The following is a 72,089-nucleotide window of genomic DNA, read 5'->3' as shown; positions in this document are numbered from 1 at the left end:
GACTAGTCCGGCTCCATCTGGAGTATTGTGTCCAATACTGGAAACCACACTTTAGGAAGGACATGAAACCTTGGAGAGGGGACAGAAGAGTTTTACTGGAACTTTTCCAGGGATGAGGGGTGACAGTTATGTAGCTGCGATTGTTTTCCTTGGAGCAGGGACATTTACAAGGTGATCAGATAGGGATATTTAACATCATGAAGGGTTTATGTAAATTATATAATGTTTCTAATGTATGAGGGGCCATTAACCAGAGGTCATAGATTTATGGTGATTGGAAAAAAGAAGCAGAGTTGACATGGGGATTATTGTAATGCAATTTTTGTTTCGGATTTGCAAATTATTGTATGATAGGCTGAAGGATACAGATTCAAAAGTAGGTTCAAAAAGTGATTTGATTAGATATTAAGGGGAAAAGTTCAAGGATCTGGGAAAGATCCAGGGTGTGGAACTCACTGGAAACTCATCAAAAGAGCCAGCACAGACTTCATAGACCAAATGACCCCCTTCCATGCAATGCTATTATATGTTTCTATGACTTTTCCTGCCTGTACTTTTACAATTTTCCTATCGTTTCAAAAGGTGTTTGATAAAGTACTATATAACAGCCGTGTGACCCAATTAGAAACACATGGGATTAAAGGGCCAAAGTCAGCCGAGGCACAGTTTGTAGCTCTCTCCACTTTCAGTCACAAGCTTCCAGCATCAAGTGTCATGAAATGACTTTTTCACAAGAATCAAGGCTGACAGTGCAGCGACAGTACTGAGGGAGTATTGCGCTATCAGATGAGCAGTCTTTCGAATGAAACGTTAAACCAAGGCCCCATCTGCCCTCTCAGGTGGATGCTAATGATCCTGTGGGATTATTTATCAGCAGATCAGGGGATTTATTCCCTGTGGCCTGGACAATATTTATCCATCAAGCAACATCATAAAAACAGATCTGGTCATTATCACATTGCTGCTTGTGGGGTCTTGCTGTGCGAAAATTGGCTGCCCTTTTTCCGACAGTACAAGCGTGAGTAGGCATTATAAGTATACGTTGATTGTAAGTCGCTTTGGAACATGCAGTTGTCATGAAAGGCGCTACATAAATGGAAGTCCTTTTTTTTCTTTTTCAATCCCAGCATGCAAGAAATTAGCTAGGTGACAGGTATCAGAGAGTGGGGAATAATGGCTGTTTTTCAGCTGGAGCGAAGTACACAGTGGGGTTCCCCAGGGTGACTGTTGGGATCCCTGGTGTTGCATGCTAATGCAGTGGGCTTGTGTACAGAGGGGGTAATGTTCAAGTTTTCAGATGGAAGGAAACTCAGAAATGTTAATAAACTGTGAGAAGGATAGTAACAGACTTCAGGAGGACAGAGACTGACTGATGAAATGGGCAGGAACATGGCAGATGGAATTTAACACATTGAAATGTGAAGTGAGACATTTGGGTAGGAAGTATGAGAAGAAAAAAATATAAAATAAATGATACCATTATAGAGTGAGTGCATGATTAGAGAGACCTAGGGTGTAAACACACAGATCTTAGTTAGTAGCATGCAGTGTCCTTGGTGTTAGAGAGAGAGACACAGAGTAATAAAACTCAGGAGGAAATGCTGATATTTATACATCATTGGTTAGGTCCCAGATGGAGAATTGTGTCCAATTCTGATCACCACACATTGGTAAGGATGTCAAGGACGTAGTGAAGATACAGAGGTGAATTACGAGAATGGTACCAGGGATCTGGGAATACAGTTACGTGGATAGATTCGAAAAGCTGGGATTGTTCTCATTAGAGCAGTGATAGGTAAGGGGAGATTTGATATAAAATTCAAAATTATGAAGGGTTTTGATAAGGTAATCAATGTGAAACTGTTTCCAGTGTCAGAAACAGGGTTGGCACAGTGGCGCAGTGGTAAGCATTGCAGCCTCATATTATGGGTACTGCCTGTGTGGAGTTTGTGGGTTTCCTCCCTCAGCCAAAAGTCGTGCAGGTTGATAGGTAAATTGGCCATTATAAATTGCCCCTAGTATAGGTAGGTGGTAGGGGAATATAGGGACAGGTGAGGATGTGGTAGGAATATGGGATTAGTGTAGGATTAGTATAAATGGGTGGTTAATGGTCGGCACAGACTCGGTGGGCCGAAGGGCCTGATCGAGTGATGTATTTCTAAATCCAAAAATCTAAAGTTCAGTATTAAGAAGACACAGGCGGAAGGTAATTGACAAAAAACCAGAGGTGAAATGAGGAGAATTTTCTTCCACAGCGAGTTGTTGGGATCTGGAATTCACTGGCTGAAAACATGGTGGAAGCAGATTCAATAATATCATTCAAAAGGCAATTTAGCAAATACTTGAAAAGGAAAAGAAAAACAGGAGTCTGGGGAAAGAGGAGGAAAGAGGAACTAATTAGATGGCTCTTTAAAGAGACAGCACTGACACAAAGGGCCGAATAGCCTTCTTCTGTGCTGCATCAATCTCTTATTTTATGAGCAAGAGAAAGTGAGTGAAGAGAGAGAGAAAGACAGAGTGTGAGAAAGTGTGAAAGAGAGAGCAGCAAATAGAAATAGAGAGTACGTCGTGTTTTTGGGCAGAGGGATTATGATCTGCCCGTGCCCGTTCCTTTTGAGGCAGGTGACAAACACACTTCCTGCTGCCTCCTCATTTCCATGAATTCTACGTGCCACCCCGGGTAACCCGCGCTGCTGTCTGTCTGGATGCTTAACAGGGCCCTAAAGGTGTGTGAGGCTGACACATGTTTCAGCCAGGTTCAGCTTTTAAACGCAGTCTGTCCCTCTTAAAGAGGTGATGCACTGATTCACTGGAGGCTGCTGGTGCTCACTGTAAATTCTGCAATTGGAGACAAGGTAAATAGCACACTGCAACAGAGGGTTCTGCGGTTCACGGATGTGGGGATGGATGTCTTAGTTACGAAGGGTGACAGGAGGAGAGAGGCTCTGTTTCCGTGTGGTGGGGTGGAGACTCTCAAGGAACGTCCTCTGAAGGGAATCGGTGAAGGTGGCCAGGGAGGTCAATGCAAGAATTCTCGCCACGAGACTCTGGCAGCAGAGCCAGAAGAAGTTTAATGAGCTCATACGGGTGGTCAATGTAATTGAATGAATCTCCAAATGGCATCCCCTACCCCCAACATCACCAACCTCTCACACTGCTCAATACACCACACCCCCGTCACTCACCCATCAGCAGTCCCTAACACTCAGGACTCACACCTAACATTCACATACTCCACCTTACCCTCACACACCTTGTACTGATAGCAGCCTCACACCCACCTCTCACTGCCTCCAATTACCTACAGCTATTCAGCTATGGCAGGCACATCATCAAAACACAGTGTAAAACAATCATTAATATTCTGCCTTCTTTCTTACAGGACAAGGTGACCCATAATCACAGGGAGCAGCAAGTGAACCGGCGAGTGCCAGGCATACCTTCAACCCCTGAGCTTGAGGGAGGAGATGGTTCTTCACATCATGGGACCGGCTGTGACAGAACCCCTGGCATCCGACATCACCGAGAGCATTCAGGATGATGCTATGTTCCTGCCTTATGCCCCTTCTTAACTCCCACCTCCCCCCGCATCCTGCTGTCTGGGATGATGTACAAGCTGGAGATGGTGGGATCATGGACCTCCTGCTTTCCAACCCACCCACAATCTCTCATCCCAATACGACCCTTCTGATTTTACACTTCCCAATGGTACCCCAAAACTGCCAGCTTCCCAGTCACAGCAGCTCCAGGGGACAGAGAGAGAGCATCAGCACAGGACTGATGGTGAAGCCCCATCACTTAGTCTGATACTGACAGCCTCCAGCTCAAATACTTCCACTGTGTGTGCCTTAGAGGCTGGTATAGAGTCGGAATCTGCACATGCTGATTCATTGAACACGCACGAACTGCAGCCAGGGCAGGGGGAAAGGATAGTGCATGTGGCAGCTCCCGGACAGCGAGGTCACAAACGTGTTATAATACACAGGACTCAGATCAGAACATTACTGGGCTGCTGCCTATGTCGAGGTGGTACAGTTTGAATCGAAGCACTCAAGACCCAGAGCTGCTCGAGGACGTCCTGAAAGGTCATCTGCAGTCTCCCCGAATGAAAGTCAGTAGTCTTCCACCAGCCATGCTGCAGTCACTAGGGAAACACTGGGGAGCACGAGGCAAATCGAGGGAACGCACAAGACAGAGACGAAGGGAATATACAAGGGTGAATAGTTCCATTTTCCTTTTGTATAATTGGATGTGTTGTTGGATAAAGATGTTACTGAAAAGGTTTATGTTGGTGGTTTTTATTACAGGATGGTGACCAAGGGGACACTGTGATGGGGCGTCTCAGATGGGTGAAATGGTGGAGATTGGGGGATCCATGGTGGGAAAGGGAAGTTGTCCTATGGGAAACAAAATCTTAGCAGGGACTCTCCGACAGCCTGTCTAGTTCGAAGGCGTCCAGGAAATATCCTCCCTGCGTCCTACTCCTCCTCCTGAGGTGTCCTCCGGATTCCTGGTGCCAATGCCTGTGTCCTCATGATGGTGATGATATGAAGGGTGCAGCAGAACACCATGAACTTGGACACCTGCTCCAGTGTGTACTGGAGGGCTCTCCCCGAGCGGTTCAGACATTGGAAGCATTGCTTCATCACACCGATGGTCTGTCCCACCATGTTCCTGGTGACTCCATTGCTCACATTATACACATGTTAATTGTGGGAGGTTGGGTGGCGGTGGTAGGTGGTTTGGGGATGTAGAAACATGAGCTGTGTCTAGACGGTTTTTTTCTTTGCCTCCGAGGAGCCACATTCTGGTTCTGTATGGAAGCCCTAAGTGTTGAGAATGGCTGACTGCTTCAGAATGAAGGTATGGTGGCTGCTGACAGGGTAGTGAACATTCACCAACATGATGTACTGGGCATGCTCACACACCAACTGTACTTTAATGGAGTGAGAGTTCTTTCAGTTCCTGTACCTCTCCCCATTGACATGGGGCCCCCGCAGAGACACCAACACCATCAGGATTCCCGCTATCCTGACAAAGCCACGGGATCTCTCATTCTGCTTCTCCCTGCTGAGCGAAAAAACGATGACATAGATGGTCACCCTCACCTCCCAGAATTATCAATGGGAATGGACAACACACAGGCCTCGCAACTACTGGTCAGTTAGTTTAACATCAGTGGTGAGGAAGGTTTTAGAAACTAAATCAGCGGGAAAAAAATCAACACACACTAGGAGATGTTTGAGTTAATTAAGTGTTGTCTGCACGGATTTTTAAAAAGCAGATCATGCTTTCATGAACTAATTGAATTTATTTTGATGAAGTAACAGAGCAGGTTGATGAAAAGAATGTGGTGGATGGTCTACATGGATTTTAAGAAAGCGTTTGATGAAGTACCACACAAAAGGATGTGGAAGCTTTCGAGAGGGTGCAGAGGAGATTTACCAGTATGCTGCCTGGACTGGAGGGCATGTCTTACGAAGAAAGGTTGAGGGTGCTCGGCCTTTTCTCATTGGAACGAAGAAGGATGAGAGGTAACTTGACAGAGGAGTACAAGATGATGAGAGGCATAGATATATTGGATAGCCAGAGACATTTTCCCAGGGCAGAAAGGGCTATCACCAGGGGGCATAATTTTAAGATGATTGGAGGAAGGTTTCGGGGAGATGTCAGAGGTAGGTTCTTTACACAGAGAGTGGTGGGTGCGTGGAACGCACTGCCAGTGGCGGTAGTAGAAGCAGATACATTAGGGACATTTAAGCGACTCTTGGACAGGTACATGGATGATAGTAGAATGAAGGGTGTGTAGGTAGTTTGATCTTGGAGTAGGTTAAAGGTTCGGCACTACATCGTGGGCCGAAGGGCCTGTACTGTGCTGTACTGTTCTATGTTCTATGTTCTAAAATGTTGGATAACAAAATTGAATCACATGGATTAGCATCCAATTGGATCAAATATTGATTGATGGAAAGAAAAGGGTGAGTAGTGTTAAATGGTTGTTTTTCAGACTGGAGGATGGTAGGCAGTGATGTTCCCCAAGGGTCAGTGCTAGGACCACTTTTTTTTTGCTATATATAAATGACTTGTATCTTGGAATACAGATCAGAATTGCAAGGCTTTCCAATGACACCGAACTTGGACGCGTGGCAAACACTGAGGATGACACAAACTGCCTGCAACAGGCTATCGACAATCCAGCAGAATTAACAGAGAAATGGCAGGTGGAATTTAGTACAGAGGAGTGTGAGGTGATGCCTTATGCCAGAAGGAATAGGAAGGCAATATAGACTTAATGACACAGTTCTGAACATTGTGCAGGAGCAGAGGGACCTGGGGCTCCATATGCATTTATCATTGCAGGTGGCAGGACATATTAGGAGAGAGTGTTTAGCAAAACATATCAGATCTTGGAGGCAAGGATACAAAAGCAGGGAAACATGGAAACATAGAAAATAGGAGCAGAAGTAGGCCATTCGGTCCTTCGAGCCTGCTGCACCATTCGTTATGATCATCGCTGATCATCCAACTCAGTAATCTTTTCCCCCCATATCCTTTGATCCCTTTTGAACCAAAGGCTATATCTAACTCCTTCTTAAAAACATACAATGTTTTGGCCTCGACTGCTCCCTGTGGTAGCGAATTCCACAGGCTCACCACTCTCTGGGTGAAGAAATTTCTCCTCATCTCAGTCCTGAAAGGTTTACCCCTTATCCTTAGACTGTTGCCCCTTGTTCTGGACATCCCAACATCGGGAACATCCTTCCCACATCTAGTCTGTCCAGACTGATTATAATTCTGCAGGTTTCTATGAGATCCCTCCCTCACTCTTCTGAACTCCAGCGAATATAATCCTAACCGACTCAATCTCTCCTCATACATCAGTCCCGCCATTCCAGGAATGAGTCTGGTAAACCTTCGCTGCACTCCCTCCATTGCAAGAACCTTCTTCCTCATAAATGGAGACCAAAACTGAACACAATATTCCAGATGTGACCTCACCAAGGCTCTGTATAATTGCAGCAAGACATCCCTGCTCCTGTACACGAATCCTCTCGTTATAAAGGCCAGCGTACCATTTGCCTTTTTACCGCCAGTTGCACCCGCATGCTTACCTTCAGCAACTCGTGTACGAGAACATCAATAATTCCCTTCTCTCAGTTTATACCAGTTCTGATAATAATCTGCCTTCCTGATTTTGCTACCAAAGTGGATAACCTCACATTTGCCCACAATAATACTGCATCTTCCATGCATTTGTCCACGCACTCAACTTGCCCAAATCACACTGAAGCCTCTATGCATCCTCCTGACAACTCACCCTCCCACCCAATTTTATGTCATCTGAAAATTTCGAGATATTACATTTAGTTCCCTCATCTAAATCATTAATATATATTGTCCGTAGCTGGGGTCCTAACACCGATCCCTGTGGCACCCACTGTTCACGTTCTGCCATTCAGAAAAAGACCCGTTTGTTCCTACTCTTTGTTTCCTGTCTGGCAACCAATTTTCTATCCATCACAATAAACTACCCCCAATCCCATGTGCTTTAATTTTACACGCTAATCTCTTACATGGTACTTTGTCAAAAGCCTTCTGAAAGTCCAAATAAACCATATCCACTGGCTCCCCCTCATCAACTCTTCCTAGTTACATCATCGAAGAATTCCAGTAGATTTGACTAGCATGATTTCATTTTCGTAAATTCATGATGACTTTGTCCAATTCTATCACTGTTCTCCAAGTGCTCTGCTATAAAATCTCTGATAATGGCTCCAGGATTTTCCCCACTTTCGACGTCAGGCTCATTGGTCTATAATTCTCTGTTTTCTCTATATATCCCTTTTTAAACAGTGGGGTTACATGAGCTACCGTCCAATCTGTTGGAACTGTTCCAGAGTCCATGGAATCTAGGAAGATGTCCACCAGTTCATCCACTATTTCTGGGGTCACTTCCTTAATTATTCTTGGATTAAGATTATCAGGCCCAACACCATTTCTCTACTAATACTGATTTATTTAACTTCCTATCTCTCACTAAACCCTGTGTTCCCCAACATTTCTGGTATGATATTTGTGTCCTCCTTTGTGAAGACAGAATCAAAGTATGCACTTAGATGGTCAGCCATTTCTTTGTTCCGCATAATAAATTCCCCTGTTTCTGAGTGTAAGGGAACTACATTTGTCTTCACCAATTGTTTTCTCTTCACATACCTATAGAAACTTTTACACTCAGTTTTTATGCCCCCACAAGCTTACACTCGTACTCTATTTGCTGCTTCTTAATCAATCCCTATGTCCTCCTTTGCTGAATTCAAAACTGCTCCCAATCCTCAGGTCTGTTGTATTTTTTATCCCTGGAGAATTTGTGTGCCTCTTCCTTGGATCTAATGTTATCTCTAATTTCCCTTGCAAGCCATAATTTGGCTACCTTTCTCGTTGCTTTTCTTTAGTGCCAGGTATGCTTTTACAGATGCTATGCTGAAACTTTGTAATGCTTTGGTTAGACTCCAACTAGAGAGCTCTGTCCAGTTCTAATCACCACACTTTAGGAAGGATGTAAAGGTCCTTGAGAGAGTGCAGTGAAGATTTACAAGAATGGTTTCAGGGATAGGGGGTTTAGTTACAAGGTTAGTTTGGAGAAGCTGGATTTGTTGTCCCTGGAGCAATGGGGATTGAGATAGATTTGATAGATGTGTACACGATTATTATAAGCTTGGATAAGATATTGAAGGAAAAGCTGTTCCCGTGATGAAACACGGACTAGGGGTCACAGATGGAACATTTTGGGTAAGAGCTGCAGGTGGAATATGAGGAAGAACTTTTTAACACAGTGGATGGTAACGATCTGGAACTCACTGCCCATGAGAGTGGTGGAAGCCGAGACAATCAATGACTTCAAAAGGAAACTGGGTGGAACCTGAAGGAAATGCACTTCCAGGGCTACGGGGATTGAGCAGGGGATTGAGACTGACTGGATTGTTCCACATAGAACCGGAAAGGATGGACCGAATGGCCTCCTTATGTGTCGTAAATGACGCTATGACTCCATCAACCTCCACTACTCTATACTGGATATGTCTCCTGCTCCTGCCTGGAAATATCCAAATACATAGAGTTTCAATGAAACTGCGATCTTAACGTCCACTAACAGCTCCGTCCTCACTCTGGTGTGAGGCTCCATGTGTTGCAGGAGGTGACACAGCTCTGTGACTAACTCCTTTTTGAATCAGAGTCACCTCAAACACTGCTCCTGGGGCAGGTAAGGTAGGGACAGTGCTCTTGGAAAACCCAGGGTAGGTAGGGTAAAGCCCCTTCCTCCTCCCTCTTTAGAGCGCGCCCCCTCTCAACATCCTCTGCTCCATTTGTTGGTCATGTTACAGACCCAGAGACACGGCAACTACAGTCCCCATACCTCGTCCAGAGTTGGGTTACCAAATGCTCTGTCCTCCCTGAATGTCTGCAGCAGCTCACAACACAACTTCCAGAAAACCATCCACAGCACCTCCACAACTTTACAACAGCAAAAGTAAGTCAAAAGCCCCTCACCTGTAACTTGGATGTCTGGTCCTTTTAAATAACACTAGAGGGGCTCCTCGTGCTGCTGAATATATGTTCAGCTGAGAATGACTAACACAGGCGGTCAGTGGACATGCACAGGCCAAGTTTGGCACCATATTCAGACCCTTCCTCACACTACCAGTACATGCTTGATAAACCCGGGCTAAATCCCTATCCAGCGCTAAATCCCTGTCCAGCATGGAGCACTGGAAGTGACCGGCAGCTCAGCTCGTACCATTTTATGGATCCAAGCGTCCATGACGTTGGGCCCTGTGGCGCTGTGGAGCTGATAATCGTGGTCAGTGGTAGAATAAAGAGGGGGTGAAGTTTATTTTTAAAGCTAATTGAAGAAAATACTAGAAGGTCAAAAGGAATATGGGAACGGTCAGGGGAATGGGACTTACTGGAGGGGTGAGACCATGGAGGGATTCAAACACATGAATGAGAATAATAAAATTAAGGTGCTGCCAGACTGGGAGTCAATGTAAATCAGTGAGCACAAGGGTGATGGGTGATCGGGATTGGTGTGAGTTAGAATACAGGCAGCAGAGTTCTGGATGGGCTGTGGTTTATGGAGGTTTATAAATGGGAGAGTGACCAGGATAGAATTGGAATAGTCAAGTGTATATTTAACAAAGGCACAGATGAATGTTTATGCAGCAGATGGGCTGAGGCAGAGGTGGAGATGTGTGATAGTACAGAGGTGGTAGTAGGCAGGGTTGGTGAGAATATGGAGATGAACTCAGCTCAGATTTAAATAGAACACAGAGGTTGCAAACTGTCTGGTTCAGCCTCAGATATTTGGCAATGAGGAGATCATGGTTCATGGATAGTGGATGGAATTTCTTATGGAGACCGATGACAACTGCACTCTTCCCAAATTTAAATAGCAAGAACATTATTTCAGTGAAACAAATTTTACAGATCTCATAGCGGGAAATAGAGACTTACCAGAGACAGCAAAGATGGGAGAGTAAATTACAAGCACTCTAATGCACATAGCAATGGTTTATTGAGCTAATATCTGGGGACTGAAATTTGCCAGGAATAACAACAGCAGCAAGGAGGGCAGAGGAAATGACAAGAATGGTAATGCAGTTAAACATGGTTTATAGAATTAATAGCTAGATACAGAGACTTACTAGGGACACCAATAATAGCCAGGAAGGGGTAGTAAATGTTTTGAATATTCCTCAGTGAGTAATAGATCCGACTGTTTAATGAGAACTGATCATAATCTGCAGAAAGAAAGTTAAACTCCCAGATGAAACTCCTGTTCATTGTTGTAACATTCCAATCTATTGTACTCTGATTCTGATCTTTCCTCTCCCTCTCTCCGGAGCCGCTGATCCCTGTTAGTGCCGGGAGTGATGTGATACTCCCACTGGCACTATGTGATAACACATTGAACGGAGCTCCTTATTAATAGAAGAGGGAAATCTTCCTGTGACACAATTAAGGTCCATGGAGCCTGACATTAATTGCAGTCACTGAACAAACAGGTTCAGTTAACCCCTTTCAATCCAACAACTTTTGTATCACAATAAAGTAGAACATTTACCCGGTCTGGATGGGAATTCTGAGGGTTGGTGAGAGAAGGAATGGTGCAAATGGAAGAAGCACTGCACAGAATCTATCAATTCTCTCTGGATATAGGAGTGATGACAGAGCACTGGAGGGCTGCAAATTATACACCTAGTTTACAAAAAGGAGGGATGTGGTAAACCCTGTACTGTCCAGTCAATCTGACGTCAGTGGTGGTGAAATTTCACAACCCAGGACAGAAATATTATTTGCTTGGAAAAGCATAGCATAATAAATTTCAAGCCACATGGATATGCTAATGACAATTCATGTCTGGCAAAGTTCAGCAAGAACTTATCCCAAGGTACTTCACAGCAGCATGATGAAACAAAGTATAACACTGAACCACCAAGGGAGATATTAGGTTAGGTGACCAAATGTTTGGTCAAAGAGGCAAGTTTTAAAGGAGTGTCTTAAAGGATAAAAGCGAGGTGGAGAGATGGAGAGATGGAGCTGTGTCGGGCGTGTATTCCAGAGCTTTGGGCCGAGGCAACTGAAGGTGTGGCCACAATGGTGGAGTAATTAAAATCAGGGATGCACAAGAGGCCAGAATTAGAGGAGCAGAGATATCTCAGAGGTTTGTGGGGCTGGAGGGGATTACAGAGTTAGTGAGGGGTGAGGCAATGGAGGGATTGGAAAACAAGAATGAGAATTTTAAAATCAAGACATTGCTTGACTGTGAGCTGATGTCGGTCAGTGATTGGGGAATTAGACTTGCTGTGAGTTAAGGCACAGGCAGCAGAGTTTTAGATGACCTCAAGGTTACAGACAGTAGAATGTGGGAGAATGAGTTCGAATAGTCCAGTCTACAGGTCATGAAAGCATGACTGAGAGCTTCAGCAGCGGATGAGTTAAGACAGGGGTGAAATAAGGCGATGTTATTGAAGTGGAAATAGGTGGTGATAGTGATGGCACGAATATAACGGTGGAAGCTCATTTTGTGGTCAACTGTCACAGAATCACAGAATTGTTACAGGCGGCCATTCAGTCCATCGTGTCTGCACTGGCTGTCCAAAAGAGCAATTTATCTAGTACCGCTTCCCTGTCTTCTCCCTGTAACTCTGTACAAACTTCCTTTTCAGACAGCTATCCAATTTCCTCCTGAATGCCTCGATTGAATCTGCCTCCACCACACTCTCAGGCAGTGCATTCCAGACTTTAAGCACTCGCTGTGTGAAAAAGTTTTCTTCATGTTACTTCTGCTCCTTTTACCAATTACTTTTATTCTTTGCCCTCTCGTTTTAGAACCTTTCAGGAGTGGGGACAGTTTTTTCCCGATCCACTCTGTCCAGACACCTCATAATTGTGAATACCTTTTTTTCTAATCTCCTCTCAGCCTTCTCTTCTCTAAGGAAAATGTTCCCAGTTCTCCAGTCTCTCTTCATAACTGATATTCTTCATCTCTGGAACCATTCTTGTGAATGTTTATGTACACTCCCCAATGTCTTCACGTTACCTAAAGTGTGGTGCCCAGAACTAGACGTAATACTGCCACTGAGGCCAAACTAGTGTCTCATACAAGTTCAAAATAACCTCTTTGCTTTTGCATTCCATGCTGCTGTGAATAAAGCACAGGATACTGTCTGGTTTATTAAGTGCTCTCAACCTCTCCTGCCAACTTCAATGACCCATGCATATATACACCCAGGTCCTCTGCTCCTGCACACCCTTTAGAGTTGTACAATTTATTCTATATTGCCTCTCCATGTTCTTCCTATCGAAATGAATCACATCACATTCCTCCACATTGAATTTCATCTGCCACCTGTCTGTCCATTCCACCAACTTGTCTATGTCCGTTTGAATTTCTACACTATCCTCCTCACAGTTCACAATGCTCCCAAGTTTTGCATCATCTGCAAACTTTGAAATTGTGCCCTGTGCACCAAGGTCCATGTCATTAATATTTGTCAGGAAGAGAAACGATCCCAACATTGATCCCTGGGGAACTCCACTACAAGTCTTAAATGAAAACAAAAAGTGCTGGAAAGACTCAGCAGGTCTGGAAGCATCTGTGGAGAGTGAAGCAGAGTTAACGCTTCAGGCCTGTGACCTTTCATCAGAATTGGCAAAGGTTAGAAAGGTCAGGTTTTAAGGAAATAAAGCAAGGGTGGGGCAAAAGAGAAAAAATAGGTGTTGAAAGGACAGAGGGTCATAGAGATTAACTGACAAGGAGGTCATGGGGCAAAGGCAAAGAGAGTGTGCTTGTGGTGTGGTGAAAGAGAAAGCGTTAGTGCAGCGAAGGTGTTAAATGACAAAATAATGAACAGCCCAAGCCAAAAGCAGCAACATAAAAAAATCCAGTTTAAGGCCAGGACATGGCAAAAAAAATGATAAAGCAAAATAATTAAAAGAGCCAGTCTTGATCTGAAATTATTGAACTCAATGTTCAGTCTGGAAGTCTGTAGAATGCCTAATCCGACAATGAGGTGTTGTTCCTCGAGCTGACGTTGATGTTCACTGAGGCACCGCCGCAGGCTGGGTTGTGGTTTATGGAGGTTTATAACTGGGAAGGTGACCATGATAGAACTGGAATAGTCACGTGTAGATTTAACAAAGGCACAGATGAGAGTTTATGCAGCAGATGGGCTGAGGCCGAGGTGGAGACGGCAGGTATTGCAGAGGTGGTAGTGGGCATGTTTGTTGATGGAGAGAATATTGAGGTGAAATCAGCTCAGGTTTAAATTACTACAGAGGTTGTAGACTGTCTTGTTCAGTCTCAGACACTGGCCAGTGAAAGGTAAGTGGTTCACAAATAGGGTATGAAGTTTCTTATGGAGACCAATGACACTAGCTTCAGTCTTCAAAAAAATAAATAAATTCCAAATCAGTATTTCAGTGAAGCAAGGTTTACATATCTCATGGCTGGAACTAGACTCTTACCGGGGCAACAACAGAAGCAAAGATGAGAGATTAAATTACACAAACCATAATGTGGATAGCAATGGTTATATAAAGATAATAGCTGGAGGGATACCAAAATCAGCAAGGGCAGAGTAAATGAGAAGTACAGTAATGCAGTTTAACATAGTTTATAGAATGAAGAGCTGGATATAGAGACTTACCAGGAACACCAACGATAGCGAGGATGAGATAGTAAATGTATTCAATAATGTTCACTGCGTAATTGATGCTAGATGCTAATGGTAGCCGATCATAATATGCAGAAAGAGTGTCAAGATCCCAGGATAACCCCCTGCCCATTTTTGTTTCATTACAATCTATTGTTCTAAGATTCTGACCCATTATTGTCAGATTCCAATCTATTGTCCTCAGATTCTGATCTATCCTCCCCCTCTCTCTGGAGACGCTGGTCCCTATTAGTGTCAGGGATGATGCTCCCACTCACACTATGTGAAAACACATTGAAAACAGTCCCTTACTATTAGAAGATGGAGCACCTCCAGTGAAATAATTAGGTTGCATAGAGACTGACATTAATTACAGTCACTGAGCAAATAGATTCCGTTAACCTCTTTCATTCCGACACCTTGCATACCACAATAAAGCAGAAAATTTACTCTGGACAGGATGCGTGAGGGTTACTGAGGGAAGGAATGGTGAAAATAGTAGAGGCACTGGCCAGAATCTTTCAATCCTCCTTGGAAATGGGAGCGATGACAGAGGACTGGAGCACTGTAATTGTTACACCCTGTTTAGAAAAGGAGAGATAGAGTAAACCCTGTAATTACTGAGCAGTCAGACACGCATCACTACTGGAGAAATTTCATGGGGTCACAACCCAGGAGAAATATATTCGTTTCTTTGAAAAACATACGATAACAAACAAGAAGCAGTAGGGGTCTGGTAATAACAAATCATGTTTGGCAAACTTCAACAACAATTTATATTTATATAGCGCCTTGAACATAATGAAATGTCCCAAGGTGCTTCCCGAAAATGAGATACTAGTTTAAAGCTTGGTCAAAGAAGTAGGTTTTAACGGGCGTGTTAAAGGATGAAAGCGAGGTGGAGAAGCGGAGAGGTGAAGGGAGGGTATTCTCGAACTTGGAGCCTCATTAGCTAAAGGTGCAGATAATCGTGGTGGAGTGATGAAAATCAGGGATGCACAAGAGGCCAGAATTAAAGATGCACAGATATCTTGGCGGATTGTGGAGCTGGAGGATATTACAGAGATAGGGAGCATATATAAGGAGCAAGAGGGTAACTAGAGAACTCAAGGACAAAGGAGGAATGTTATGCGTGGAGTCAGAGAAAATGGGTGAGATTCTAAATGAGTACTTTGCATCGGTATTCACCGAGGAGAGGGACATGACGGATGTTCAGGTTAGGGACAGATGTTTGATTACTCTAGGTCAAGTCGGCATAAGGAGGGAGGAAGTGTTGGGTATTCTAAAAGGCATTAAGGTGGACAAGTCCCCAGGTCCGGATGGAATCTATCCCAGGTTACTGAGGGAAGCGAGAGAGGAAATAGCTGGGGCCTTAACAGATATCTTTGCAGCATCCTTAAACACGGGTGAGGTCCCGGAGGACTGGGGAATTGCTAATGTTGTCCCCTTGTTTAAGAAGGGTAGCAGGGATAATCCAGGTAAATATAGACCGGTGAGCCTGACGTCAGTGGTAGGGAAGCTGCTGGAGAAGATACTGATGGATAGGATCTATTCCATTTGGAAGAAAATGGGCTTATCAGTGATAGGCAACATGGTTTTGTGCAGGGAAGGTCATGTCTTACCAACTTAATAGAATTCTTTGAGGAAGTGACAAAGTTGATTGATGAGGGAAGGGCTGTAGATGTCGTATACATGGACTTCAGTAAGGCGTTTGATAAGGTTCCCCATGGTAGGCTGATGGAGCAAGTGAAGGCGCATGGGGTCCAGGGTGTACTAGCTAGATGGATAAAGAACTGGCTGGGCAACAGGAGACAGAGGAGCAGTGGAAGGGAGTTTCTCAAAATGGCGACGTGTGACCAGTGGTGTTCCACAGGGATCCGTGCTGGGACCACTGTTGTTTGTGATATACATAAATGATTTGGAGGAAAGTATAGGTGGTCTGATTAGCAAGTTTGCAGACGACACTAAGATTGGAGGAGTAGCAGATAGTGAAGGGGACTGTCAGAGAATACAGCAGAATGTAAATAGATTGGAGAGTTGGGCAGAGAAATGGCAGATGGAGTTCAATCAGGGCTAATGCGAGGTGATGCATTTTGGAAGATCCAATTCAAGAGTGAACTATACAGTAAATGGAAAAGTCCTGGGGAAAATTGATGTACAGCGAGATTTGGGTGTTCAGGTCCATTGTTCCCTGAAGGTGGCAACGCAGGTCAATAGAGTGGTCAAGAAGGCATATGGCATGCTTTTCTTCATCGGACGGGGTATTGAGTACAAGGGTTGGCAGGTCATGTTACAGTTGTATAAGACATTGGTTCGGCCACATTTGGAATACTGCTTGCAGTTCTGGTCGCCACATTACCAAAAGGATGTAGATGCTTTGGAGAGGGTGCAGAGGAGGTTCACCAGGATGTTGCCTGGTCTGGAGGGCGCTAGCTATGAAGAGAGGTTGAGTATATTAGGATTATTTTCATTAGAAAGACGGAGGTTGAGGGGGGACCTGATTGAGGTGTACAAAATCATGAGAGGTATAGACAGGGTGGATAGCAAGAAGCTTTTTCCCAGAGTGGGGGATTCAATTACTTGGGTTCACGAGTTCAAAGTGAGAGGGGAAAGGTTTAGGGGGGATATGCGTGGAAAGTTCTTTACGCAGAGGGTGGTGGGTGCCTGGAACACGTTGCCAGCGGAGGTGGTAGACGCGGGCACGATAGCGTCTTTTAAGATGTATCTAGACAGATACATGAATGGGCAGGAAGTGAAGAGATACAGAACCTTAGAAAATAGGCGACATGTTTAGAGAGAGGATCTGGATCGGCGCAGGCTTGGAGGGCCGAAGGGCCTGTTCCTGTGCTGTAATTATCTTTGTTCTTTGTTCTATGGAGGTATTGAAAACGAGAATGAGAATTTTAAAATCAAGACATTGCTTGACTGGGAGCCATGTCGGTCAGTGATAGAGGAAGAAAACTTGGTGTGAGCTAGGACATGGGCAGCAGAGTTTTGGATGACCTCAAGTTTACAGAGAGTAGAATGTGGGAGATCAGCCAGGAGTGAGTTGGAATAGTTATGCACAGAGGTAACAAAGGCATGAATCAGGGAATCACATAATTGTTACAGCACAGAAGGAGGCTATTCAGTGTATCATGTACACATCGGCTCTCTGAAAGAGCAATTAACCTCGTGCCATTCCCCGCCTTCTCCCCATAACCCTGCACATTCTTCCTTTTCAGATAACAGTCTGATTGCATTTTGAATGCTTCAATTGAACCTGTCTCCATCACATTCTCAGGCAGTACATTCCAGTCCTTAGCCATTCCTTGCGTGAGAAAATATTGCCTCATGTCACTTCTGCCTCTCTTACCCATTAATTTCAATCTGTGCCCTCTCGTTCTCGATTCTTTTCACGAGTGGAAACAGTTTCTCTCTATCTCCTCTGTCCAGACCCCTCATGGTTTTGAACAACTCTATCAAATCAACTCACCTCTCAGCCTTCTCTTCTCCAAGGAAAATGATCCTAACTTCTCCTGTCTATCTTCATAACTGAAATTCCTCATGCCTGGAAGCATTCTCATGGATCTTTTCTGTACTCTCTCCAATGCCCTCACAATCTTCCTAAAGTGTGGTGCCCAGAATTGGACAGAATACTTCAGCTGAGGCTGAATCAGTGTTTTATATAAGTTCAACATAACTTCCTTGCTCTTGTACTGAATGTCCCTGTTAATAAAGCCCAGGATACTGTATGCTATATTAAATGCTCTCTCAACCTGTCCTGCCAACATCAATGACTTATGCACATATACACCTCGGTCTCTCTGCTCCTTTAGAATGGTGCCCTTTATTTTACATTACCTCAATATTCTTCCTACCAAAATGAATCACTTCATATTTCTCTGCATTGAAATTCATCTGCCACCTGCCTGCCCTTTCCACCAAGTTGTCTAAGTACTTTTGAAATTCAACACCATCCTCCTCACAGTTCACAATGCTTCCACGTTTCGTATCATCTGCAAACTCTGAATTTGTGCCCTGAACACCATGGTCTTGGTCAGTTACCTTCTTTGGCCTCCTTGTCTCGAGAGAAAATGTATAAGCGCCTGGAGGTGGTCAGTGGTTTGTGGAGCCGCACCTGGAGTGGCTATAAAGGCCAATTCTAGAGTGAATTGGCTCTTCCACAGGCGCTGCAGATAAAATTGGTTGTCGAGGCTATTTCATGGTTGGCTCTCTCCTTGTACTTTTGTCTTTTTTCCTGTCAACTGTTAAGTCTCTTCGACTTGCCATTCTTCAGACCCGCCATTATGGCTATCTGCTAGCACTAGAGATCACTGGCAATTGACTCCCACAACTTGTGGTCAATGTCACAGGACTTCATTTCGCGTTTGCAGATGTCTTTAAAGCAGCGACACGGATGGCCGGTGGGTCTGATACCAGTGACAAGCTCGCTGTACAATGCGTCATTGGGGATCCTACCATCTTCCATGTGGCTCACATGGCCAAGCCATTTCAAGCACTGCTGACTCAGTAGGGTGTATATGCTGGGGATATTGGGCGCCTCGAGGACTTCCACGTTGGAGATATGGTCCTGCCACCTGATGCCAAGGATTCTCCGGAGGCAGCGAAGATGGAATGAATTGAGACGTCGCTCTTGTAATATATATCAGGAAAATCAAGGGTGCCAACACTGATCCCTGGGGACCTCCAGCCTTTCCTCCAGCCCCCAAGAAACATTCACAAACTACAATTCTTTCTTTCCTGCCACTCAGCCAAAGCCGTATCCATGTTGTTACCGTCCCTTTTCATTCATGAACTATAAGTTTTCTCACAAGTCTGTTATGTGGCACAGTATCAAATGCCTTTTGTAAATACAATACACCACATCAATCGCATTGCCCTCATCAACCCTCTCTGTTACCTTCTCAAAATGTCCAGGCTGTTAGTTAAATAGTATTTGCACTTCAGGAATCCATGCTGTTTTCCTTACTTAACCCGAATTTGTCCATGTGACTATTAATTTGTCCCGAATTATTATTACTAGAAGTTTCCCCACCACTGCAGTTAAATTGACTGGCCTGGAGTTCTTGGGATTATCTTTACACCCATTTTTGAACAAGGATGTAATAGTTGCAATTCTCCAGTCCTCCGGCATCACCCCGAGTCTAAGGAAGATTGAGAATTTATGGCCAGTGCCTCTGCGATTTCCACCCTCACTTCCCTCATAATCCTTGGATGCACCTCATTGGCCCTGGTGCTTTATTCACTTTACCTCTAGACAGCCTATCTAATATGTCCACTTTATCAATTTTAAACCCTTCTTGTTTTTTAATTACCTGCTCTTTCGCCATTGCCTGTGTTGTACCTTCTTCCTTGTGTTATGACCCGAGGCGAGAGGTGTGCACTGTTCATTCAGTCCAGCTTCTCCACAGGTCACAGCATTTTTTTCTCATTTTCCCACTTGCTGAAACAGTCCATCAGATACACTATTCTCATCAGAATAGAACACACTTTACTGAACTAAACAATTAACAGTTTATCATAAATGAAGCAGGTGTAAGACCAGGAATCCTGCAGCGAGTAACTCACCTCCTGACTCCCCAAAGCCTGTCCACCATCTATAAGGCACAAGTCAAGAGAGTGATGGAATACTCTGCACTCGCCTGGATGGCTGCAGCTCCAACAACACTCAAGAAGCTCGACATCATCCAGGACAAAGCAGCCTATTTGATTGGCACACCATCCACAAACATGCTCCCCCTTCACCACTGACGCACAGTGGCAGCAGTGTGTACCGTATACAAGATGCACTGCAGCAATGCACCAAGGCACCTTAGACAGCACCTTCCAAACCCGCGACCTCTACCATCTAGGACAAGGGGAGCAAATGCATGGGAACATCACCACCTGCAAGTTCCCCTCCAAGTCATACACCATTCTGACTTGGAACTATATCGCCATTCCGTCACTGTCGTTGGGTCAAAATCCTGGATGTCCATTCCTAACACAATTGTGAGTGAACCTACCTCCCATGGACTGCAGCGATTCAAGAAGGCAGTTCACCACCACCTTCTCAAGGGTTATGGAGAGATGGGTAATAAATGCTGGCCTAGCCAGTGATGCCTACATCCCAGGATCGAATAAAAAAGTCTCAACTAGAAATGAAGTAAAACAATATCACAGATCAAATTTTTTAAAATCCAACAATTGATTTTTAACTTCCCCTTCCCACCTTAACCAAACTTCAAAGTCCCTTTTAACCAGAACCAAATTTTAAAGTTACTTTTTTTTACCTTAGTCCCTTAAAACTCAAACACAGACATATACACTGGTTAACCGAAAACAAGATCTAAAAAAAAAGATTTTTCGATCAGAGCTCTGTTACAAACAAAAAGCATTTGGGTTAACTAGTTGCCCATTTTGAAGGAAGCAGCAGATGAGTTATGTTGTTCCAAACCAGCATGCAGTCTAACTTCTGAGCACACACATCCAGGTTACCAGACAACAGTTCTCTTCAGGCGGCATTGAGAATTATTTTTAGCAGGCTTTCTTCAAACAGGAAACAAGATGACTCAACTCCGTGGACTTCACAAGGTCTGTTCTGGAACTTCTGGAAAATGAGCTGGGTTGTGGTCTTCTCTGCTTTCTTGACTTTTTCTTCAGACTTGACGTTATCTCTTTCCAGAAGGTAAAACCACACACACTGACCGACAACCAGAAAGCTTGTCAGTTTTTCTGTCCATCCCAGGTGTTCTCTGCGACAACGGGGCTTGTCTAATCAAAGGAGAACTTATCACTTTTCTGCCCGCTACCAGGGTTTCGGCTTCATCTCCAACCCGAGCCTTGTGATAACCAGTAACTCTGTTGCCAGTCCAGCTCCCTCTCAGTGACCTCTTGGTGGTTCAATTTTTAATAAAAAAAAAGGTCTAACATTTATTCAGCTGAACCATAAATGCCTTCAGAAATATTTTTTTTTTACCAAAAAAGAATCACTTTTATTACACTTGGTAGAGACAGATGCAACGTATTCATTTAATACCTCAACTATGCCCTCTGCATGCATGTGCAAATCCTCTGTGTGGCCCCTAATTGGTGCAACTCCTCCTTTTGCTACCTGTTTATACGTCTATAGAAAATTTAGGAACTCCATTTAATGCTAGCCGCCAGACTCTTCTCATATTCTATTTTACTTCTCTTACTTGCTTTTATGCTTCCGCTCTGCCTGGTTCTCAGTAGGATTGTCTACCTGGCGTCTGTCATAAGCACACTTTTTCTTCTTCATCTTAATCTCTGCGTCACTCACCTCTTTTGTAATTCAGGGAGCTCTGGATTTGTTTACACTACCTTTCCCCTTCGAAGGAATATACCTTGACTGAGCCCAAACTATCTCTTCTTTGAAGGTAGCCCATTGTTCAGCTATTGTTTTCCTGCCAATCGTTGACTCCAATTTATTTTCCCCAGCTGCATTCTTACCCCGCTGAAGTTGGCCTTCCCTCAGTTAATTATTCTTACCCTTTGTCCTTTTATGTAGTCAGCCTGAACCTTATGACGTAATGACCACTGCCCTTTAAGTGCTTCCCTACTGGTATTTGATCCACTTGGCCCACCTCATTCCCAAGTACCAGATCCAGCAGCGCCTCTTTTCTTGAATGAGGGTTTCAGCAGCAGATGAGCTGAAGCAGGGATTTAGTCAGGTGATGTTACAGAGATGGAAATAGGCGATTGTGGTGATGGCACCAGTATGAGGTTAGAAGCCTATTTTGTGGTCCAATGTGACACCAAGGTTGTGAACAGACTATAGTAATCTCAGACAGTTACCAGGAAGAAGGAAGGAATTGCTAGCTGGGGAAGGGAGATTGGAGCGGGAAGCAAAAACAAGGGGCTGAATTTTATTCTCCCCAGCGCAGTGCAAAATATTGGTGGCCCATCTGTGCAGTCTGTGTCTGCTGTGCCACTGTGATGTAGCAGGCGACGGCTCATTTTAATACAGTGAACGGGCCGCCCACTCCACCCCCAATCACGTAACAGGGACGGCCTCAGCGACAACAGTAGTGCTGTCAGCTGTCTCTGTATAGACACTGGTGCCATTTTTAAAGGGCAACCAGACCTGCCACAAAAAGTGCAAAGTTTAACCCCGTACACACACCCCCGCCAGTGCACTGCAAATAAAATGTTGCCCATTTCCCCCAAAAAACTTACAGTGTATAGTTGCCTTCCCACCATCCCCTCCAAAGACTTAAACTGCCGAGTACACTCGCAACCCAACAACTGTCCAAAGTGTAGAGTTTTCCCCCTCTTCCCCTACACTATTAATGCAGAGTTGACCACGCCCACCACAAGCACCAGCCAACACCCCCCACCCCATCAGTACTCTAAAAATCCTACTTTCCCCCCTTCCCCACCTCTGTGGCGTTGGCTTTCCCTGGACGGGAAAGCGACGGTGTGTGAGAAGAAGGGTCACTGACCCGAAACGTCAACTCTGCCTCTCTTTCCAAAGATGCTGCCAGACCTGCTGAGTGGTTCCAGCATTTCTGGATTTTATTTCAGATTTCCAGCATCTGCAGTATTTTGCTTTTATTATGAAGGTGTTTGAGTGTCAGCCGCTGCATGGAAGATCCCGAGCTGTCAGTTAGATCACAGGGAATTGGACTGAAATGTATACATTAAGTTTATTGAAATATTTAAAGGAGGGTACCGCTGCCGAGCGGTTGGGGAGAGGGGGCGGGGAGCCATGAGCCTCTGCACAGCTGGAAAGATCAGGCCCAGCAATCCCGATGTGTGGCTCCATGGAGAACTACATCAGGAGCCCAATAGAATCCAGCCCAATGGTTTCAGTATTCCCAATAATTAATTGGAGGAAATTTCTGCTCATCCAGTACTGGATGTTGCATAAGCAGTCTGATAATTTAACAACAGTGGAGGAGTGGAGAGAGGTGGTGGTGAGGTAAACTTGATGGAGTTCTTTGATAAAACAATGGAGAGGGCTGATGAGGGTGGTGTGATTGAAGTTATATATATGGATGTTCAAAAGGTGATTGATCAAATGACATTCAATAGACAGGTTAGGAAAACTGAACCCTATGGATTAAAGGGACAGTTATATTGTGGATATAACATTGGCTGATGAAAAGTCAACAGAGAGAAATGGTGAAAGGTTGTTGGTCAGACTCCAGGTGAGTATACAGTGGTGTTCCCCAGGGCTCGATATTAGGACCACTGCTCTGTTTGCTCTTGGAGAACCCGGGGTGGGTAGGGCAGAGTCCCCTCCTCCTCCCACTTTACAGAGTGTCCCCTCTCTAGCCTCTGCTCCATTTGTAGGTCATGTAACTACAGTCCCCATAACTCGTCCAGAGTTCGGTTAGCAAATCCTCTATCCTCCATGAATGTCTGCAGAAGCTCACAACGCAACCTCCAGAAAACCATCCACAGCACCTCCACTAACTTTACAATAACAGAAGTAAGTCAAAAGCACCTCACATGTCAGCTGAGTAAAAAATACACGCATATTAACTAGGAGCAGACGTAGGCCATTCGGCCCTCGAATCTGCACCGCCATTCAATCAGATCATAGCTGATCGGTTTGTGTTTCGAATTCCACACTCCCATCTAACCTTGATAACCTTTCATTCCCTGACCTGATAAGAATCTATCTATCTCCACCTTAAAAATATTCAATGACCCCGTCTCCACCACCTTCTGTGGCAGAGAATTCCAAAGTCACACAACCCTCTAGAGAAAAATGTTCTCCTCCTCTCTGTCCTAAAGCAACGACCCCTAATTTCGAAACAGTGCCCCCTAGTACTGGACTCACCCACAAGAGGAAACATCCTTTCCTCATTCACCATGTCAAGGCCTTTCAGGTTCTTATAAACTTCAGTCAAATCTCCCCTCACCATTCTAAATTCCAGTGAAAACAAGACCTTCCGTCCAACCTTTACTCAGAACACAACCTGCTCATTCCTAGTATCAATCTAGTAAACCACATCTGAACCGCCTCCAAAGAATTCACATCCTCCATTAAATAAGGAGACCAAAACTACAGACAGTATTCGAGATGTGGTCTCACCAATGCCCTGTATAACTGAAGCATCACATGCTGACTTTTATTTTCAATTCCTCTTGTAATAAAGGAGAGCATTCCATTAGCCTTCTTTGTTACTTGCTGTACCTACCTACTCACAGTTTGTGACTCATGCACTACAGAACCTAGATCCCTCAGCACCTCGGAATTTTGCAGTCCTCCTGCCAAAGTGAAAAACTTCACATTTTCCCACATTATACTCCATCTGACAGATTTTTTCCCCACTCACTCAACCTATCTATATTGGCCTACAACCTCCTTATGTACTTTTCACAACATACTTTCCTACCTATCTTTGAGTCATTTGCAAATTTAGCTAACATGCCATCGCTTCCCTCATCTAAGTCTTTCATATAAATTGTAAAATGTTGAGGCCCCAGAACAGACCCATGATGGACTCAACTTGTCACATCCTGCCAGTCTGAAAAGGACCCATTCATGCATACTCCCTCTTTTCGGCAACCGGCCAATAAAACTTTGATCCAAGCTAATATGTTACCCACTACACCATGAGCTCCTACTTTGCACAATAACCTTTTATGTGGCACCTTGTCTAATGCATTCTGGAAATCCAAGCGCGGTATGTCAAAGGGCTCCCCTTTACCCAGATCGCATGTTACTCCTTCAAAGAACTCCAATAAATTGGTTAAAGATGACTTCCCTTTCACAAAACAAGGCTATCTATTCGCGATTACCTTGAGTTTTTCTAAGTGCCCAGCGAAAGCCTCCTGAATGATCGATTCAAACATCTTCCCCAGGACAGATGTCAAGCTAACTGGCCTATAGTTACCTGCTTTCTGCATCCCCCTCGTCTTGAATAGAGGGGTTATATTTATTACTTTCCAGTCTGATCGAACCTTTCCAAAATTAGTGAACTTTGAAAAATTAACAACAACACGACTACTACCTCATTAGCCACCTCTTTTAAGACTCTAGGATGAAGCACATCAGGACCTGGGGACTTTTCAGCCCGCAACTCCATAAGTTTGCTCAGTAAAGCTTCCCTGGCAATTGTATTTTCACCAAGTTTCTCTCTTCCTTCCACCTCCTGATTTACAGCTCCGACTGGAATGTTTCTTGTATCCTCTATAGTGAAGACAGAAACAAAATATTTGTTCATTGCATCCGCTGTTTCCTTTTTATCTACTATTAACTCCACATTCTCACTGTCCAGAGGACCAACGCTCTTTTTACTTAATCTTCTCCTTTTTAAATACGCCGAGAAACTCTTGCAATCCATTTTTACATTTCTAGCTCGCTTCCTATCATACTCGAATGTCTTTCTCCTGATTAACCCGTTAGCCATTGTCTGCTGTTCTTTATATTCTGACCAATTATCTGAACTGCCACTCATCTTTGCACAATTATCTGCCTTTTCCTTAAGTATGATGTTTTCCGTAATTTCTTACTAAACCGCTGGTGGGTCCTCCACCTTATAGTAGGAATATACTTATTATGGAGTTTCCTGAAATATCCCCTTAAATGTCTACCACTGCTTCTCTATTTATCTATCTCCAAGACAAGTAACCCAGTTCACTTCAGCGAGCTCAACTTTCATGCCCAAATAGTTGCCCTTATTCACGTTTAAAATACTGATCTTAGATCCACTCTTCTCTCTTTCAAACTGGGTGTAAAATTCAGTCATAATGTGGTCGCTGCGACCTAGAGCTGCCTTTACTCTGAGGTCATTAATTAATCCTGTCACATTACATTATACGAAGTCTAATATAACCTTATCTCTGGTTGTTTCCAGAATGTGCTGCTCCAAGAAACTACCTCGAAAACATTCTATGAACTCTTCATCCGGGCTACTGTTCCCAATCTGATTTTTCCAGTTTATATGTAGATTAAAATCAGCCATGATTATTGCCGTACGTCTATCACAAGTAAACAATATTTCTTCTTGTATACGATGTCCTAAATTGTGATTATTGTTAGGAGGTCTGTAGCCCACACCTGCTAGGGACTTCTTTCTCCTGGTATTCCTCACCTCCACCCAAATCGATTCTACATTTCGATCTCCTGAACCAAGGTCATCTCGAACTAATGCCCCAACACCATCCTTGATTAACAGTGCCACCCCTCCACATTTACCTAGCTTCCTATTCTTCTTGAATGTCAAATGTCCCTCAATATTCAGGACCAGGAAGCCTGGTCCTTTTAAAAATACTAGAGGGGATACCTGGTGTTGCTGAATGTATGCTAAGTTGTGAGTGACTAACACACGTGATCAGTGGACACGCACGGACCAAGTTTCAAAGATGTACATATTAGCTGCTAGAAAGGGACATTGACGTTACTCCAAACCCCTCCTCAGACTAACAACAAATGCACAGTGCACCCAGGCTAGATCCCTACACAGAATGGGGGACTGTGCTGGCCACACTGGAAGTGGTTGGCTGTTCCATTCACATCGTTTTTATAGATCCAGGTTTTTGTTACATTGGCACCAGTGGCACATTAGTGTAAAAATCACAGCCGGAGGTGCTAGGGAGGGGAAAGAAACTCACTTTCAAAAGGGAATTTAAAAAAGTTTCAAAGGCATAAGATTTACAAGAATATGTGAAATCGAGAGTGGAATAGGGCTAATTGGAGTGGTGAGGCCATGGAGAGATTCAAAGACAAGAATGAGAATATTAAAATTAAGGTGTTGCCAGAACGGAAGACAATGTAGATCAGTGAGCACAGGGGTGATGGGTGATCGGAATTTGGTGTGAGTTAGAACACAGGCAGCAGATTTCTGGATGGGCTGTGGTTTATGGAGGTCAATTACTGGGAGGGTGACCAGGATAGAATTGGAAGGTGACCAGGATAGAATTGTAATAGTCAAGTGTGGATTTAACAAAGGCACAGATGAGGGTTTATGCGATAGATGGGCTGAGGCAGAGGTGGAGACGGGACAATTTACAGAGGTGGTGATAGGCAGGGTTGGTGATGGAGAGAATATGGAGATGAACTCAGCTCAGTGTCAACTGGATGCAGAGGTCGCAAACAGTCTGTTTCAGCCCCAGACATTGGGCAGCGAGAGGAATGCAGACAGTGGATAGAGAATGGAGTTTGTGGCAGTGACTGAAGACAATGGCTTCAGACTTCCCAAGATTGACATGACAAGAACATTAAATCTGCAAAATATGTTTATAATTCTAAACGTTGGATACAGAGACTCACCAGGGACACCAATAATAGCGAGGATGGGATAATAAATCGTTTGAATCATCTTCAGTGCATAATAGATCCGATCATGTAATGTTAGCCAAAAATAATCTGCAGTAACTAGGCCAAGCCAATCGGAGAAACACCTGCTTCCCATTGTAGTAACATCCCAATCTACTGTTCTCAGATTCTGACCCATTGTTGTAACATTCCAATCTATTGTTCTCAGATTCTGACCCATTGTTGTGACATTCCAATCTATTGTTCTCAGATTCTGACCCATTGTTGTGACATTCCAATCTATTGTTCTCAGATTCTGACCCATTGTTGTGATATTCCAATCTATTGTTCTCAGATTCTGACCCATTGTTGTGATATTCCAATCTATTGTTCTCAGATTCTGGGCTATCCTCTCTCTCGCTGGGGCTGCTGATCCTTGATCGCGCCGGAATGATGCTGTTGTTGACACTATGGGATAACACACTGAAAGGAGTCCTGTATTAATAGAAGAGGGAAACCCTCCAACGACACAATTAGGGTCCATGATGACTGACATTAATTACAATCACTGAACAAACAGGTTCAGTTAACCCCTTTCAATCCAACTCTTCTTGTGCCACAATAAAGTAGACCATTTACCCTGTCTGAATGGGATGTGTGGGGGATGCTGACAGAAGGAATGTTGAAAATAGCAGAGGTAGTGACAGAATGTTCCAATCCTCCTTGGATATGGGCTTGATGCCAGAGATGGGAGGGTTGTAAATGTTACACTCGGTTTAAAAAAGGAGAGATGGAGCAAACGGTGTAATTACTGACCAGTCAGTCTAACGTCGCTGATGGGAAATTTCTAGACTTCACAGCCCAGGACAAAAACATTCGTTGCTTGGAAAAAAAACACGGGACAATAAATACACGGGACGGCAGCAGGGATATGGTAATGACAAATCATATCTGGCAAAGCCCAACAACAACAACTTACATTTCTTGGTCAAAGCAGGAGGTATTAAGTAGTGTCTTAAGGGAGGAAAGTGAGGCAGAGAGGCAGTGACAGTGGTATAGCGGTAATGTCACTGAACTAGAAAACCAGAGGTTCAGGCTAATGCCATGGGTTCAATTCCCACATGGCAGTTGGTGGGAATTAACATTCAATCAATTAATAATTTCAATTCATCAATAAAAATCTGGAAATGAAATTTAGTCTCAGTCATGGTGCCATGAATCTATCATCGATTGTTGTAAAAACCGATCTGATTTACTAATGTCCTTTCGGGAAGGAAATCTGCTGTCCTTACCTGATCTGGCCTTCATGTGACTCCAGACCCTCAACAATGTGGTTAACTCTTAACTGCCTTGTGAAATGTCCCAGCAAGTCACTCATTTGTCAAGGGCAATTAGGGATGGGAACAAATGCTGGCCTTGCCAGCGATGCACATATCCCACACACGAATAAAATAAAAGAGGTGTAGTTAGGGAATTCCAGAGCTTTGGGTCTAGGCAGCTGAAGACCTGGCTGGCAGTGGAGCAATGATGAAAATCAAGCATACACAAGAGACCAGGATTGGAGGAGTGCAGATGTCTTGGAGGGTTGTGGGGCTGGCGAATATTACATAGATAAGGAGGGGTGAGGACATCGAGGGAGTTGCAAACACGGTTGAGTATTTTAAAATCAAGACATTGCTTAACTGGCAGCTGATGTATGTCAGTGATCGGGGAACGGGACTTGGTGTGAGTTTACACAAGAGCAGCAGAGTTTGGATGACCTCAAGTTTAAAGAGAGTAGAATGTGTGAGACAAGCCAGGAGTGTGTTAAAATCTGGAATAGAAAGCTAGTCTCAGTCATGGAGCCATGAAACTATCATCGTTTTTTGTTAAACACCATCTGATTCACTAATGTCCTTTAGGGAAAGTAATCTGCCGTCCTTTCCTGGTCTAGCCCACATATGACTCTAGACTCACAGCAATGTTATTGACTCTTAACTGCACTCTGTAAATGCCTAGCAAGCAACTCTGTTGAAGCATTTGAAAAGAAGGCTGAGAGTTTTTAAATTGATGTGTTGCTGACCAGGATCCAATGTCGGTCAGTGAGTTCAGGGGGTGATGGGTGAACATGACTTGGTGTGAGTTAGGACATGGGCAGCAGTGTTTTTCATCACCTCAAGTTTATGGCGGGTAGAATGTGGGAGACCAGCCAGGAGTGTGATGGAATAGTCAAGTCTACAGGTAACACAGGCAAGGGGGAGTGTTTCATCAGCAGAGGAGCTGAGACAGGGATGAAGTCGTCCTATGTTAAGGGGGTGGAAATAGGCAGTTTTATTGATAGCGTGAATATTTGGTAGGAAGCTCATCGCAGGAGCAACTATGACACCAGGTTGTAAACACTTTGCTTTAGTCTCAGACAGTTGCCAAGGAGAGGGATGGAGTCTGTAGCTAAGAAATGTTTGATGTGGGGTTTGAAAACACTGGCTTTAGTTTTCCTAATATTTAATTGGCCTGGCAGATGTGTGAAGTGATACATTGTGGAAAGATTTTATAATATTGTTTATTCATGGGTTGTGGGTGTCGCTGGCTGGGCCAGCAGTTATCACCCACCCCTAATAGCCTTTGAGAAGGTGATAGCGAACTGCAGGTGGATGAATGAGGAGAGATAACACAACTTTAAAGGTGGTGAGAATAACAGAGAGACCTGGGGTGTTTGTGTGCAATCTTTGAAGTGAGCTGGACAGGTTAACAAACAGTTAACAAAGAAAATAGATTCCTAGGTTTTATTAATAGAGATACAGAGTCGAATAGTCAGGATGTTATGTTACACCGATAGAAAAGACTAGATCGGCTCCACCTAGAGCATTGTGTCCAATACAGGGAACCACATTTTAGGAAGGACATGAGCCCATTGGAGAGGGGATAAAAGAGTTTTACTGGAATTTTTCCAGGGATGAGGGATTACAGTTATGTAGCTGGGATGGTTCAACTTAGAGCAGGGAAATGTAAAATCAGATCTGATCGAGATGCGAAGCAGAAAGCAGAGAGTAGTGGAGAATATTTATTGTTCAGTCTGGAGGGAAGTACACAATGGCGTTCCCCTGTTCTGAAGAAGGGTCACTGACCTGAAATATTAACTCTACTTCTCTCTCCACAGATGCTCCCAGACCTGCTGTGTATTTCCAGCATTCCTTGTACTTATTTCAGATTTCCATCATCCTCAGTATTTTGCTTTTATTATCCCGAGGGTCACTGTTGGGATCACTGTTGCAGTATGTTAATACAATGGGCTTGTGTACAGAGGGGATAATGTCAAGGTTTTGTGATGAGTGGAAACTCAGAAATGTTAATAAACAGTGAGAAGGATAGTAACAAACTTCAGGAGGACAGAGACTGACTGGTGTAATGGACAGGAACATGGCAGATGTAATTTAACACAGTGAAGTGTGAAGTGAGACATGGGTAGGAAGTATGAGGAGAAACAATATAAACTAAATGGTACCATTATAAAGCGGGTGCAGGATTAGAGAGACCTGCGGCGTACACACACAGATCTTTGACGGTAACATGTAGTGTCCTTGGTGTCAGAGAGAGAGGCACAGAGTAATAAAACTCATGAGGAAATGCTGATGTTTGGACATCATTGGTTAGGTCCCAGCTCGAGAATTGTGTCCAATTCTGGTCACCACACTTTGATAAGGATGTCAAGGACTTAGTGAAGAGACTGAGGTGATTTATTAGAATGGTACCAGGGATAAGGGAATTCAGTTATGTGGAGAGATTGGAAAAGCTGGGATTGTTCTCTTTGGAGCAATGAAGGGTAAGGGGTGATTTAATATATAATTCAAAATCATTAAGGGTTTTGATAGGGTAATTAATGTGAAACTGTTTCCAGTGTCAGGAAGTTCAGTATTAAGAAGACACAGATTGAAGGTAATTGACAAAGAACCAGAGGTGAAATGAGGAGAATTTTCTTACACAGCGAGTTGTTGGGATGTGGGATTCACTGCCTGAAAACATGGTGGAAGCAGATTCAATAATATCTTTCAAAAGGGAATTTAGAAAATACTTGAATAGGAAAAAAGGAGACTGCGGAAAGTTGAGGGGGGTGGGTATTGGTGGTGGAATTCATTAAGTAGCTCATTCCAAGAGACAGCACTGAAACAATGGGCCGAATAGCCTCCTTTTGTACTGCATCAGTCTCTGATTCTATGAGAAACAGACAGAGAGTGTAAAGAGCGAGTGAGGACATGCGTAAGTGGGAAAGGAAGATAGATATAGCGAGAAAATCGGGTTTGCTTCATTTTTCGGGTGTAGGGATTGTAATTCGTGATCTGCCCTTGCCTATTCGTGTTGAGGCAGGTGACACACAAACTTCCTGCTGCCTTCTCATTTCCACGAATTCTATGTACCGCCTAGGGTGACACGCGGTGCTGTCTGTCTGCTGGGGCCTAAGGTTGTGTGAGGCTGGCTCGTGTTTCATCCAGGATTCAGCTCTTAAAGACAGTCTGTTCCTCTTAAAGGGAGGTTGCACTGAATCACAGGAGGCTGCTGCTGACTGTGAAATGCCGCAATTAGAGACAAGGTAAATGGAGTACTGGGACAGAGAGAGGGTTCTGCGGTTCACGGATGTGGTGCTGGAGGCCTTAGTCATGGAGGGTGACATGAGCAGACAGGCCATGTTCCCATGGGGTGGGGTGCAGACCCTCAAGAAATGCACTTCGAAGTTAATAGGAGCAGGTGGCCAGGGAGGTCAGTGCAAGACGTCTGGCCCCGAGGACCTGGCAGAAGAGCCAGAAGAAGTTAAATGAACTCACACGGGTGGTCAATGTCAGTGAATTCATCTCCACATGACATCTCCTGCCCTCAACACCAGTAACCTCTCACACTGCTCAATGAACCACACCCCCATCACTCACCCATCAGCTGTCCCTAACACTCAGGACCCACACCTAACATTCACATACTCCATCTCACCCTCACACACCTTCCACTGATACCAGCCTCACATCCACCTCTCCCTGCCTCCACATGCCTCCAGCTCTTCAGCTATGGCAGGCACATCACCCAAACACAGTGCAACACAATCAATGACATTCTGCCCTCTCTCTTACAGGACAAGGTGGCTTATAAACACAGGGAGCAACAGTGATCCGGTGGGGACCAGGCATTCCTTCATCCCCTGATCCTGAGGGAGGAGGTGATTCTCCACATCATGGAACCGGCTGTGACAGAGCACGTGGCATCCAGCATCACCGAGAGCATTCAGGATGATGTTATGTTGCTGCCTTATGTTCCTTCTTAACTCCCACCTCCCCCTCATCCTACTGTCTGGGAAGAAGTACAAGCTGCAGATGGTGGGACCATGGACCTCCTGCTTTCCATCCCATTCCCAATCCCTCACCACAACCCTCCCCTTCTGATTTTATACTTTCCAATGATAACCCAGAACTGCCAGCTTCCCAGTCACAGCAGCTCCAGGTGACAGAGAGAGAGTAGCAGCACAGCACTGATGGCGAAGAACCATCACTTGGTCTGAAACTCACAGTCACCAGATCAAATACTTTCGCTGTGTGTACCTTAGAGGGTGGTATAGAGTCGGAATCTGCATGTGGTGAGTCACCGAGCATGAGTGAGCTGCAGCCAGGCCAGGGGGAAAGGATAGTTCATGTGCCAGATCACCGGAGGGCGAGGTCACAAACGAGTTAGAATACACAGGACTCAGATGTAAACATTGCTGGAACAGCATACAGGAGAATGCTGATGGACATGTACACTGAGATACTTTGTCCATTGACAGTCTGTTGTCACTGTCAAAGAACATGGAGGAGTCCGACTCCAACATGGCACAGGACATTGCACAGAGTTTGAAGCACATTCTTTCCCATGTGGAAGTGGTCACTAACTCCATGACATCAATCATGGACCCAGCTGTGATACCGTGTCTGGTGACCATTGTCACAGCTTCCACTGCAGCACAGATGGCAGACACCCAACGTCTCAGTGCTGCAGTGGAAACTCAGACTCAGATTGCTTGCTGCCATGCAGGATCAGACTGCTTCCATCATGGCTGTGGATCTCAGTGTTCAAAGGATTTTGCAGGCTCTCACAGCAGTCCAGCAATCTGTGATCCAGTAGATTACTAGGATTGCTGCGGTGTCACCCCGTGGGAATGACAGTGTCTCCGTGGAGCAGGAACCTGTTGTCCTCTCTCAGGATGACAGTATTTGGTCTCCCTTCACTGTCACTCCACCAATGTCCTTGCTGTTACCCATCAGCCAGCCCAGGCTGCTGCTGCCCATGTCGAGGTGGTGCACTCCGAATCCGAGCCCTCAAAGCCCAGAGCTGCTCGAGGAAGTCCTGCAAGGCCATATGCAGTCTCCCCAGTGAAAGTCAGCAGCCTTCCATCAGCCATGCTGCAGACACTGGGGAAACACTGTGTAGGATCCCTAGCAAAGTCGAGGGAACCCACAAGACAGTCACTAAGGGAATCTACAAGGGTGAATAGTTGCGTTGTGTTTGCATAATTGGATGTGTTGTTGGATAAAGATGTTCATGAAAAGGTTTTTATTGCAGGATGGTGACCAAGCGGATGCTGTGATGGGGCATCTCAGATGGGGGCAATGGTGGAGAATGGGGAATCCGTGGTGGGAAAGTGAAGTTGTCCTATGGCAACCGGAATCTGGCAATCGCCGGCAGCCTGTCCGGGTGGAAGGCATCCAGGAAATATTCTGGAAATATCCTGGTTGGTTGGCGATGGTTGGTGGGGTTTGAATTCCTTGGGGGTGAATCATGAGCCATGTAAAGACAGGGTAGTGATTCTCTCCGAGCAGTTACATTCTGGTTCTCCACAGAGTTCTGAAGTTCGTGGGATCAGAGGAGAAGGTGTCGGGCTTCTTGCAAAGCATTAAGGTAAATAAGTCCCCAGGGCCTAATGGGATCTAATGCAGAATACTGAGGGAGGCAAGGGAAGAAATAGCTGGGGCCTTGACAGAAATCTTTGCATCCTCATTGGCTATAGGTGATGTCCCAGAGGACTGGAGAATAGCAAATGTTGTTCCTTTGTTTAAGAAGGATAGCAAGGATAATCCAGGAAATTACAGGCCGGTGAGCCTTTGGTCAGTGGTAGGGAAATTATTAGAGAGGATTCTTCGGGGCAGGATTTACTTCCATTTGGAAACAAATGAACTTATTAGGAGCGAGAGGCAGCATGGTTTTGTGAGGGGGAGGTCGTGTCTCACTAACTTGAATGAGTTTTTTGAGGAAGTGGCGAAGATGATTGATAAAGGAAGGGCAGTGGATGTTGTCCATACAGACTTCTGTAAAGCCTTTGACAAGGTCCCTCATGGCAGACTGGTGCAAAAGGTGAAGTCACACGGAAGCAGAGGTGAGCTGGCAAGATGGATACAGAACTCGCTCGGTCATAGAAGACAGAGGGTATCAGTGGAAGGGCACTTTTCTGAATGGAGGGCTGTGAATAGTGGTGTTCCGCAGGGATTAGTGCTGGGGCCTTTGCTGTTAGTAGTATATCTATACGATTTGGAGGAAAATGTAGCTGGTATGATTAGTATGTTTGTTCAAAACACAAAGCTTGGTGGAGTTGCGGATAATGATGAGGATTGTCAGAGGATACAGCAGGATCTGGATCGGTTGGAGACTAGGGCGGAGAAATGGCAGATGGAGTTTTTCCAGACACTCGCTGGCACGAGAGTGTCAATATAAATTTGTGTTTACATTCCCGGACAACTGTACACCTGGATGTGTCTCCCCGAGGGATTACATGATAATCCGTCAACATTCCACCAGTGGTTGGCCATAAATCCGGTGTTACAGGTGCCGGACCCACCCCTACCCTTTGCCCTCGATGTCGCTACCACAGATACCACCTTATCAGCGGTATTCCTTCAGAAGAAACATGGCCGATTCTGCCGAGTGGAATACGCAGCTCACTTGTTAACGTCAGTAGAAAGGGTCTTGACAATGTGTGAAAAAGATTTGCTGGCCGTCTTCTGGGTGATTCAAAATGTTACTTATATTGTCAGCCTCAGCCCCGTTACTATCCTAACTGAACATACACCCTTCCAGTTGTTACTGGATGACTGAAGGACGGTAATGTCATATTGTCAGCCTCAGCCACGTTACTATCCTAACTGAACACACACCCTTCCAGTTGTTACTGGATGGACGGTTGAAGGACGGTAATGTAATATTGTCAGCCTCAGCCCCGTTAATATCCTAACTGAACACACACCCTTCCAGTTGTTACTGGATGGATGACTGAAGGACGGTAATGTTATATTGTCAGCCTCAGCCCTGTTACTATCCTAACTGAACACACACCCTTCCAGTTGTTACTGGAAGGACGGTTGAATAACGGTAATGTTATATTGTCAGCCTCAGCCCCGTTACTATCCCAACTGAACACACACCCTTCCAGTTGTTACTGGATGGATGACTGAAGGACGGTAATGTTATATTGTCAGCCTCAGCCCCGTTACTATCCTAACTGAACACACACCCTTCCAGTTGTTAGTGGATGGATGACTGAAGGACGGTAATGTTATATTGTCAGCCTCAGCCGTGTTACTATCCTAACTGAACACACACCCTTCCAGTTGTTAGTGGATGGATGGTTGAAGGACGGTAATGTTATATTGTCAGCCTCATCCCTGTTACTATCCTAACTGAACACACACCCTTCCAGATGTTACTGGATGGACGGTTGAAGGACGGTAATGTTATATTGTAATTCTCAGCCACGTTACTATCCTAACTGAACACACACCCTTCCAGTTGTTACTGGATGGACGGTTGAAGGACGGTAATGTAATATTGTCAGCCTCAGCCCCGTTAATATCCTAACTGAACACACACCCTTCCAGTTGTTACTGGAAGGACGGTTGAATAACGGTAATGTTATATTGTCAGCCTCAGCCCCGTTACTATCCTAACTGAACACACACCCTTCCAGTTGTTAGTGGATGGATGACTGAAGGACGGTAATGTTATATTGCCAGCCTCAGCCTTCTTACTATCCTCACTGAACACACACCCTTCCAGTTGTTACTGGATGGATGGTTGAAGGACGGTAATGTTATATTGTCAGCCTCATCCCTGTTACTATCCTAACTGAACACACACCCTTCCAGATGTTACTGGATGGACGGTTGAAGGACGGTAATGTTATATTGTAATTCTCAGCCCTGTTACTATCCTAACTGAACACACAACCTTCCAGTTGTTACTGGATAGACGGTTGAAGGACGGTAATGCTTTATTGTCAGCCTCAGCCTTGTTACTATCCTAACTGAACACACACCCTTCCAGTTGTTACTGGATGGACGGTTGAAGGACGGTAATGTTATATTGTCAGCCTCAGCCCTCTTACTATACTAACTGAACACACACCCTTCCAGTTGCTACTGGATAGACGGTTGAAGGACGGTAATGCTTTATTGTCAGCCTCAGCCTTGTTACTATCCTAACTGAACACACACCCTTCCAGTTGTTACTGGATGGACGGTTGAAGGACGGTAATGTTATATTGTCAGCCTCAGCCCTCTTACTATACTAACTGAACACACACCCTTCCAGTTGTTACTGGATAGACGGTTGAAGGACGGTAATGCTGTATTGTCAGCCTCAGCCTTGTTACTATCCTAACTGAACACACACCCTTCCAGTTGTTACTGGATGGACGGTTGAAGGACGGTAATGTTATATTGTCAGCCTCAGCCCTCTTACTATCCTAACTGAACACACACCCTTCCAGTTGTTACTGGATGGACGGTTGAAGGACGGTAATATTATATTGTCAGCCTCAGCCCTGTTACTATCCTAACTGAACACACACCCTTCCAGTTGTTACTGGATGGATGACTGAAGGACGGTAATGTTATATTGTCAGCCTCAGCCCTGTTACTATCCTAACGGAACACACACCCTTCCAGTTGTTACTGGATGGACGGTTGAAGGACGGTAATGTTATATTGTCAGCCTCAGCCCCGTTAGTATCCTAACTGAACACACACCCTTCCAGTTGTTACTGGATGTACGGTTGAAGGACGGTAATGTTATATTGTCAGCCTCAGCCCTGTTACTATCCTAACTGAACACACACCCTTCCAGTTGTTACTGGATGGACGGTTGAAGGACGGTAATGTTATATTGTCAGCCTCGTCCCTGTTACTATCCTAACTGAACACACACCCTTCCAGTTGTTACTGGATGGACGGTTGAAGGACGGTAATGTTATATTGTCAGCCTCAGCCCTGTTACTATCCTAACTGAAAACACACCCTTCCAGTTGTTACTGGATGGATGACTGAAGGACGGTAATGTTATATTGTCAGCCTCAGCCTTGTTACTATCCTAACTGAACACACACCCTTCCAGTTGTTACTGGATGGGTGACTGAAGGACGGTAATGTTATATTGTCAGCCTCAGCCCCGTTACTATCCTAACTGAACACATACCCTTCCAGTTGTTACTGGATGGATGACTGAAGGACGGCAATGTTATATTGTCAGCCTCAGCCTTGTTACTATCCTAACTGAACACACACCCTTCCAGTTGTTACTGGAAGGATGACTGAAGGACGGTAATGTTATATTGTCAGCCTCAGCCCTGTTACTATCCTAACTGAACACACACCCTTCCAGTTGTTACTGGATGGATGACTGAAGGACGGTAATGTTATATTGTCAGCCTCAGCCCTCTTACTATCCTAACTGAACAGACACCCTTCCAGTTGTTACTGGATGGATGACTGAAGGACGGTAATGTTATATTGTCAGCCTCAGCCCTGTTACTATCCTAACTGAACACACACCCTTCCAGTTGTTACTGGATGGACGGTTGAAGGACGGTAATGTTATATTGTCAGCCTCATCCCTGTCACTATCCAAACTGAACACACACCCTTCCAGTTGTTACTGGATGGATGACTGAAGGACGGTAATGTTATATTGTCAGCCTCAGCCCTGTTACTATCCTAACTGAACACACACCCTTCCAGTTGTTACTGGATGGACGGTTGAAGGACGGTAATGTTATATTGTCAGCCTCAGCCCTGTTACTATCCTAACTGAACACACACCCTTCCAGTTGTTACTGGATGGACGGTTGAAGGACGGTAATGTTATATTGTCAGCCTCAGCCCTGTTACTATCCTAACTGAACACACACGCTTCCAGTTGTTAGTGGATGGATGACTGAAGGACGGTAATGTTATATTGTCAGCCTCAGCCCTGTTACTATCCTAACTGAACACACACCCTTCCAGTTGTTACTGGATGGATGACTGAAGGACGGTAATGTTATATTGTCAGCCTCAGCCCCGTTACTATCCTAACTGAACACACGCCCTTCCAGTTGTTACTGGATGGACGGTTGAAGGACGGTAATGTTATATTGTCAGCCTCAGCCCTCTTACTATCCTAACTGAACAGACACCCTTCCAGTTGTTACTGGATGGACGGTTGAAGGACGGTAATGTTATATTGTCAGCCTCAGCCCCGTTAATATCCTAACTGAACAAACACCCTTCCAGTTGTTACTGGATGGACGGTTGAAGGACGGTAATGTTATATTGTCAGCCTCAGCACTGTTACGATCCTAACTGAACACACACCCTTCCAGTTGTTACTGGATGGATGACTGAAGGACGGTAATGTTATATTGTCAGCCTCAGCCCTGTTACTATCCTAACTGAACACACACCCTTCCAGTTGTTACTGGATGGACGGTTGAAGGACGGTAATGTTATATTGTCAGCCTCAGCCCTGTTACTATCCTAACTGAACGCACACCCTTCCAGTTGTTTCTGCATGGATGACTGAAGGACGGTAATGTTATATTGTCAGCCTCAGCCTTGTTACTATCCTAACTGAACACACACCCTTCGAGTTGTTACTGGATGGGTGACTGAAGGACGGTAATGTTATATTGTCAGCATCAGCCCCGTTACTATCCTAACTGAACACACACCCTTCCAGTTGTTACTGGAAGGATGACTGAAGGACGGTAATGTTATATTGACAGCCTCAGCCCTGTTACTATCCTAACTGAACACACACCCTTCCAGTTGTTACTGGATGGATGACTAAAGGACGGTAATGTTATATTGTCAGCCTCAGCCCTGTTACTATCCTAACTGAACACACACCCTTCCAGTTGTTACTGGATGGATGACTGAAGGACGGTAATGTTATATTGTCAGCCTCAGACTTGTTACTATCCTAACTGAACACACACGCTTCCAGTTGTTAGTGGATGGATGACTGAAGGACGGTAATGTTATATTGTCAGCCTCTGCCCTGTTACTATCCTAACTGAACACACACCCTTCCAGTTGTTACTGGATGGATGACTGAAGGACGGTAATGTTATATTGTCAGCCTCAGCCCCGTTACTATCCTAACTGAACACACGCCCTTCCAGTTGTAACTGGATGGACGGTTGAAGGACGGTGAAGTTACATTGTCAGCCTGAGCCCTCTTACTATCCTAACTGAACAGACACCCTTCTAGTTGTTACTGGATGGATGACTGAAGGACGGTAATGTTATATTGTCAGCCTCAGCCCCGTTGCTATCCGAACTGAACACACACCCTTCCAGTTGTTAGTGGATGGATGACTGAAGGACGGTAATGTTATATTGTCAGCCTCAGTCCTGTTACTATCCTAACTGAACACACACCCTTCCAGTTGTTAGTGGATGGATGACTGAAGGACGGTAATGTTATATTGTCAGCCTCAGCCTTGTTACTATTCTCACTGAACACACACCCTTCCAGTTGTGACTGGATGGATGACTGAAGGAAGGTAATGTTATATTGTCAGCCTCAGCCTTGTTACTATCCTAACTGAACACACACCCTTCCAGTTGTTACTGGATGGACGGTTGAAGGACAGTAATGTTATATTGTCAGCCTCAGCCCTGTTACTATCCTAACTGAACACACACCCTTCCAGTTGTTACTGGATGGACGGTTGAAGGACGGTAATGCTGTATTGTCAGCCTCAGCCTTGTTACTATCCTAACTGAACACACACCCTTCCAGTTGTTACTGGATGGATGACTGAAGGACGGTAATGTTATATTGTCAGCCTTAGCCCTCTTACTATCCTAACTGAACACACACCCTTCCAGTTGTTACTGGATGGACAGTTGAAGGACGGTAATGCTGTATTGTCAGCCTCAGCATTGTTACTATCCTAACTGAACACACACCCTTCCAGTTGTTACTGGATGGACGGTTACAGGACGGCAATGTTATATTGTCAGCCTCAGCCCTCTTACTATCCTAACTGAACACACACCCTTCCAGTTGTTACTGGATGGACGGTTGAAGGACGGTAATGTTATATTGTCAGCCTCAGCCCTGTTACTATCCCAACTGAACACACACCCTTCCAGTTGTTACTGGATGGATGACTGAAGGAACGTAATGTTATATTGTCAGCCTCATCCCCGTTACTATCCTAACTGAACACACACCCTTCCAGTTGTTACATGGATGGATGACTGAAGGACGGTAATGTTATATTGTCAGCCTCAGCCCCGTTACTATCCGAACTGAGCACAGAACCTTCCCGTTGTTACTGGATGGATGGTTGAAGGACGGTAATGTTATATTGTCAGCCTCATCCCTGTTACTATCCTAACTGAACACACACCCTTCCAGTTGTTACTGGATGGATGACTGAAGGACGGTAATTTTATATTGTCAGCCTCAGCCCCGTTACTATCCTAACTGAACACACGCCCTTCCAGTTGTAACTGGATGGACGGTTGAAGGACGGTGAAGTTACATTGTCAGCCTGAGCCCTCTTACTATCCTAACTGAACAGACACCCTTCTAGTTGTTACTGGATGGATGACTGAAGGACGGTAATGTTATATTGTCAGCCTCAGCCCCGTTGCTATCCGAACTGAACACACACCCTTCCAGTTGTTAGTGGATGGATGACTGAAGGACGGTAATGTTATATTGTCAGCCTCAGTCCTGTTACTATCCTAACTGAACACACACCCTTCCAGTTGTTAGTGGATGGATGACTGAAGGACGGTAATGTTATATTGTCAGCCTCAGCCTTGTTACTATTCTCACTGAACACACACCCTTCCAGTTGTGACTGGATGGATGACTGAAGGAAGGTAATGTTATATTGTCAGCCTCAGCCTTGTTACTTTCCTAACTGAACACACACCCTTCCAGTTGTTACTGGATGGACGGTTGAAGGACAGTAATGTTATATTGTCAGCCTCAGCCCTGTTACTATCCTAACTGAACACACACCCTTCCAGTTGTTACTGGATGGACGGTTGAAGGACGGTAATGCTGTATTGTCAGCCTCAGCCTTGTTACTATCCTAACTGAACACACACCCTTCCAGTTGTTACTGGATGGATGACTGAAGGACGGTAATGTTATATTGTCAGCCTTAGCCCTCTTACTATCCTAACTGAACACACACCCTTCCAGTTGTTACTGGATGGACAGTTGAAGGACGGTAATGCTGTATTGTCAGCCTCAGCATTGTTACTATCCTAACTGAACACACACCCTTCCAGTTGTTACTGGATGGACGGTTACAGGACGGCAATGTTATATTGTCAGCCTCAGCCCTCTTACTATCCTAACTGAACACACACCCTTCCAGTTGTTACTGGATGGACGGTTGAAGGACGGTAATGTTATATTGTCAGCCTCAGCCCTGTTACTATCCCAACTGAACACACACCCTTCCAGTTGTTACTGGATGGATGACTGAAGGACGGTAATGTTATATTGTCAGCCTCATCCCCGTTACTATCCTAACTGAACACACACCCTTCCAGTTGTTACATGGATGGATGACTGAAGGACGGTAATGTTATATTGTCAGCCTCAGCCCCGTTACTATCCGAACTGAGCACAGAACCTTCCCGTTGTTACTGGATGGATGGTTGAAGGACGGTAATGTTATATTGTCAGCCTCATCCCTGTTACTATCCTAACTGAACACACACCCTTCCAGTTGTGACTGGATGGATGACTGAAGGACGGTAATTTTATATTGTCAGCCTCAGCCCTGTTACTATCCTAACTGAACACACCCCCTTCCAGTTGTTACTGGATGGACGGTTGAAGGACGGTAATGTTATATTGTCAGCCTCAGCGCTGTTACTATCCTAACTGAACACACACCCTTCCAGTTGTTACTGGATGGACGGTTGAAGGATGGTAATGTTATATTGTCACCCTCAGCCCTGTTACTATCCTAACTGAACACACACCCTTCCAGTTTTCTACTGGATGGATGACTGAAGGACGGTAATGTTATATTGTCAGCCTCAGCCTTGTTACTATCCTAACTGAACACACACCCTTCCAGTTGTTACTGGATGGACGGTTGAAGGACGGTAATGTTATATTGTCAGCCTCAGCCCTGTTACTATCCTAACTGAACACACACCCTTCCAGTTGTTACTGGATGGACGGTTGAAGGACGTTAATGTTATATTGTCAGCCTCAGCCCTCTTACTATCCTAACTGAACACACACCCTTCCAGTTGTTACTGGATGGATGACTGAAGGACGGTAATGTTATATTGTCAGCCTCAGCCCTGTTACTATCCAAACTGAACACACACCCTTCCAGTTGTTGGTGGAAGGACGGTTGAAGGACGGTAATGTTATATTGTCAGCCTCAGCACTGTTACTATCCGAACTGAACACACACCCTTCCAGTTGTTACTGGATGGACGGTTGAAGGACGGTAATGTTATATTGTCAGCCTCAGCCCTGTTACTATCCTAACTGAACACACACCCTTCCAGTTTTCTACTGGATGGATGACTGAAGGACGGTAATGTTATATTGTCAGCCTCAGCATTGTTACTATCCTAACTGAACACACACCCTTCCAGTTGTTACTGGATGGAAGGTTGAAGGACGGTAATGTTATATTGTCAGCCTCAGCCCTGTTACTATCCTAACTGAACACACACCCTTCCAGTTGTTACTGGATGGACGGTTGAAGGACGGTAATGTTATATTGTCAGCCTCAGCCCCGTTACTATCCTAACTGAACACACACCCTTCCAGTTGTTACTGGAAGGATGACTGAAGGACGGTAATGTTATATTGACAGCCTCAGCCCTGTTACTATCCTAACTGAACACACACCCTTCCAGTTGTTACTGGATGGACGGTTGAAGGACGGTAATGTTATATTGTCAGCCTCAGCCCTGTTACTATCCTAACTGAACACACACCCTTCCAGTTGTTACTGGATGGATGACTGAAGGACGGTAATGTTATATTGTCAGCCTCAGACTTGTTACTATCCTAACTGAACACACACGCTTCCAGTTGTTAGTGGATGGATGACTGAAGGACGGTAATGTTATATTGTCAGCCTCAGCCCTGTTACTATCCTAACTGAACACACACCCTTCCAGTTGTTACTGGATGGATGACTGAAGGACGGTAATGTTATATTGTCAGCCTCAGCCCCGTTACTATCTTAACTGAACACACGCCCTTCCAGTTGTAACTGGATGGACGGTTGAAGGACGGTGAAGTTACATTGTCAGCCTGAGCCCTCTTACTATCCTAACTGAACAGACACCCTTCTAGTTGTTACTGGATGGATGACTGAAGGACGGTAATGTTATATTGTCAGCCTCAGCCCCGTTACTATCCTAACTGAACACAGACCCTTCCAGTTGTTAGTGGATGGATGACTGAAGGACGGTAATGTTATATTGTCAGCCTCAGTCCTGTTACTATCCTAACTGAACACACACACTTCCAGTTGTCAGTGGATGGATGACTGAAGGACGGCAATGTTATATTGTCAGCCTCAGCTCTGTTACTATCCTAACTGAACACACACCCTTCCAGTTGTTACTGGAAGGATGACTGAAGGACGGTAATGTTATATTGACAGCCTCAGCCCTGTTACTATCCTAACAGAACACACACCCTTCCAGTTGTTACTGGATGGATGACTGAAGGACGGTAATGTTATATTGTCAGCCTCAGCCCTGTTACTGTCCTAACTGAACACACACCCTTCCAGTTGTTACTGGATGGACGGTTGAAGGACGGTAATGCTGTATTGTCAGCCTCAGCCTTGTTACTATCCTAACTGAACACACACCCTTCCAGTTGTTACTGGATGGATGACTGAAGGACGGTAATGTTATATTGTCAGCCTTAGCCCTCTTACTATCCTAACTGAACACACACCCTTCCAGTTGTTACTGGATGGACGGTTGAAGGACGGTAATGTTATATTGTCAGCCTCAGCCCTCTTACTATCCTAACTGAACACACACCCTTCCAGTTGTTACTGGATGGACGGTTGAAGGACGGTAATGTTATATTGTCAGCCTCAGCCCTGTTACTATCCCAACTGAACACACACCTTTCCAGTTGTTACTGGATGGATGACTGAAGGACGGTAATGTTATATTGTCAGCCTCAGCCCCGTTACTATCCTAACTGAACACACACCCTTCCAGTTGTTACTGGATGGATGACTGAAGGACGGTAATGTTATATTGTCAGCCTCAGCCCCGTTACTATCCGAACTGAGCACAGACCCTTCCCGTTGTTACTGGATGTATCACTGAAGGACGGTAATGTTATATTGTCAGCCTCAGCCTTGTTACGATCCTAACTGAACACACACCCTTCCAGTTGTTACTGGATGGATGGTTGAAGGACGGTAATGTTATATTGTCAGCCTTATCCCTGTTACTATCCTAACTGAACACACACCCTTCCAGTTGTGACTGGATGGATGACTGAAGGACGGTAATGTTATATTGTCAGCCTCAGCCCTGTTACTATCCTAACTGAACACACCCCCTTCCAGTTGTTACTGGATGGACGTTTGAAGGACGGTAATGTTATATTGTCAGCCTCAGCCCTGTTACTATCCTAACTGAACACACACCCTTCCAGTTGTTACTGGATGGACGGTTGAAGGACGGTAGTGTTATATTGTCAGCCTCAGCCCTGTTACTATCCGAACTGATCACACACCCTTCCAGTTGGTACTGGATGGATGACTGAAGGACGGTAATGTTATATTGTCAGCCTCAGCCTTGTTACAATCCTAACTGAACACACACCCTTCCAGTTGTTACTGGATGGACGGTTGAAGGACGGTAATGTTATATTGTCAGCCTCAGCACTGTTACTATCCTAACTGAACACACACCCATCCAGTTGTTACTGGATGGACGGTTGAAGGACGGTAATGTTATATTGTCAGCCTCAGCCCTCTTACTATCCTAACTGAACACACACCCTTCTAGTTGCTACTGGATGGATGACTGAAGGACGGTAATGTTATATTGTCAGCCTCAGCCCCGTTACTATCCTAACTGAACACACACCCTTCCAGTTGTTGGTGGAAGGACGGTTGAAGGACGGTAATGTTATATTGTCAGCCTCAGCCCTGTTACTATCCGAACTGAACACACACCCTTCCAGTTGTTACTGGATGGACGGTTGAAGGACGGTAATGTTATATTGTCAGCCTCAGCCTTGTTACTATCCTAACTGAACATACACCCTTCCAGTTGTTGGCGGATGGACGGTTGAAGGACGGTAATGTTATATTGTCAGCCTCAGCCCTGTTACTATCCTAACTGAACACACACCCTTCCAGTTGTTACTGGATGGACGGTTGAAGGACAGTAATGTTATATTGTCAGCCTCAGCCCCGTTACTATCCTAACTGAACACACACCCTTCCAGTTGTTACTGGGTGGACGGTTGAAGGACGGTAATGTTATATTGTCAGCCTCAGCCCTGTTACTATCCTAACTGAACACACACCCTTCCAGTTGTTACTGGATGGATGGTTGAAGGACGGTCATGTTATATTGTCAGCCTCAGCCCTGTTACTATCCTAACTGAACACACACCCTTCCAGTTGTTACTGGATGGATGACTGAAGGACGGTAATGTTATATTGTCAGCCTCAGCCCCGTTACTATCCGAACTGAGCACACACCCTTCCCGTTGTTACTGGATGGATGACTGAAGGACGGTAATGTTATATTGTCAGCCTCAGCCTTGTTACGATCCTAACTGAACACACACCCTTCCAGTTGTTACTGGAAGGATGGTTGAAGGACGGTAATGTTATATTGTCAGCCTCATCCCTGTTACTATCCTAACTGAACACACACCCTTCCAGTTGTGACTGGATGGATGACTGAAGGACGGTAATGTTATATTGTCAGCCTCAGCCCTGTTACTATCCTAACTGAACACACCCCCTTCCAGTTGTTACTGAATGGACGGTTGAAGGACGGTAATGTTATATTGTCAGCCTCAGCCCTGTTACTATCCGAACTGAACACACACCCTTCCAGTTGTTACTGGATGGACGGTTGAAGGACGGTAATGTTATATTGTCAGCCTCAGCCCTGTTACTATCCTAACTGAACACACACCCTTCCAGTTGGTACTGGATGGATGACTGAAGGACGGTAATGTAATATTGTCAGCCTCAGCCTTGTTACTATCCTAACTGAACACACACCCTTCCAGTTGTTACTGGATGGACGGTTGAAGGACGGTAATGTTATATTGTCAGCCTCAGCACTGTTACTATCCTAACAGAACACACACCCTTCCAGTTGTTACTGGATGGACGGTTGAAGGACGGTAATGTTATATTGTCAGCCTCAGCCCTGTTACTATCCTAACTGAACACACACCCTTCCAGTTGTTACTGGATGGATGACTGAAGGACGGTAATGTTATATTGTCAGCCTCAGCCCCGTTACTATCCTAACTGAACACACACCCTTCCAGTTGTTGGTGGAAGGACGGTTGAAGGAAAGTAATGTTATATTGTCAGCCTCAGCCCTGTTACTATCCGAACTGAACACACACCCTTCCAGTTGTTACTGGATGGACGGTTGAAGGACGGTAATGTTATATTGTCAGCCTCAGCCTTGTTACTATCCTAACTGAACATACACCCTTCCAGTTGTTGGCGGATGGACGGTTGAAGGACGGTAATGTTATATTGTCAGCCTCAGCCCCGTTACTATCCTAACTGAACACACACCCTTCCAGTTGTTACTGGGTGGACGGTTGAAGGACGGTAATGTTATATTGTCAGCCTCAGCCCTGTTACTATCCTAACTGAACACACACCCTTCCACTTGTTACTGGATGGATGGTTGAAGGACGGTCATGTTATATTGTCAGCCTCAGCCCTGTTACTATCCTAACTGAACACACACCCTTCCAGTTGTTACTGGATGGATGACTGAAGGACGGTAATGTTATATTGTCAGCCTCAGCCCCGTTAGTATCCTAACTGAACACACACCCTTCCAGTTGTTACTGGATGGATGACTGAAGGACGGCAATGTTATATTGTCAGCCTCAGCTCTGTTACTATCCTAACTGAACACACACCCTTCCAGTTGTTACTGGAAGGATGACTGAAGGACGGTAATGTTATATTGACAGCCTCAGCCCTGTTACTATCCTAACAGAACACACACCCTTCCAGTTGTTACTGGATGGATGACTGAAGGACGGTAATGTTATATTGTCAGCCTCAGCCCTGTTACTGTCCTAACTGAACACACACCCTTCCAGTTGTTACTGGATGGATGACTGAAGGACGGTAATGTTATATTGTCAGCCTCAGCCCTGTTACTATCCAAACTGAACACACACCCTTCCAGTTGTTAGTGGATGGATGACTGAAGGACGGTAATGTTATATTGTCAGCCTCAGCCCTGTTACTATCCTAACTGAACACACACCCTACCAGTTGTTACTGGATGGATGAATGAAGGACGGTAATGTTATATTGTCAGCCTCAGCCCCGTTACTATCCTAACTGAACACACGCCCTTCCAGTTGTTACTGGATGGACGGTTGAAGGACGGTAATGTCACATTGTCAGCCTCAGCCCTGTTACTATCCTAACTGAACACACACCCTTCCAGTTGTTACTGGATGGATGGTTGAAGGACGGTAATGTTATATTGTCAGCCTCAGCCCTGTTACTATCCAAACTGAACAGACACCCTTCTAGTTGTTACTGGATGGATGACTGAAGGACGGTAATGTTATATTGTCAGCCTCAGCCCTGTTACTATCCAAACTGAACACACACCCTTCCAGTTGTTACTGGATGGACGGTTGAAGGACGGTAATGTTATATTGTCAGCCTCAGCCCTCTTACTATCCTAACTGAACAGACACCCTTCTAGTTGTTACTGGATGGATGACTGAAGGACGGTAATGTTATATTGTCAGCCTCAGCCCTGTTACTATCCAAACTGAACACACACCCTTCCAGTTGTTACTGGATGGACGGTTGAAGGACGGTAATGTTATATTGTCAGCCTCAGCCCTCTTACTATCCTAACTGAACAGACACCCTTCCAGTTGTTACTGGATGGATGACTGAAGGACGGTAATGTTATATTGCCAGCCTCAGCCCTGTTACTATCCTAACTGAACACACACCCTTCCAGTTGTTACTGGATGGATGAATGAAGGACGGTAATGTTATATTGTCAGCCTCAGCCCCGTTACTATCCTAACTGAACACACGCCCTTCCAGTTGTTACTGGATGGACGGTTGAAGGACGGTAATGTCACATTGTCAGCCTCAGCCCTGTTACTATCCTAACTGAACACACACCCTTCCAGATGTTACTGGATGGATGGTTGAAGGACGGTAATGTTATATTGTCAGCCTCAGCCCTGTTACTATCCAAACTGAACAGACACCCTTCTAGTTGTTACTGGATGGATGACTGAAGGACGGTAATGTTATATTGTCAGCCTCAGCCCTGTTACTATCCAAACTGAACACACACCCTTCCAGTTGTTACTGGATGGACGGTTGAAGGACGGTAATGTTATATTGTCAGCCTCAGCCCCGTTACTATCCTAACTGAACACACACCCTTCTAGTTGTTACTGGATGGATGACTGAAGGACGGTAATGTTATATTGTCAGCCTCAGCCCTGTTACTATCCAAACTGAACACACACCCTTCCAGTTGTTACTGGATGGACGGTTGAAGGACGGTAATGTTATATTGTCAGCCTCAGCCCTCTTACTATCCTAACTGAACAGACACCCTTCCAGTTGTTACTGGATGGATGACTGAAGGACGGTAATGCTATATTGTCAGCCTCAGCCCTGTTACTATCCTAACTGAACACACACCCTTCCAGTTGTTACTGGATGGATGACTGAAGGACGGTAATGTTATATTGTCAGCCTCAGCCCTGTTACTATCCTAACTGAACACACACCCTTCCAGTTGTTGGTGGATGGACGGTTGAAGGACGGTAATGTTATATTGTCAGCCTCAGCCCTGTTACTATCCTAACTGAACACATACCCTTCCGGTTGTTGGTGGATGGACGGTTGAAGGACGGTCATGTTATATTGTCAGCCTCAGCCCTGTTACTATCCTAACTGAACACATACCCTTCCAGTTGTTAGTGGATGGATGACTGAAGGACGGTAATGTTATATTGTCAGCCTCAGCCCTGTTACTATCCTAACTGAACACACACCCTACCAGTTGTTACTGGATGGATGAATGAAGGACGGTAATGTTATATTGTCAGCCTCAGCCCCGTTACTATCCTAACTGAACACACGCCCTTCCAGTTGTTACTGGATGGACGGTTGAAGGACGTTAATGTCACATTGTCAGCCTCAGCCCTGTTACTATCCTAACTGAACACACACCCTTCCAGTTGTGACTGGATGGACGATTGAAGGACAGTAATGTTGTATTGTCAGCCTCAGCCCTGTTACTATCCTAACTGAACACACACCCTTTCCAGTTGTTACTGGATGGACGGTTGAAGGACGGTAATGCTGTATTGTCAGCCTCAGCCTTGTTACTATCCTAACTGAACACACACCCTTCCAGTTGTTACTGGATGGATGACTGAAGGACGGTAATGTTATATTGTCAGCCTTAGCCCTCTTACTATCCCAACTGAACACACACCCTTCCAGTTGTTACTGGATGGATGACTGTTGGACGGTAATGTTATATTGTCAGCCTCAGCCCCGTTACTATCCTAACTGAACACACACCCTTCCAGTTGTTACTGGATGGATGACTGAAGGACGGTAATGTTATATTGTCAGCCTCAGCCCCGTTACTATCCGAACTGAGCACAGACCCTTCCCTTTGTTACTGGATGGATGACTGAAGGACGGTAATGTTATATTGTCAGCCTCAGCCTTGTTACAATCCTAACTGAACACACACCCTTCCAGTTGTTACTGGATGGATGGTTGAAGGACGGTAATGTTATATTGTCAGCCTCATCCCTGTTACTATCCTAACTGAACACACACCCTTCCAGTTGTTACTGGATGGATGACTGAAGGACGGTAATGTTATATTGTCAGCCTCAGCCCTGTTACTATCCTAACTGAACACACACCCTTCTAGTTGTTACTGGATGGACGGTTGAAGGACGGTAATGTTATATTGTCAGCCTCAGCCATCTTACTATCCGAACTGAAAAGACACCCTTCCAGTTGTTACTGGATGGATGACTGAAGGACGGTAATGTTATATTGTCAGCCTCAGCCTTGTTACTATCCTAACTGAACATACACCCTTCCAGTTGTTGGCGGATGGACGGTTGAAGGACGGTAATGTTATATTGTCAGCCTCAGCCCCGTTACTATCCTAACTGAACACACACCCTTCCAGTTGTTACTGGGTGGACGGCTGAAGCAGCGTAATGTTATACTGTCAGCCTCAGCCCTGTTACTATCCTAACTGAACACACACCCTTCCAGTTGTTACTGGATGGATGGTTGAAGGACGGTCATGTTATATTGTCAGCCTCAGCCCTGTTACTATCCTAACTGAACACACACCCTTCCAGTTGTTACTGGATGGACGGTTGAAGGACGGTAATGTTATATTGTCAGCCTCAGCCCATTTACTATCCTAACTGCACACACACCCTTCCAGTTGTTACTGGAAGGATGAATGAAGGACGGTAATGTTATATTGTCAGCCTCAGCCCCGTTACTATCCTAACTGAACACACGCCCTTCCAGTTGTTACTGGATGGACGGTTGAAGGACGGTAATGTCACATTGTCAGCCTGAGCCCTCTTACTATCCTAACTGAACAGACACCCTTCTAGTTGTTACTGGATGGATGACTGAAGGACGGTAATGTTATATTGTCAGCCTCAGCCCTGTTACTATCCAAACTGAACACACACCCTTCCAGTTGTTACTGGATGGATGACTGAAGGACGGTAATGTTATATTGTCAGCCTCAGCCCTGTTACTATCCTAACTGAACACACACCCTTCCAGTTGTTGGTGGATGGACGGTTGAAGGACGGTAATGTTATATTGTCAGCCTCAGCCCTGTTACTATCCTAACTGAACACACACCCTTCCAGTTGTTGGTGGATGGACGGTTGAAGGACGGTAATGTTATATTGTCAGCCTCAGCCCTGTTACTATCCTAACTGAACACATACCCTTCCGGTTGTTGGTGGATGGACGGTTGAAGGACGGTAATGTTATATTGTCAGCCTCAGCCATCTTACTATCCGAACTGAAAAGACACCCTTCCAGTTGTTACTGGATGGATGACTGAAGGACGGTAATGTTATATTGTCAGCCTCAGCCTTGTTACTATCCTAACTGAACATACACCCTTCCAGTTGTTGGCGGATGGACGGTTGAAGGACGGTAATGTTATATTGTCAGCCTCAGCCCCGTTACTATCCTAACTGAACACACACCCTTCCAGTTGTTACTGGATGGATGACTGAAGGACGGTAATGTTATATTGTCAGCCTCAGCCCTGTTACTATCCTAACTGAACACACACCCTTCTAGTTGTTACTGGATGGACGGTTGAAGGACGGTAATGTTATATTGTCAGCCTCAGCCATCTTACTATCCGAACTGAAAAGACACCCTTCCAGTTGTTACTGGATGGATGACTGAAGGACGGTAATGTTATATTGTCAGCCTCAGCCTTGTTACTATCCTAACTGAACATACACCCTTCCAGTTGTTGGCGGATGGACGGTTGAAGGACGGTAATGTTATATAGTCAGCCTCAGCCCCGTTACTATCCTAACTGAACACACACCCTTCCAGTTGTTACTGGGTGGACGGCTGAAGCACGGTAATGTTATATTGTCAGCCTCAGCCCTGTTACTATCCTAACTGAACACACACCCTTCCAGTTGTTACTGGATGGATGGTTGAAGGACGGTCATGTTATATTGTCAGCCTCAGCCCTGTTACTATCCTAACTGAACACACACCCTTCCAGTTGTTACTGGATGGACGGTTGAAGGACGGTAATGTTATATTGTCAGCCTCAGCCCATTTACTATCCTAACTGCACACACACCCTTCCAGTTGTTACTGGATGGATGACTGAAGGACGGCAATGTTATATTGTCAGCCTCAGCTCTGTTACTATCCTAACTGAACACACACCCTTCCAGTTGTTACTGGAAGGATGACTGAAGGACGGTAATGTTATATTGACAGCCTCAGCCCTGTTACTATCCTAACTGAACACACACCCTTCCAGTTGTTACTGGATGGATGACTGAAGGACGGTAATGTTATATTGTCAGCCTCAGCCCTGTTACTGTCCTAACTGAACACACACCCTTCCAGTTGTTACTGGATGGATGACTGAAGGACGGTAATGTTATATTGTCAGCCGCAGCCCTGTTACTATCCAAACTGAACACACACCCTTCCAGTTGTTAGTGGATGGATGACTGAAGGACGGTAATGTTATATTGTCAGCCTCAGCCCTGTTACTATCCTAACTGAACACACACCCTACCAGTTGTTACTGGATGGATGAATGAAGGACGGTAATGTTATATTGTCAGCCTCAGCCCCGTTACTATCCTAACTGAACACACGCCCTTCCAGTTGTTACTGGATGGACGGTTGAAGGACGGTAATGTCACATTGTCAGCCTGAGCCCTCTTACTATCCTAACTGAACAGACACCCTTCTAGTTGTTACTGGATGGATGACTGAAGGACGGTAATGTTATATTGTCAGCCTCAGCCCTGTTACTATCCAAACTGAACACACACCCTTCCAGTTGTTACTGGATGGATGACTGAAGGACGGTAATGTTATATTGTCAGCCTCAGCCCTGTTACTATCCTAACTGAACACACACCCTTCCAGTTGTTGGTGGATGGACGGTTGAAGGACGGTAATGTTATATTGTCAGCCTCAGCCCTGTTACTATCCTAACTGAACACATACCCTTCCGGTTGTTGGTGGATGGACGGTTGAAGGACGGTCATGTTATATTGTCAGCCTCAGCCCTGTTACTATCCTAACTGAACACACACCCTTCCAGTTGTGACTGGATGGACGATTGAAGGACAGTAATGTTGTATTGTCAGCCTCAGCCCTGTTACTATCCTAACTGAACACACACCCTTTCCAGTTGTTACTGGATGGACGGTTGAAGGACGGTAATGCTGTATTGTCAGCCTCAGCCTTGTTACTATCCTAACTGAACACACACCCTTCCAGTTGTTACTGGATGGATGACTGAAGGACGGTAATGTTATATTGTCAGCCTTAGCCCTCTTACTATCCCAACTGAACACACACCCTTCCAGTTGTTACTGGATGGATGACTGAAGGACGGTAATGTTATATTGTCAGCCTCAGCCCTGTTACTATCCTAACTGAACACACACCCTTCCAGTTGTTACTGGGTGGACGGCTGAAGCACTGTAATGTTATATTGTCAGCCTCAGCCCTGTTACTATCCTAACTGAACACACACCCTTCCAGTTGTTACTGGATGGATGGTTGAAGGACGGTCATGTTATATTGTCAGCCTCAGCCCTGTTACTATCCTAACTGAACACACACCCTTCCAGTTGTTACTGGATGGATGACTGAAGGACGGTAATGTTATATTGTCAGCCTCAGCCCATTTACTATCCTAACTGCACACACACCCTTCCAGTTGTTACTGGATGGATGACTGAAGGACGGCAATGTTATATTGTCAGCCTCAGCTCTGTTACTATCCTAACTGAACACACACCCTTCCAGTTGTTACTGGAAGGATGACTGAAGGACGGTAATGTTATATTGACAGCCTCAGCCCTGTTACTATCCTAACTGAACACACACCCTTCCAGTTGTTACTGGATGGATGACTGAAGGACGGTAATGTTATATTGTCAGCCTCAGCCCTGTTACTGTCCTAACTGAACACACACCCTTCCAGTTGTTACTGGATGGATGACTGAAGGACGGTAATGTTATATTGTCAGCCTCAGCCCTGTTACTATCCAAACTGAACACACACCCTTCCAGTTGTTAGTGGATGGATGACTGAAGGACGGTAATGTTATATTGTCAGCCTCAGCCCTGTTACTATCCTAACTGAACACACACCCTACCAGTTGTTACTGGATGGATGAATGAAGGACGGTAATGTTATATTGTCAGCCTCAGCCCCGTTACTATCCTAACTGAACACACGCCCTTCCAGTTGTTACTGGATGGACGGTTGAAGGACGGTAATGTCACATTGTCAGCCTGAGCCCTCTTACTATCCTAACTGAACAGACACCCTTCTAGTTGTTACTGGATGGATGACTGAAGGACGGTAATGTTATATTGTCAGCCTCAGCCCTGTTACTATCCAAACTGAACACACACCCTTCCAGTTGTTACTGGATGGATGACTGAAGGACGGTAATGTTATATTGTCAGCCTCAGCCCTGTTACTATCCTAACTGAACACACACCCTTCCAGTTGTTGGTGGATGGACGGTTGAAGGACGGTAATGTTATATTGTCAGCCTCAGCCCTGTTACTATCCTAACTGAACACATACCCTTCCGGTTGTTGGTGGATGGACGGTTGAAGGACGGTCATGTTATATTGTCAGCCTCAGCCCTGTTACTATCCTAACTGAACACACACCCTTCCAGTTGTGACTGGATGGACGATTGAAGGACAGTAATGTTGTATTGTCAGCCTCAGCCCTGTTACTATCCTAACTGAACACACACCCTTTCCAGTTGTTACTGGATGGACGGTTGAAGGACGGTAATGCTGTATTGTCAGCCTCAGCCTTGTTACTATCCTAACTGAACACACACCCTTCCAGTTGTTACTGGATGGATGACTGAAGGACGGTAATGTTATATTGTCAGCCTTAGCCCTCTTACTATCCCAACTGAACACACACCCTTCCAGTTGTTACTGGATGGATGACTGAAGGACGGTAATGTTATATTGTCAGCCTCAGCCCCGTTACTATCCTAACTGAACACACACCCTTCCAGTTGTTACTGGATGGATGACTGAAGGATGGTAATGTTATATTGTCAGCCTCAGCCCCGTTACTATCCGAACTGAACACAGACCCTTCCCTTTGTTACTGGATGGATGACTGAAGGACGGTAATGTTATATTGTCAGCCTCAGCCTTGTTACAATCCTAACTGAACACACACCCTTCCAGTTGTTACTGGATGGATGGTTGAAGGACGGTAATGTTATATTGTCAGCCTCATCCCTGTTACTATCCTAACTGAACACACACCCTTCCAGTTGTTACTGGATGGATGACTGAAGGACGGTAATGTTATATTGTCAGCCTCAGCCCTGTTACTATCCTAACTGAACACACACCCTTCTAGTTGTTACTGGATGGACGGTTGAAGGACGGTAATGTTATATTGTCAGCCTCAGCCCTCTTACTATCCTAACTGAAAAGACACCCTTCCAGTTGTTAATGGATGGATGACTGAAGGACGGTAATGTTATATTGTCAGCCTCAGCCCTGTTACTATCCTAACTGAACACACACCCTTCCAGTTGTTACTGGATGGATGACTGAAGGACGGTAATGTTATATTGTCAGCCTCAGCCCTGTTACTATCCTAACTGAACACACACCCTTCCAGTTGTTGGTGGATGGACGGTTGAAGGACGGTAATGTTCTATTGTCAGCCTCAGCCCTGTTACTATCCTAACTGAACACACACCCTTCCGGTTGTTGGTGGATGGACGGTTGAAGGACGGTCATGTTATATTGTCAGCCTCAGCCCTGTTACTATCCTAACTGAACACACACCCTTCCAGTTGTTACTGGATGGACGGTTGAAGGACAGTAATGTTGTATTGTCAGCCTCAGCCCTGTTACTATCCTAACTGAACACACACCCTTCCAGTTGTTACTGGATGGATGACTGAAGGACGGTAATGTTATATTGTCAGCCTCAGCCTTGTTACTATCCTAACTGAACACACACCCTTCCAGTTGTTACTGGATGGACGGTTGAAGGACGGTCATGTTATATTGTCAGCCTCAGCCCTGTTACTATCCTAACTGAACACACACCCTTCCAGTTGTGACTGGATGGACGATTGAAGGACAGTAATGTTGTATTGTCAGCCTCAGCCCTGTTACTATCCTAACTGAACACACACCCTTTCCAGTTGTTACTGGATGGACGGTTGAAGGACGGTAATGCTGTATTGTCAGCCTCAGCCTTGTTACTATCCTAACTGAACACACACCCTTCCAGTTGTTACTGGATGGATGACTGAAGGACGGTAATGTTATATTGTCAGCCTTAGCCCTCTTACTATCCCAACTGAACACACACCCTTCCAGTTGTTACTGGATGGATGACTGAAGGACGGTAATGTTATATTGTCAGCCTCAGCCCCGTTACTATCCTAACTGAACACACACCCTTCCAGTTGTTACTGGATGGATGACTGAAGGACGGTAATGTTATATTGTCAGCCTCAGCCCCGTTACTATCCGAACTGAACACAGACCCTTCCCTTTGTTACTGGATGGATGACTGAAGGACGGTAATGTTATATTGTCAGCCTCAGCCTTGTTACTATCCTAACTGAACACACACCCTTCCAGTTGTTACTGGATGGATGACTGAAGGACGGTAATGTTATATTGTCAGCCTCAGCCCTCTTACTATCCTAACTGAACACACACCCTTCCAGTTGTTGGTGGATGGACGGTTGAAGGACGGTAATGTTATATTGTCAGCCTCAGCCCTGTTACTATCCTAACTGAACACACACCCTTCCGGTTGTTGGTGGATGGACGGTTGAAGGACGGTCATGTTATATTGTCAGCCTCAGCCCTGTTACTATCCTAACTGAACACACACCCTTCCAGTTGTTACTGGATGGACGGTTGAAGGACAGTAATGTTGTATTGTCAGCCTCAGCCCTGTTACTATCCTAACTGAACACACACCCTTCCAGTTGTTACTGGATGGATGACTGAAGGACGGTAATGTTATATTGTCAGCCTCAGCCTTGTTACTATCCTAACTGAACACACACCCTTCCAGTTGTTACTGGATGGACGGTTGAAGGACAGTAATGTTATATTGTCAGCCTCAGCCTTGTTACTATCCTAACTGAACACACACCCTTCCAGTTGTTACTGGATGGATGGTTGAAGGACGGTAATGTTATATTGTCAGCCTCAGCCCCGTTACTATCCTAACTGAGCACAGACCCTTCCCGTTGTTACTGGATGGATGACTGAAGGACGGTAATGTTATATTGTCAGTCTCATCCCTGTTACTATCATAACTGAACACACACCCTTCCAGTTGTTACTGGATGGATGACTGAAGGACGGTAATGTTATATTGTCAGCCTCAGCCCTGTTACTATCCTAACTGAACACACACCCTTCCAGTTGTTACTGGATGGATGACTGAAGGACAGTAATGTTATATTGTCAGCCTCAGCCCTCTTGCTATCCTAACTGAACAGACACCCTTCCAGTTGTGACTGGATGGACGGTTGAAGGACGGTAATGTTATATTGTCAGCCTCAGCCCTGTTACTATCATAACTGAACACACACCCTTCCAGTTGTTACTGGATGGACGGTTGAAGGACGGTAATGTTATATTGTCAGCCTCAGCCCTTTTACTATCCTAACTGAACACACACCCTTCCAGTTGTTACTGGATGGACGGTTGAAGGACGGTAATGTTATATTGTCAGCCTCAGCCCTCTTACTATCCTAACTGAACAGACACCCTTCCAGTTGTGACTGGATGGACGGTTGAAGGACGGTAATGTTATATTGTCAGCCTCAGCCCTGTTACTATCCTAACTGAACACACACCCTTCCAGTTGTTACTGGATGGATGACTGAAGTACGGTAAAGTTATATTGTCAGCCTCAGCCCTGTTACTATCCTAACTGAACACACACCCTTCCAGTTGTTACTGGATGGATGACTGAAGGACGGTAATGTTATATTGTCATCCTCAGCCCCGATACTATCCTAACTGAACACACACCCTTCCAGTTGTTACTGGATGGACGGTTGAAGGACGGTAATGTTACATTGTCAGCCTGAACCCTCTTACTATCCTAACTGAACACACGCCCTTCCAGTTGTTACTGGATGGATGACTGAAGAACGGTAATGTTATATTGACAGCCTCAGCCCTGTTACTATCCAAACTGAACACACACCCTTCCAGTTGTTACTGGATGGACGGTTGAAGGACGGTAATGTTATATTGTCAGCCTCAGCCCTCTTACTATCCTAACTGAACAGACACCCTTCCAGATGTTACTGGATGGATGACTGAAGGACGGTAATGTTATATTGACAGCCTCAGCCCTGTTACTATCCTAACTGAACACACACCCTTCCAGTTGTTACTGGATGGATGACTGAAGGACGGTAATGTTATGTTGTCAGCCTCAGCCCTGTTACTATCCTAACTGAGCACACACCCTTCCAGTTGTTGGTGGATGGACGGTTGAAGGACGGTAATGTTATATTGTCAGCCTCAGCCCTGTTACTATCCTAACTGAACACACACCCTTCCGGTTGTTGGTGGATGGACGGTTGAAGGACGGTAATGTTATATTGTCAGCCTCAGCCCTGTTACTATCCTAACTGAACACACACCCTTCCAGTTGTTACTGGATGGACGGTTGAAGGACAGTAATGTTATATTGTCAGCCTCAGCCCTGTTACAATCCTAACTGAACACACACCCTTCCAGTTGTTACTGGATGGATGGTTGAAGGACGGTAATGTTATATTGTCAGCCTCAGCCCTGTTACTATCCTAACTGAACACACACCCTTCCAGTTGTTACTGGATGGATGACTGAAGGACGGTAATGTTATATTGTCAGCCTCAGCCCTGTTACTGTCCTAACTGAACACACACCCTTCCAGTTGTTACTGGATGGATGACTGAAGGACGGTAATGTTATATTGTCAGCCTCAGCCCTGTTACTATCCAAACTGAACACACACCCTTCCAGTTGTTAGTGGATGGATGACTGAAGGACGGTAATGTTATATTGTCAGCCTCAGCCCTGTTACTATCCTAACTGAACACACACCCTACCAGTTGTTACTGGATGGATGAATGAAGGACGGTAATGTTATATTGTCAGCCTCAGCCCCGTTACTATCCGAACTGAACACACGCCCTTCCAGTTGTTACTGGATGGACGGTTGAAGGACGGTAATGTCACATTGTCAGCCTGAGCCCTCTTACTATCCTAACTGAACAGACACCCTTCTAGTTGTTACTGGATGGATGACTGAAGGACGGTAATGTTATATTGTCAGCCTCAGCCCTGTTACTATCCAAACTGAACACACACCCTTCCAGTTGTTACTGGATGGACGGTTGAAGGACGGTAATGTTATATTGTCAGCCTCAGCCCTCTTACTATCCTAACTGAACAGACACTCTTCCAGTTGTTACTGGATGGATGACTACAGGACGGTCATGTTATATTGTCAGCCTCAGCCCTGTTACTATCCTAACTGAACACACACCCTTCCAGTTGTTACTGGATGGATGACTGAAGGACGGTAATGTTATATTGTCAGCCTCAGCCCTGTTACTATCCTAACTGAACACACACCCTTCCAGTTGTTGGTGGATGGACGGTTGAAGGACGGTAATGTTATATTGTCAGCCTCAGCCCTGTTACTATCCTAACTGAACACATACCCTTCCGGTTGTTGGTGGATGGACGGTTGAAGGACGGTCATGTTATATTGTCAGCCTCAGCCCTGTTACTATCCTAACTGAACACACACCCTTCCAGTTGTGACTGGATGGACGATTGAAGGACAGTAATGTTGTATTGTCAGCCTCAGCCCTGTTACTATCCTAACTGAACACACACCCTTTCCAGTTGTTACTGGATGGACGGTTGAAGGACGGTAATGCTGTATTGTCAGCCTCAGCCTTGTTACTATCCTAACTGAACACACACCCTTCCAGTTGTTACTGGATGGATGACTGAAGGACGGTAATGTTATATTGTCAGCCTTAGCCCTCTTACTATCCCAACTGAACACACACCCTTCCAGTTGTTACTGGATGGATGACTGAAGGACGGTAATGTTATATTGTCAGCCTCAGCCCCGTTACTATCCTAAATGAACACACACCCTTCCAGTTGTTACTGGATGGATGACTGAAGGACGGTAATGTTATATTGTCAGCCTCAGCCCCGTTACTATCCGAATTGAGCACAGACCCTTCCCTTTGTTACTGGATGGATGACTGAAGGACGGTAATGTTATATTGTCAGCCTCAGCCTTGTTACAATCCTAACTGAACACACACCCTTCCAGTTGTTACTGGATGGATGGTTGAAGGACGGTAATGTTATATTGTCAGCCTCATCCCTGTTACTATCCTAACTGAACACACACCCTTCCAGTTGTTACTGGATGGATGACTGAAGGACGGTAATGTTATATTGTCAGCCTCAGCCCTGTTACTATCCTAACTGAAAACACACCCTTCTAGTTGTTACTGGATGGACGGTTGAAGGACGGTAATGTTATATTGTCAGCCTCAGCCCTCTTACTATCCTAACTGAAAAGACACCCTTCCAGTTGTTACTGGATGGATGACTGAAGGACGGTAATGTTATATTGTCAGCCTCAGCCCTGTTACTATCCGAACTGAACACACACCCTTCCAGTTGTTACTGGATGGATGACTGAAGGACGGTAATGTTATATTGTCAGCCTCAGCCCTGTTACTATCCTAACTGAACACACACCCTTCCAGTTGTTGGTGGATGGACGGTTGAAGGACGGTAATGTTATATTGTCAGCCTCAGCCCTGTTACTATCCTAACTGAACACACACCCTTCCGGTTGTTGGTGGATGGACGGTTGAAGGACGGTCATGTTATATTGTCAGCCTCAGCCCTGTTACTATCCTAACTGAACACACACCCTTCCAGTTGTTACTGGATGGACGGTTGAAGGACAGTAATGTTGTATTGTCAGCCTCAGCCCTGTTACTATCCTAACTGAACACACACCCTTCCAGTTGTTACTGGATGGATGGTTGAAGGACGGTAATGTTATATTGTCAGCCTCAGCCCTGTTACTATCCGAACTGAACACACACCCTTCCAGTTGTTACTGGATGGATGACTGAAGGACGGTAATGTTATATTGTCAGCCTCAGCCTTGTTACTATCCTAACTGAAAACACACCCTTCCAGTTGTTACTGGATGGACGGTTGAAGGACAGTAATGTTATATTGTCAGCCTCAGCCTTGTTACTATCCTAACTGAACACACACCCTTCCAGTTGTTACTGGATGGATGGTTGAAGGACGGTAATGTTATATTGTCAGCCTCAGCCCCGTTACTATCCTAACTGAGCACAGACCCTTCCCGTTGTTACTGGATGGATGACTGAAGGACGGTAATGTTATATTGTCAGTCTCATCCCTGTTACTATCCTAACTGAACACACACCCTTCCAGTTGTTACTGGATGGATGACTGAAGGACGGTAATGTTATATTGTCAGCCTCAGCCCTGTTACTATCCTAACTGAACACACACCCTTCCAGTTGTTACTGGATGGATGACTGTAGGACAGTAATGTTATATTGTCAGCCTCAGCCCTCTTGCTATCCTAACTGAACAGACACCCTTCCAGTTGTGACTGGATGGACGGTTGAAGGACGGTAATGTTATATTGTCAGCCTCAGCCCTGTTACTATCATAACTGAACACACACCCTTCCAGTTGTTACTGGATGGACGGTTGAAGGACGGTAATGTTATATTGTCAGCCTCAGCCCTGTTACTATCCTAACTGAACACACACCCTTCCAGTTGTTACTGGATGGACGGTTGAAGGACGGTAATGTTATATTGTCAGCCTCAGCCCTCTTACTATCCTAACTGAACAGACACCCTTCCAGTTGTGACTGGATGGACGGTTGAAGGACGGTAATGTTATATTGTCAGCCTCAGCCCTGTTACTATACTAACTGAACACACACCCTTCCAGTTGTTACTGGATGGACGGTTGAAGGACGGTAATGTTATATTGTCAGCCTCAGCCCTGTTACTATCCTAACTGAACACACACCCTTCCATTTGTTACTGGATGGATGACTGAAGGACGGTAATGTTATATTGTCAACCTCAGCCCTGTTACTATCCAAACTGAACACACACCCTTCCAGTTGTTGGTGGATGGACGGTTGAAGGACGGTAATGTTATATTGTCAGCCTCAGCCCCGTTACTATCCAAACTGAACACTCACCCTTCCAGTTGTTACTGGATGGATGACTGAAGGACGGTAATGTTATATTGTCAGCCTCAGCCCAGTTACTATCCTAACTGAACACACACCCTTCCAGTTGTTACTGGATGGACGGTTGAAGGACGGTAATGTTATATTGTCAGCCTCAGCCCCGTTACTATCCTAACTGAACACACACCCTTCTAGTTGTGACTGGATGGACGGTTGAAGGACGGTTATGTTATATTGTCAGCCTCAGCCCCGTTACAATCCTAACTGAACACACACCCTTCCAGTTGTAACTGGATGGATGACTGAAGGACGGTAATGTTATATTGTCAGCCTCAGCACTGTTACTATCCAAACTGAACACACACACTTCCAGTTGTTACTGGATGGATGACTGAAGGACGGTAATGTTATATTGTCAGCCTCAGCCCAGTTACTATCCTAACTGAACACACACCCTTCCAGTTGTTACTGGATGGACGGTTGAAGGACGGTAATGTTATATTGTCAGCCTCAGCACTGTTACGATCCAAACTGAACACACACCCTTCCAGTTGTTACTGGATGGATGACTGAAGGACGGTAATGTTATATTGTCAGCCTCAGCCCAGTTACTATCCTAACTGGACACACACCCTTCCAGTTGTTACTGGATGGACGGTTGAAGGACGGTAATGTTATATTGTCAGCCTCAGCCCCGTTACTATCCTAACTGAACACACACCCTTCCCGTTGTTTCTGGATGGACGGTTGAAGGACGGTAATGTTATATTGTCAGCATCAGCCCCGTTTCTATCCAAACTGAACACACACCCTTCCAGTTGTTCCTGGATGGATGACTGAAGGACGGTAATGTTATATTGTCAGCCTCAGCCCCGTTACTATCCTAACTGAACCCACACCCTTCCAGTTGTTACTGGATGGACGGTTGAAGGACGGTAATGTTATATTGTCAGCCTCAGCCCCGTTACTATCCTAACTGAACACACACCCTTCTAGTTGTTACTGGATGGACGGTTGAAGGACGGTAATGTTATATTGTCAGCCTCAGCCCCATTACTATCCTAACTGAACACACACCCTTCCAGTTGTTACTGGAAGGACGGTTGAAGGACAGTAACGTTATATTGTCAGCCTCAGCCTTGTTACTATCCTAACTGAACACACACCCTTCCAGTTGTTACTGGATGGATGGTTGAAGGACGGTAATGTTATATTGTCAGCCTCAGCCCCGTTACTATCCTAACTGAGCACAGACCCTTCCCGTTGTTACTGGATGGATGACTGAAGGACGGTAATGTTATATTCTCAGCCTCATCCCTGTTACTATCCTAACTGAACAGACACCCTTCCAGTTGTGACTGGATGGACGGTTGAAGGACGGTAATGTTATATTGTCAGCCTCAGCCCTGTTACTATCCTAACTGAACACACACCCTTCCAGTTGTTACTGGATGGACGGTTGAAGGACGGTAATGTTATATTGTCAGCCTCAGCCCTGTTACTATCCTAACTGAACACACACCCTTCCAGTTGTTACTGGATGGACGGTTGAAGGACGGTAATGTTATATTGTCAGCCTCAGCCCTCTTACTATCCTAACTGAACAGACACCCTTCCAGTTGTGACTGGATGGACGGTTGAAGGACGGTAATGTTATATTGTCAGCCTCAGCCCTGTTACTATCCTAACTGAACACACACCCTTCCAGTTGTTACTGGATGGACGGTTGAAGGACGGTAATGTTATATTGTCAGCCTCAGCCCTGTTACTATCCTAACTGAACACACACCCTTCCAGTTGTTACTGGATGGATGACTGAAGGACGGTAATGTTATATTGTCAACCTCAGCCCTGTTACTATCCAAACTGAACACACACCCTTCCAGTTGTTGGTGGATGGACGGTTGAAGGACGGTAATGTTATATTGTCAGCCTCAGCCCCGTTACTATCCAAACTGAACACTCACCCTTCCAGTTGTTACTGGATGGATGACTGAAGGACGGTAATGTTATATTGTCAGCCTCAGCCCAGTTACTATCCTAACTGAACACACACCCTTCCAGTTGTTACTGGATGGACGGTTGAAGGACGGTAATGTTATGTTGTCAGCCTCAGCCCCGTTACTATCCTAACTGAACACACACCCTTCTAGTTGTGACTGGATGGACGGTTGAAGGACGGTAATGTTATATTGTCAGCCTCAGCCCCGTTACAATCCTAACTGAACACACACCCTTCCAGTTGTAACTGGATGGATGACTGAAGGACCGTAATGTTATATTGTCAGCCTCAGCACTGTTACTATCCAAACTGAACACACACCCTTCCAGTTGTTACTGGATGGATGACTGAAGGACGGTAATGTTATATTGTCAGCCTCAGCCCAGTTACTATCCTATCTGAACAGACACCCTTCCAGTTGTTACTGGATGGACGGTTGACGGACGGTAATGTTATATTGTCAGCCTCAGCACTGTTACTATCCAAACTGAACACACACCCTTCCAGTTGTTACTGGATGGATGACTGAAGGACGGTAATGTTATATTGTCAGCCTCAGCCCTGTTAATATCCTAACTGAACACACACCCTTCCAGTTGTTACTGGATGGACGGTTGAAGGACGGTAATGTTATATTGTCAGCCTCAGCCCCGTTACTATCCTAACTGAACACACACCCTTCCCGTTGTTTCTGGATGGACGGTTGAAGGACGGTAATGTTATATTGTCAGCCTCAGCCCCGTTTCTATCCAAACTGAACACACACCCTTCCAGTTGTTACTGGATGGATGACTGAAGGACGGTAATGTTATATTGTCAGCCTCCGCCCTGTTACTATGCTATCTGAGCACACACCCTTCCAGTTGTTACTGGATGGACGGTTGAAGGACGGTAATGTTATATTGTCAGCCTCAGCCCCGTTACTATCCTAACTGAACACACACCCTTCTAGTTGTTACTGGATGGACGGTTGAAGGACGGTAATGTTATATTGTCAGCCTCAGCCCCGTTACTATCCTAACTGAACACACACCCTTCCAGTTGTTACTGGATGGACGGTTGAAGGACGGTAATGTTATATTGTCAGCCTCAGCCTTGTTACTATCCTAACTGTACACACACCCTTCCAGTTGTTACTGGATGGATGACTGAAGGACTGTAATGTTATATTGTCAGCCTCAGCCCTGTTACTATCCAAACTGAACACACACCCTTCCAGTTGTTGGTGGATGGACGGTTGAAGGACGGTAATGTTATATTGTCAGCGTCAGCCCTGTTACTATCCTAACTGAACACACACCCTTCCAGTTGTTACTGGATGGACGGTTGAAGGACGGTAATGTAATATTGTCAGCCTCAGCCCCGTTACTATCCTAACTGAACACACACCCTTCTCGTTGTTACTGGATGGACGGTTGAAGGACGGTAATGTTATATTGTCAGCCTCAGCCCCGTTACTATCCTAACTGAACACGCACCCTTCCAGTTGTTACTGGATGGACGGTTGAAGGACGGTAATGTTATATTGTCAGCCTCAGCCCTCTTACTATCCTAACTGAACAGACACCCTTCTAGTTGTTAGTGGATGGATGACTGAAGGACGATAATGTTATATTGTCAGCCTCAGCCCTCTTACTATCCAAACTGAACACACACACTCCCAGTTGTTACTGGATGGACGGTTGAAGGACGGTAATGTTATATTGTCTGCCTCAGCCCTGTTACTATCCTAACTGAACACACACCCTTCCAGTTGTTACTGGATGGATGACTGAAGGACGGTAATGTTATATTGTCAGCCTCAGCCCTGTTACTATCCTAACTGAACACACACCCTTCCAGTTGTTACTGGATGGATGACTGAAGGACGGTAATGTTATATTGTCAGCCTCAGCCCCGTTACTATCCTAACTGAACACACACCCTTCCAGTTGTTACTGGATGGATGACTGAAGGACGGTAATGTTATATTGTCAGCCTCAGCCCCGTTACTATCCTAACAGAGCACAGACCCTTCCCGTTGTTACTGGATGGATGACTGAAGGACGGTAATGTTATATTGTCAGCCTCAGCCTTGTTACGATCCTAACTGAACACACACCCTTCCAGTTGTTACTGGATGGATGGTTGAAGGACGGTAATGTTAAATTGTCAGCCTCATCCCTGTTACTATCCTAACTGAACACACACCCTTCCAGTTGTTACTGGATGGATGACTGAAGGACGGTAATGTTATATTGTCAGCCTCAGCCCTGTTACTATCCTAACTGAACACACACCCTTCCAGTTGTTACTGGATGGATGACTGAAGGACGGTAATGTTATATTGTCAGCCTCAGCCCTGTTACTATCCTAACTGAACACACACCCTTCCAGTTGTTGGTGGAAGGACGGTTGAAGGACGGTAATGTTATATTGTCAGCCTCAGCACTGTTACTATCCGAACTGAACACACACCCTTCCAGTTGTTACTGGATGGACGGTTGAAGGACGATAATGTTATATTGTCAGCCTCAGCCTTGTTACTATCCAAACTGAACATACACCCTTCCAGTTGTTGGTCGATGGACGGTTAAAGGACGGTAATGTTATATTGTCAGACTCAGCCCCGTTACTATCCTAACTGAACACACACCCTTCCAGTTGTTACTGGGTGGACGGTTGAAGGACGGTAATGTTATATTGTCAGCCTCAGCCCTGTGAATATCCTAACTGAACACACACCCTTCCAGTTGTTACTGGATGGATGGTTGAAGGACGGTCATGTTATATTGTCAGCCTCAGCCCTGTTACTATCCTAACTGAACTCACACCCTTCCAGTTGTTACTGGATGGATGACTGAAGGACGGTAATGTTATCTTGTCAGCCTCAGCCCCGTTACTATCCTAACTGAACACACACCCTTCCAGTTGTTACTGGATGGATGACTGAAGGACAGTAATGTTATATTGTCAGCCTCAGCCCTGTTACTGTCCTAACTGAACACACACCCTTCCAGTTGTTACTGGATGGATGACTGAAGGACGGTAATGTTATATTGTCAGCCTCAACCCCGTTACTATCCTAACTGAACACACGCCCTTCCAGTTGTTACTGGAAGGACGGTTGAAGGACGGTAATGTTATATTGTCAGCCTCAGCCCTGTTACTATCATAACTGAACACACACCCTTCCAGTTGTTACTGGATGGACGGTTGAAGGACGTTAATGTTTTATTGTCAGCCTCAGCCCTGTTACTATCCTAACTGAACACACACCCTTCCAGTTGTTACTGGATGGACGTTAGAAGGACGGTCATGTTATATTGTCAGCCTCAGCCCTCTTACTATCCTAACTGAACAGACACCCTTCCAGTTGTGACTGGATGGACGGTTGAAGGACGGTAATGTTATATTGTCAGCCTCAGCCCTGTTACTAACCTAACTGAACACACACCCTTCCAGTTGTTACTGGATGGACGGTTGAAGGACGGTAATGTTATATTGTCAGCATCAGCCCTGTTACTATCCTAACTGAACACACACCCTTCCAGTTGTTACTGGATGGATGACTGAATACGGTAATGTTATATTGTCAACCTCAGCCCTGTTACTATCCAAACTGAACACACACTCTTCCAGTTGTTGGTGGATGGACGGTTGAAGGACGGTAATGTTATATTGTCAACCTCAGCCCTGTTACTATCCTAACTGAACACACACCCTTCCAGTTGTTACTGGATGGACGGCTGAAGGACGGTAATGTTATATTGCCAGCCTCAGCCTTGTTACTATCCAAACTGAATACACACCCTTCCAGTTGTTACTGGATGGATGACTGAAGGACGGTAATGTTATATTGTCAGCCTCAGCCCCCTTACTATCCTAACTGAACACACACCCTTCCAGTTGTTACTGGATGGATGGTTGAAGGACGGTAATGTTATATTGTCAGCCTCAGCCCCGTTACTATCCTAACTGAACACACACCCTTCTAGTTGTTACTGGATGGACGGTTGAAGGACGGTCATGCTATATTGTCAGCCTCAGCCCCGTTACAATCCTAACTGAACACACACCCTTCCAGTTGTGACTGGATGGACGGTTGAAGGACGGTAATGTTATATTGTCAGCCTCAGCCTTGTTACTATCCTAACTGAATACACACCCTTCCAGTTGTTACTGGATGGATGACTGAAGGACGGTAATGTGATATTGTCAGCCTCAGCCCTGTTACTATCCAAACTGAACACACACCCTTCCAGTTGTTGGTGGATCGACGGTTGAAGGACGGTAATGTTATATTGTCAGCCTCAGCCCTGTTACTATCCTAACTGAACACACACCCTTCCAGTTGTTACTGGCTGGACGGTTGAAGGACGGTAATGTTATATAGTCATCCTCAGCCCCGTTACTATCCTAACTGAACACACACCCTTCTAGTTGTTACTGGATGGACGGTTGAAGGACGGTAATGTTATATTGTCAGCCTCAGCCCCGTTACTATCCGAACTGAACACACACCCTTCCAGTTGTTACTGGACGGATGACTGAAGGACGGTAATGTTATATTTTCTGCCTCAGCCCTGTTACTATCCTATCTGAGCACACACCCTTCCAGTTGTTACTGGATGGACGGTTGAAGGACGGTAATGTTATATTGTCAGCCTCAGCCCCGTTACTATCCTAACTGAACACACACCCTTCTAGTTGTTACTGGATGGACGGTTGATGGACGGTAATGTTATATTGTCAGCCTCAGCCCTGTTACTATCCTAACTGAACACACATCCTTCCAGTTGTTACTGGATGGACGGTTGAAGGACGGTAATGTTATATTGACAGCCTCAGCCTTGTTACTATCCTAACTCAACACACACCCTTCCAGTTGTTACTGGATGGATGACTGAAGGACGGTAATGTTATATTGTCAGCCTCAGCCCTGTTACTATCCAAACTGAACACACACCTTTCCAGTTGTTGGTGGATGGACGGTTGAAGGACGGTAATGTTATATTGTCAGCCTCAGCCCTGTTAACATCCTAACTGAACACACACCCTTCCAGTTGTTACTGGATGGATGACTGAAGGACGGTAATGTTATATTGACAGACTCAGCCCTCTTACTATCCTAACTGAACACACACCCTTCCAGTTGTTACTGGATGGACGGTTGAAGGACGGTAATGTTATATTGTCAGCCTCAGCCCTGTTACTATCCTAACTGAACACACACCCTTCCAGTTGTTACTGGATGGACGTTTGAAGGACGGTAATGTTATATTGTCAGCCTCAGCCCTGTTACTATCCTAACTGAACACACACCCTTCCAGTTGTAACTGGATGGACGGTTGAAGAACGGTAATGTTATATTGTCAGCCTCAGCCTTGTTACGATCCTAAATGAACACACACCCTTCCAGTTGTTACTGGATGGACGGCTGAAGGAGGGTAATGTTATATTGTCAGCCTCAGCCCTGTTACTATCCTAACTGAACACACACCCTTCCAGTTGTTACTGGATGGACGGTTGAAGGACGGTAATGTTATATTGTCAGCCTCAGCCCGGTTACTATCCTAACTGAACACACACCCTTCCAGTTGTTACTGGATGGATGACTGAAGGACGGTAATGTTATATTGTCAGCCTCAGCCTTGTTACTATCCTAACTGAACACATACCCTTCCAGTTGTTACTGGATGGAAGGTTGAAGGACGGTAATGTTATATTGTCAGCCTCAGCCCTCTTACTATCCTAACTGAACACACACCCTTCCAGTTGTTACTGGATGGATGACTGAAGGACGGTAATGTTATATTGTCAGCCTCAGCCCTGTTACTATCCAAACTGAGCACACACCCTTCCAGTTGTTGGTGGATGGACGGTTGAAGGACGGTAATGTTATATTGTCAGCCTCCGCCCTGTTACTATCCGAACTGAACACACACCCTTCCAGTTGTTACTGGATGGACGGTTGAAGGACGGTAATGTTATATTGTCAGCCTCAGCCTTGTTACTATCCTAACTGAACATACACCCTTCCAGTTGTTGGTAGATGGACGGTTGAAGGACGGTAATGTTATATTGTCAGCCTCAGCCCCGTTACTATCCTAACTGAACACACACCCTTCCAGTTGTTACTGGGTGGACGGTTGAAGGACGGTAATGTTATATTGTCAGCCTCAGGCCTTTTACTATCCTAACTGAACACACACCCTTCCAGTTGTTAGTGGATGGATGGTTGAAGGACGGTCATGTTATATTGTCAGCCTCAGCCCTGTTACTATCCTAACTGAACACACACCCTTCCAGTTGTTACTGGATGGATGACTGAAGGACGGTAATGTTATATTGTCAGCCTGAGCCATGTTACTATCCTCACTGAACACACACCCTTCCAGTTGTTACTGGATGGATGACTGAAGGACGGCAATGTTATATTGTCAGCCTCAGCCCTGTTACTATCCTAACTGAACACACACCCTTCCAATTGTTACTGGAAGGATGACTGAAGGACGGTAATGTTATATTGACAGCCTCAGCCCTGTTACTATCCGAACTGAACACACACCCTTCCAGTTGTTACTGGATGGACGGTTGAAGGACGATAATGTTATATTGTCAGCCTCAGCCTTGTTACTATCCAAACTGAACATACACCCTTCCAGTTGTTGGTCGATGGACGGTTAAAGGACGGTAATGTTATATTGTCAGACTCAGCCCCGTTACTATCCTAACTGAACACACACCCTTCCAGTTGTTACTGGGTGGACGGTTGAAGGACGGTAATGTTATATTGTCAGCCTCAGCCCTGTTAATATCCTAACTGAACACACACCCTTCCAGTTGTTACTGGATGGATGGTTGAAGGACGGTCATGTTATATTGTCAGCCTCAGCCCTGTTACTATCCTAACTGAACTCACACCCTTCCAGTTGTTACTGGATGGATGACTGAAGGACGGTAATGTTATCTTGTCAGCCTCAGCCCCGTTACTATCCTAACTGAACACACACCCTTCCAGTTGTTACTGG

This window comes from Heterodontus francisci, chromosome 22 (genome assembly GCF_036365525.1).
Source record: "Heterodontus francisci isolate sHetFra1 chromosome 22, sHetFra1.hap1, whole genome shotgun sequence".
Classification (NCBI taxonomy): Eukaryota; Metazoa; Chordata; class Chondrichthyes; order Heterodontiformes; family Heterodontidae; genus Heterodontus; species Heterodontus francisci.
This window is presented reverse-complemented; position numbering follows the sequence as displayed.